This window comes from Arachis ipaensis, chromosome B5 (assembly GCF_059453495.1).
Source record: "Arachis ipaensis isolate K30076 ecotype BB chromosome B5, ASM5945349v1, whole genome shotgun sequence".
In the NCBI taxonomy this organism is placed as follows: Eukaryota; Viridiplantae; Streptophyta; class Magnoliopsida; order Fabales; family Fabaceae; genus Arachis; species Arachis ipaensis.
In genome coordinates this window covers 57,364,308-57,436,396 of record NC_142440.1, presented here as the reverse complement: position 1 = coordinate 57,436,396, position 72,089 = coordinate 57,364,308, and the positions used below count along the sequence as shown (strand labels likewise).

Genomic DNA, 72,089 nt, shown 5'->3' with positions numbered 1-72,089 from the left:
TTTTACATTAATTAGGATTAGATATAAAAGGGAAAAGAATCAGCCCTTGGGGGCTCCTCTCTTTTCTCTTCTACCTCATTCCGCAATTTACAGTTTTTATGAATCCTAGTTTTCTCTCTGAACCATGAGCAACTAAACATCCACTGTTAAGGTTAGGAGCTTTGTCTATTGTCTAGATTGATACTATTATTTTTCTATTTTAATTCATGTACTGATTTATAATTCAGGAATTGTTTTCGTTCTTTATCTTATGAATTTGGGTGGAACGGAAGTATGACCCTCTTTCTAATTGAGTTCTTGTATAACTTGGAAAAGCTCTTTACTTGAACAACATCTTGAAAACATATTCTCCTAAATTTATAATTATCTGGACTTAACGGGATACGTGACATATAATCCTCTTATATTTGGGTATTTTGGATTTCTGTGGCATATAAACTAGACTTGAACTTCACGCTCTAATTGGAATTAAGTAACCAAGGTATTGGCGGTTGATGAATTTTAGAGGAGACTAAAAAGGTTTAAGGAATTAGGGTTTAATCACATATAGTTTGCCATAAATTAAATCTTGCATGATTAAAATAGTTAGTAAGAAAAGTCAATCCGAAAAATAGATAACTCTGAAGCCTTAATTGTTTCTCTACATATTATTCACTACTTGTTTACTGCTTGATTTTCTGATTCTCTGATTTACTGTTTAATGCAATTGAATTCTCAAAACACCATTTTCTGTTTGTCTGACTAAGCCAATCACTTGACCATTGTTGCTTGATCCATCAATCCTCGTGGGATCGACCCTCACTCACCTGAGGTATTACTTGGTACGACCCGGTGTACTTGCCGGTTAGTTTGTGGACTTTAAATTTCGCACCAGCGTACGCATGACAGAGCGTCACGTACTGCACTTAACAAAACTCGCTGGGGGCAATTTTTAGGCTGATTTGGACCCAGTTTCAAGCCCAAAAACACAGACTAGAGGCAGGGGGTAAGCTAAGACTGAACATACTTTCTCTTTTCACTTAGTTTTAGTTTTAGTTTTGAATTCTAGAGAGAGAAACAACTACTTTTCTCTAGGGTTTGGATGTTCTTAGTTTTGCTTTTTAATTGGATTTTGAGAGAGCTACTACTACCTTCAATTGAAGTCATCATCCTTATAGTTTACTTCTCTATCACTTCTATTTCTTTTGTTTTTCCATTTAGTTACTTTGAATTCATGTTTGGATTTTGTTATTTTTGAATTTATTAATGTAATGAATTATTTTTATATTTAATTCTAGTACGTATTTGATTCTGGTTAATTATTGTTCGTGCAAATTTTGATTTAATTAATTTTACAGAATTACCATGTCTTTTATTTATTCCTATTATATGTTTCTGAAAATGGCATTCATGTTAATGACTTAAAGCTCTCAACTTAGCTTAGAGGTTGATTAATTGGGATCCTTTGAGTTATGAAGCTCAAGTCTCAATCTTAATTGGACATTGTTAGCTAGAGTTAGTGAAGCCACTTGACTTTCCTTTAGTTGTTGGAGGATAAATAAGTGGGAGCAATGAACCTTTATGATTGTACTTGGAAAAGACAACAAAGAGAGAAACCCCAATTATCTCCCCTAACCAAGGCCTTTTATTTCAAATACATAACATCTCTTGTTATTTTCTCATTGTGTTAATTTCTAGTTATTTATTTTTCCATTCTCAACCTCAAAAGTATTCATAAAAACCTGATCAATAATTTGCTCCAGATTTCACACTTCAACCATATCAAGCGCGTCATCCGAATTTGACTGTTGATTTTGAACTGAAGACCACATTGATTAATCTACTACCTAAATTCCATAGTTTACCTGCTCAAGAGCCTATCAAGTACCTTAGAGATTTTCAGACAGCTTGCTTAACTACTAGGCGGCATGGTGCATATGAGACTGTCGTTTGGCTATATGCCTTCCCATTTTCTCTTGAGGGAAAGGCAAAGGAGTGGTTCTATGATAAACCATAATTTTATGGTTTATCTTGTACTGAATTTTGTGGATTTTATCAACTTTTCCTATACTTATTCATTAAAATAGTATGGTTTTGTGAATTTCTCCTAATTGTGCTTAAGAATGAAAACATGCTTTTTAGACTCCTAAATTGCTAAATTTAATTCACCTTCCTCCCATTCGATGCCTTCATATGTTTGTTTGAGTGATTTAAGGTTTTGAAGCAAAGGATGGCTTGAAAGAAATGGAAGGAAAGCATGTAAAATGGAGAACTCATGAAGAAATGAAGGAATTGCTAAGCTGTCAATCCTGACCTCTTAGTACTAAATTGATCATAACTTGAGCTACAGAGGCTCAAATGAGGCGGTTCCAGTTTTGTTGAAAAGCTAACATCTGGGGCTTCAAAATGATATACAATTTGAAATAGTTGACAGGACGTTTAGTGACGTGTATGCGTCATTCCACGCGCATGCATCGCAGGATCAGCGTGGGCCATTTTAAGCAACTCGTGGCCAACGATTTCTAGCTCATTTTGGGACCAATCTAACTCATTTCTGATGCTATTGAATCCAAGGATTGAAGGAAGATGGACCAAGTAGTGTTAGTGGGAGTTTTTATCTTGTTTGAGATGTAGAGTTCTAGAGAGATAGGCTCTCTCCTCTCTCTAGATTTTAGGGTTCTCATCTCCATTTCTTGTTAGAATTAGATTTCAATCTTCCTTCAATTTAGTTTTCCTTTAGATTTTTATTGTTCCAGCACTTTAGTTCATTCCACTTCTCTTGTTGATTTTTTTATTTTGTCAATTTAGTTTATGAACTCTTTTGTTGTTATCCATGCCCTTTGAATGCAATTTTATATTTCCATGTCTTTTGATGCTTACTTTACTTGCTATTGTTGGTTTCTTGCTTTTGATAGTTATAGATTTTATTATTTCTTGCAATTTACCATGCTTTATGTTTATGCCCACTAGGTATTTGATGAAATATTTCGTTTAGTCATGAGCTAGTTTTTTCTCCTCTTGGCTTAGGTTGAGTAATTGGAGACTCTTGAGTTATCAAACTCTTTTGTTGATTGATAATTGGAAGTTGCTTGTGTTGACAAGGCATCTTATACTAGTTTCACAAGCCTTTTTCATTGGTTTTTACTTGGTTTTCATGCATTTCTTCGACAATAAGTATGTATTTAGATGAGAATTTCATGTATATCTTGATTCAATCAAACATGGTTAAAAAAGTGCATTTTCATGAGATTTATGCAAGATTTACTTGAATATCATGAATGATGCAAAATCTTGTGATTATGGTAAGGCTTTGATGCATTTGTTTGGTTGATGATAGGTGGAAAGAAGTAGAGGAAGAGCAAGGAAGAGGAGAAGGAAGCAATGTTGATGGACAATGTTGGATCACCAACGTTGCCTCCAATGTTAATGGAGGAGGAAAGTGCAACGTGGTGGCTAAACCAATGTTGCAAAGAAAATAGTGCCTAACATTGGTGGGAACATTGGTGAACCAATGTCCCTCACCAACGTCTTCGATAAAATCTGAATTTGCAATTGGAAAAATGTGCTGTGACACGCACGCGTGGGTGATGCGTACGCGTACGCGTGGGAAAATAACAGTCCACAAGTACGCGTGAGTGACGCGCACGCGTTACCAAGCCAACGTTACTGTGCTAACGTTGCATCCAACGTTGCTCACCAACGTCTTCAATAAAAGAATTGGAAAATTTTGAAGTGACACGTACATGTGATGACAGGTCATCTTAGCCTAGTTTCACTAGCCTTTTTCCTTTATTTTCAATAAGTTTTATGCACTTTCTTGAGCCATAAGTAAGCCATTTGGGTAGAATTTCATGTTTTTCTTAGATTCAATCAACCATGGATAAATTGATGCATTTTCATGAGTTTTTGTATCATAATCACTTGAATTTCAAGAAGAAGAAGAACTCTCATGATTATAGCATAGCTTTGATGCAATTGTTGATTAATGATAGGTTGAAAGAGATTTGGAAGAAGGTTGAAGAAAAGGGGATAGCAAGGGGCAAGAAGAAGCACTCACGTTTGAGCTCAAGTTTGCCTTAAACTTGGACTCAAACGTGAGAAAGAGTGTAACCACACCCTAGAGGCAAGCCAATGTTTGCGCCAACGTTTGCCTCAAACGTGAGGTCAAACGTTGGTGCCATAAGAGCAAGAAAGATCACCCTGAAGCATGGCAACGTTTGCGCCAATGTTTGCCTCAAATGTGAGGTCAAACATTGGCCACCTTTTAGCATGGAAGAGCACCCCTGTTTGATGGTTTAATTGAGCCACGTTTGCGCCAACGTTTGCCTCAAACGTTAGGCCAAACGTTGGCTAGAAGAGCTGCTTGGGAAGGGCCACGTTTGAGCTCACGTTTGACCTCAAACGCTGGCTCAAACGTGGATGACAGCAACTTGGCCGAGCTACATAATGTCACACACGAAGACGTTTGAGTCAACGTTTGCCTCAAACGTTGACTCAAACGTGAATGGTTCATGGTCCGGTTTACAAGTGGATTTCTTCCCAACACCAAGAGCAATCAACAGAGGCTATTATCAACCCAATTCTATCAAGACCAAGGGCCCAATTCAAGGCTTGAAGACCGTTAGAAGAGAGTGTATAAATAGATTAGAATTTAAGTTTTTCGGAGAGCTTCCTTTTGAGAATTTTTGAATACTTACAGTAGAGAGCTCATTTTTTTGGAGTTGTTGCTTTTAGAATTGGGGAGTTCCTGGGAAGGAGGATTGAATTCTCTTTCTCTGGGTTGTTTTTGCTTTCCTTTCTACACACTTTGTTTGAGTCTTGGGTGTTGAGAATTGGGGAAATTCTGTCTCAATCTCACCTTGAGATCTTTTGTTTACTTTTTCTGCACAATTGAATTTGAATTTCTCTTTACTGCTTCATCTTCTCTTTACTTCTGCAATTTACTTTTCTTTATTTCTTTTGCAATTGTTCTTGTTGGATCAAGGAAGGATTTGAGATCTAGACTTGTTATCTAGTCTCTTCCACTCCTGAGATCTTCAACTTCCTTTTAAATTGCTGCAATTTAAGCACAAGTCATTTTCTATTTACTCTTCAAGCATTTTCACTTTTCTGTTGAGATCTAGTTTAACTCAATTCAATTTTTACTTTCCTGTTTATTGCAATTTACTTGTTCTTTTGTTTAATTCTTGCAATCCCACATCCCTGACTCATTTACAATTCAAGCCATTTACATTTCTTGCACTCTAAGATTCTGCAATTTACATTTCTTGCATTCTAAGTTTCTGCCATTTAATTTCTTGTTCTTTAAGATTCAGCACTTTTATTTTCCGTTCTCTTTAATTTACAATAATTAACCATTCCCCTTTTACATTCCTTGGAATTTACTTACTGCCGATTACAAATCAATCAACCAATACTTGATTCGCTTGACTAAATCAATCACTACACTAAAATTGCTCAATCCTTCAATCTCTGTGGGATCGACCTCACTCACGTGAGTTATTATTACTTGATGCGACCCGGTACACTTGCCGGTGAGTTTTGGGTGTTTGGAATTTCATTTTCCAAATTATCTATCAAGTTTTTGGCGCCGTTGCCGGGGATTGAAATAGATTGACAATGATTAAGTGAAGTGGAGATCTAGATCAAGCACTTTTTCTTTTCTATTTCTTTAACTTTTAATTAACCCACTAACTGTTTGAATTTTTGCTTAAGCTAACTAAAACTTCACTCTAGCAATAGATTGAAGTGTCACTGGTTTTTCTGGTTTTGTGTGTTTTGATTGTATGTCAGGTACATGGAGAGCTATACCCACCTTTCATGAACAAGACGAACAAACTCTCAGGAGACTAAGAAGGGCTGAAAGAGGGAAAGGCATTGTTGGAGAAGAAGAGTCAGAAGAAGAGTTTTAAGACATGGAGGAACATTCAACCAATCCACCAAATCCACCAGGAGGAGCAGCCAATAATAACAATAACCCACAACAGAGGAGAGTACTGGCCTCCTATACATTTGCAAATGCTAGACATTGTGGAAGCAGCATTCTTACCCCTAATGTCAATGCAAATAACTTTGAACTGAAGTCACAACTCATCACATTGGTCCAAAATAACTGCTTTTTTGGAGGAGGGCCATTGGAGGACCCGAACCAACATCTATCAACTTTCTTGAGGATTTGTGACATAGTTAAAAGCAATGGAGTACACCCTGACATATACAAGCTGCTGTTATTCCCATTCTCTCTCAGGGACAAGGCCACTCAATGGCTAGAAACATTCCCGAAGGAAAGCATCAACATTTGGGATGATTTGGTGAGCAAGTTTCTTGCCAAGTTTTACCCCCCTCAAAGGATCATTAGGTTGAAGACTGAGGTCCAGATATTCACACAAATGGATGCTGAAAATCTATATGAGGCATGGGAAAGATATAAGGCTCTGCTGAGGAAATGTCCACCAGAGATGTTCACTGAATGGGACAAGCTGCAGAACTTCTATGAAGGGCTCACTCTAAAGGCTCAAGAGGCACTTGATCACTCAGCTGGAGGATTATTGCAACTAATGAAAACTGCAGAAGAGGCTCAAAACCTCATTGATATGGTAGCCAACAACCAATATTTCTTTGCTCATCAAAGGCAACGCCAACCATCACAAAGGAGAGGAGTAATGGAGTTGGAAGGAGTGGATTCAATCTTAGCTCAAAACAAAATGATACAGCAGCAAGAGGATTGATAATCTCCAAGTTGCAGCAGTCAACACAAGCCAACCATCAAACACATGGGGGCAAAATGAAGAAACTCAAGAAGAGCAGCAGTAATAACAAGTCCAATACATGCACAACCAAAATTCTAGGTCAAATGAGGTGTATGGAGACACCTACAATCCATCCTGGAAGAACCACCCAAACCTTAGGTGGGGAGACAATCACAACCAGAATCAACAACCATGGCAGAGGAACTCAATTCAAAACACTTCAAGAAACAACCAAAACCACAACCAGCAGCAAACTAACCAAAACCCTTATAGAAAACCCCAAAATAACTACCCCAACTCCAACCATTATCCATCCAATAACCAACCCACCAACCAAAATGCCTACCATCCACCATCCACATCTCACAACCAACCGCAAACATCACCAGAATCTCAAAGAATCACTAACCTGGAAACCTTGATAGACAAAATGTGGAAACACCAAGAAATGACAGCCAAGAACCAAGAATCCTCCATAAAGAATATGGAGAGGCAAATTGGTCAGCTCTCTAAACACCTTGCAACAGAGAGACCATCAAGTTCACTACCAAGTGACACTATTCCTAATCCAAAAGAGGAGTGCAAAGTAATACAACTAAGGAGTGGAAAGATCCTGGTGAAAAATGAAGAAGCAACCAAGAAACCAAAGGACAGTGACAAGAAACAAGCTGAAGACGAGAAAGCCAAAGATGAGGATGCAACAGCAAGCAAGCAAACTCAAAATCAGGCTCAAGAAAAGGGTGAGCAGCCACAAAATTTGAGAAAAGGAAAGCAAAACATGGGAGAGATGGCTCCAGGACAACAGCAAGTGGAGAAGAACTTTACACCTCCATTGCCCTATCCTCAAAGGTTCAGCAAAGAGACTAAGGACCAACACTTTCATAAGTTCCTTGAGATTTTCAAGAAACTGGAGATAAACATTCCACTGGCTGAAGCATTGGAACAGATGCCTCTATATGCCAAGTTTTTGAAGGAGCTTATCAACAAGAAGAGGAGTTGGGAAGTGAATGAAACTATACTGCTCACTGAAGAATGCAGAGCGTTGATCCAGAAAGGACTTCCCCCTAAGATTGAAGACCCCGAAAGTCTCTTTTTACCCTGTACTATTGGTAGTATGACCATCAACAAAGCAATGTGTGCCTTAGGAGCCAGTATCAATCTAATGCCATCCTCTCTAGTGAAAAAGCTGTGCATAGAAGAGGTAAAACCAGTACAGATGTCTCTAGAACTGGTGGACAAGTCAGTGATATGTCCTAAGGGTGTGATTGAGAACCTTCTAGTCAAGGTAGACAGATTCATATTCCCTGCATATTTCGTGATTCTAGACTCAGATGAGGATGAGAGTGAGTCTATCATACTTGGAAGACCGTTCTTGGCCATTGCTAGGGTCATCATAGACGTAGAGTAAGGAGAATTGACTCTCAGAATGCATGATGAAAGTGTCACTCTGAGTGTATTGCCAGAAACACAGTTAAGTGATGAGAAGAAGAACTGTATGGAACCTGACAAGGAAGAATCACAGTTGAAGGAAGGAATTAACAAGACAATTAACAGCAACCTCCCAAAGCAAGAGACTGTGCAGAATGAGGCAGAAATTCAAGAAGATATTGGAGTGTTAGCCACTAAGAGGAGAAATCTCCAAGGGAAGCTTACTGTCAAAGAAGAAAGGTTAACAAAAGGAAGGAAGAAAAATAAGAACAAAACAAAAAGGGGTTGGAAGAACAAAAAGATTCCAACAGAAGGGCTTTCCAAAGGTGATAAAGTGCAATTGATCTATCAACAACTGGGAGCAAGCCAACAGACTGATGAATACTACACTGTCAGCAATATACTCTCATTAAAGCATGCTGAAATTGAACATCAAGGAACAAAGAAGAGGATCACAGTCAGGGGGGACAAGTTGAGGCACTACAATCATCAACCACCATAAAAGAAAGCCCCAATGTCAAGCTAGTGACAATAAAAGAGCGCTCCATGGGAGGCAACCCATGATTTAAGATTCCTGTTGTTTTAAATTCAATAAGCCATGATCACCCTAGCATGATTTTTTTCATGAACATACTTAATGAATGCATGCACTGTTTTGAAACATATGCCAAGACTTCTAAGTTTGGTGTGCCTTCAGGCACACCAAGTCAGTTTTTCAAACATTCTTAGACCATATGCTTAGTCATTTCGATGAAGTATATGACCAAACATTAAGTTTGGTGTCTGCATATGTAGAGTTTTCAGCAGATCATTTCTTATTCATGAAATCAAAATCATACACCGATAGATCATACATTTTTACCTTCTAGGACTTTACAATCGAAAAGAAATTATATCCTGTGATGAAGGTATCAATTGTGATAATTCGCTAGCATTCTGCATTTACCCCTTAACAAGAGACAAGTTTGGTGTTCATCAAACCTTGATTCACTAATTAAGGGACACAATTGATTCTTCATGAAAAATTTTTTTTTTTTAAAAATAAAAGCATTTCTTATAAATATTTAACCAAGAGTGACATCGAGATTTCAAGAGCAATAGTTGGAGGAAGCAACATTTTAGACTATATGACCAAACGTTAAGTTTGGTGTCCTCCAAGGAAAAAGAGAAGTCACGGTTAAATAAACATAAGGAATGAGAGTTCATATTTGTTTAATAAAAGAAACTCTCTTGCCACCGTTTGATAATATTTGTCTTTGTTGTTTTGTGGTAATGGTTAGGTGGTCAAAGAATATTCAATGAAAGAGACAAGACAAAGAGGGGCATAGCATGAGGACGAAATTCCATCACATGCTTCAAAGAGTGATTCTGCACACCCTTGGAATGAGCACGTTGAAGACCCTTGAAGAAGCAAGTTTTGTCCTCATTCAACCTTGCATGCACACCTTTGATTTGCAAAATGTCCAATTGCATCTCAGCCCTCCATTGTTCAATTAAGTAATTATAAAACACCACCCTTAAGCCATGCACATGAACGAAGAAGTTGCACACTCCTTGTACTCCAACCATTCAAACTCTATTTCCTTCATCATTATTCATCATATAATCTCAGCCTCAAACATTTTTTTTTCAAAAGCACATCAAAATCTCCAACTTTCTTCACACACCCATCAACCTCAAGAAGATCAACCAATCAAGTGATCATGGCCTCTTCCTCAAGAACCAAACGGAGAAAAGAAAAAGAGCCCGCGGTAGAAGAAAGTACACCTGAATATGACCGATGGAAGTTCAAATCTTGGTACCATCGATTACAACTTGAATGGATGAATGAGAAGAAGATATATCCAGAGGTTCCACTCCTGCTGCCAGATGAAGGGTGCCAAGAAATGAAGGACAAGATTAGAAAGAGGAAATGGGAAGAACTCACCTCACCAATCACTCGGATCAATGCAAACATCATAAGAGAGTTCTATGTCAACATCCCAAGGCTTAACATGAGTGAAGTCCCAACTTACAAGAGCTATGTACGAGGAATGGAAGTGGATTTCAGTTCAAATGCCATCAAGAAAGTCTTAGGACTAAGAACAGCCACTTATTCATAATATTTGCATGGTTTTATATTTCCTTCCTGACTTTGTCCTATGATTGAAAACATGCTTCTTTGATCTTATATTTGCTTATTATTAATCCTCTCTTATCACCATTAGATGCCTTAATATGTGTGTTAAGTGTTTTTAGATATTATATGGTAGGAATGACATGGAGGATGGAAAGGAAGCATGCAAAAGTGGAAGGAATACAAGAAGATAAAGAAGTTGCTAAGCTGTCCAGCCTGACCTCTTCGCACTCAAACGGCTATAACTTTAGCTACAGAGGTCCAAACGATGCAGTTTCAGTTGCATTGGAAAGCTAACGTCCGGGGTTTCGATTTGATATATAACATGTCATAGTTCTCCTGACGCTAGGTGATGCTATCGCGTGATCCATGCGGCCGCGTCGCAGTGACAAAAATCAGCGTGTTTGAATTCTTCTCCAACGATTTCCGGGCTGTTTTCGATCCAGTTCGTGGCCCAAAAAACACAGATTAGAGGCTATAAAGTGGGAGATTGCATCCATTCATAGGGAGGCTCTCATATTCAAAATTTTAGGAGTAGATGTAGTTTTTAGAGAGAGAGGTTCTCTCCTCTCTCTTAGGATTAGGATATAGGACTTCTCTTGGTTTTAGGAGTGACTTTCAATCCCAGGTTCTTTATTTTTATTTAATTTATGAACTCTTCCATGTTACATATAATTTTCTTAATTAATGTTATTTGAGGTATTTCAATTTATGATTGCTGTTATTGTTACTTTACATCTGAAGGCATTTTTATTCCAGTAGATTTACTTTTTCCCTTTTGGTTTTGGTTAAGAAATCAGTAACTCAGGAGTCATCCAACTCAACAGCATAATTGTTAATTGTTATCTTGCCAATTGAATTGAACTTCAATAATCCCAATCTTTTCTTAGGAAATAAATAGGATTCGAAGATCAAACTAATTAGTCCCTTGACTTTCCTTTACTTTAGTAAAGGTTGACTAAGTGGAATTAAGATTCAATTTTCATTATCATTGATAAGGATAACTTGGTCTGGACTTCCAATTTCAATTACCTTGCCAAGAGTTTAGTTTACAGTTATTTATTTATTTTACTTGTCATTTAAATATATCTGTGCCCATTGCCCAAACTCAACATTCCCCAAAAACACACTTTTTCATAATCAATAATAAGAACACCTCCCTGCAATTCCTTGAGAAGACGACCCGAGGTTTAAATACTCAGTTATCAATTTTAAAGGGGTTTGTTACTTGTTACAACCAAAACGTTTGTACGAAGGGATTTTTGTTAGTTTAGAGACTATATCTACAACGCGACTGTTTTTATGAACTTCTTTACTGGCAAAAATCCTAACGTCAAGCTTATGAAAAGATCAATCTTGGGCACAGTGAACACTTCGGAAGTCAACAAGAAAAGAGCTGTCATGTTGCATTGCATCATGGTAGGAGGAGAAGTGAAGGTTCACGAAATCCTTGCAAAAGATATTCAAAATGTTGCTGAGAAGAATTCGGCTGGGGCTTGGCTATACTACCCAAGCACCATTATGCGGTTGTGCATGAAGGCTAAAGTGCCAATGGAGGACGAGAACCCAATATGGTTGAATCCGGGCATTCCTATAACCTTTGAAAGAATGATGGTTGTTACTGAAGCACAACAAAGCCGAAGACCACAAAGAAGAAGGCAAAGAGAAGAACCAATTGAGGAAGTAGAGTCACAAGAGGAACAGCAACAATTCCAACCACATGAAAACATGGACATGACTCAGATGCAAGAAGCAATTGGGAGACTGTCACAACAATACATGAGGATTCAAGAAAGGCAAGAAAAGTACCATTCACAGTACATGAAACACCAACAAGGACAAGAGGAATGGCAGCTGAAAATGATGAACCAACAAAGGGATTTTGAGTCAAAATTCCTAGTGATGCAAGAGGAGCAAGCTTTTCAATCTCACGAATCATTCGGAAAGTTAGCACAAATGCAAGCTGAAAACATGAGGGCTCTCAAGGAATTCATAGCCCTTCAAGATGCAAGGTATGAAGTCCAAGCTGACTACAACATAAATAGTCAAATCAAATTGAACTACATTGGGGATCATCTGCACAACATGGAACCAGCGTTTCTAACTTTCGATGAGTACTTCAAAGGGAAAAGTGAGAAAGAAGTAAACAAGGTTATGAGACTTGAAGATAGAGTGGAAGAGACGATGAATAGAGCTGGGTTCTGGCGGGGGTCAACAGACACAGACATGGACACAGGGAACACCAACAACCAAGCAAATGAAAGAAGAAAGAAAAAGCAAGATAAATGAAAGGTGGACCTGCTCCTTGTTCATCACTATAAAGAAAAAGCATGCATCCTGTCTGTTTAAGTAGTTTTTGCATCTTTAGTAGTCATTTTAGTTAGTAGTCTTTGCATTATGTTTGTCTTTCTTAAAATAAGTAAGCTAGTCTAAGTGTGTGCTTGTGTGTTTACTTTCACTTAACTAAATGCATGCTTTGTCCCCTGCATCTTTTCAATTCAATAAAAGAAATGCTTGAAACATGAAGTAAGATAGTTCTTTGTTAGCTGGAGGTACAATAATAGTAAGTGGTGGTATGTATGTGTGATTGTATGATAGCTCACTTTTAGTGAATAAAAGGACTAGACTGTTCTCCTTTTAAGTAGAAAGTAGCTCACTGTCTATGAATCTCAAAAATAAAAGTCCTTGGTTGAAAAGAAAAACAAGTAGGAATGAGAAAAGCCAAAAGTGGCAACAACAAAAAAAAGGGAATAAAGCTAGACACCAATAGTTTAAACTAACGTTCCTCGCCAACGTTAAGGAAAATTCATTCCAAAAGGCACCCATGCAACTTGTGAACGTTAGTGAATTAATCCCATTGTCAACGTCATCAAGAGTCATCCCTAACTGCTTCAATCAAGGCTAAGTCCCACATCCAAGTACATGAAGACCCAATTGAAGATAGGAAGAAGAGTATAAATAGAAGAATTTTTGAAGATTGAAATAGAGGCTTTGATAAGAGTAGGAGTAGAGGCTGGAGGATTAGAGACTCCAGAGAGTGGGGCATTTGCTCATAAAAGTAAATGGCATAAATTAAAGAGAATGGGTAAGATCAGAGATGGGGAGTTCATTGGGCTTAGGAGATGTTGCAATTCTCCGGATCAAGTTCATTTTCATCTCTTCCTCAATCAATGCACTCATTGATCTCCTTGGCAATCTTAAGTGATTGAATTACAATTTCTTGCAATTCAATCTCTCAAATCTTGATCAATAGCCAATTCCTTGGTCAATTGCTCATGAGAAGAGATGAAGTATGGTCACTGATTATACCACATGCATTTCCCAAATCAAGTATTGAGAGGGTTATAGTCACATACCCATCCAAACCCAATTTGGTCCAGCATGAGAAAGCATTTCTAGCTTGATCTCTTCATTCCTCTTTCAAGGTTCAAAAGAAATCCAAGTTTGAATAGCTTCTCTTCCAAGATAACTACTCAATTGGATGAAGATCGAAAGCTTTCAAGTAAAATCAAGAGAAAAGATAGAAGAAGAATAATGAAAATTAGTATTGATCCATCAAATTACAATAGAGCTCCCTAACCCAATGAAAGGGGTTTAGTTGTTCATAGCTCTAGAAAATGAAAACAAAGATCGAGAATACATCATAAAACTAGAAAATGCAGAGAAAGTAAAATACAGAGAGTAGTTCTCCTCTTCCAGCCTCCTCCAAAACTCCTTTTACAATTCAAAGCTACTCCTATATATACTACTCTTCTCAGCTTCTAGTTTGCTCTTCAAGTCTTGGGCCTTTGGATCTTGAGTTTGAAGCAGTTCTTTTCTTCATTTGGGCTTGGCTTTACTTGCAGAGAGAAAGTGTTAAGTGGGCAGAGACTTTAGCTCAGGGCGTAAGGGGTGTTAATCATTTAGTGAAAGTATAAGTTCGGGAACGTTAGTGACACTTAACATTTTCACTAACGTTCCAATGTACCCCTTTGCCTCACGTTAGATCCCACGTTAACTAGGTTAACGTGGCTTCTAACGTGGCCTTGCCAACCTTCGAGAACGTTAGTGACACTCAACATTGTCACTAACGTTCTAGTGTGCCCCTTTTTGCTTCACGTTAAAGCCCACGTTAACTAGGTTAACGTGGCTTCTAACGTGGCCTTGCCAACCTTCGAGAACGTTAGTGACACTCAACATTGTCACTAATGTTCCAATGTGCCCCTAGATCTCACGTTAAAGTCCACGTTAACTAGGTTAACGTGGCTTCTAACGTGGCCATTCTTAGCCATCCCAACGTTAGTGACAATGTTGAGTGTCACTAACGTTGGCTCATCATTCATTCCTCATCGTTAGCTTCCACGTTAACTAAGTTAACGTGGAAGTTAACGTGGCTCCTTGGGGGGTTGTGTGGTTGCTTCCAACATTGTCGACAACTCTCACTTCTTACGTTAGCTCCCACGTTAACCAAGTTAACGTGAGAGTTAACGTGGTGTGTTGCATCCTTAGGCCAACGTTAGTGACAATGTTGAATGTCACTAACGTTGGCTTCTCTTCCCCCTTTAACGTTAGAGGCCACGTTAACTAGGTTAACGTGGGCTCTAACGTGGCCACTCATGAGTGTTTGCCAACGTTAGTGACAATGTTAAGTGTCACTAACGTTGGCTCAACTTCCCCTTTCCACGTTAGAGTTCACGTTAACTTAGTTAACGTGACTCTTAACGTGGGTAATGATGGCTTTGAGAGTGTCATTGGCAATCACTTTTCTCATTAACCTTGCAAGTTTCCTCCCTTCCTTGCTTCCTTTGGTCCTGAAATCAAGCAACAGAGTACATCAAAGTTCTAGTCCAAGTCATGGGTAATGCAGCATACAATTTGTCACTAAATTCATGCAAAATCCTCAGGAAATAATGTAAAATGAACAATGTATGCTTGAATCAAGGTGTAGGTGAATATCTACCCAAAACTAGCTTATTTCCTAAAGAAATGCATGAAATTACCCTAAAAACAGTAAAGAAAAGGTCAGTGAAACTGGCCAAGATGCCCTGGCATCATTGAGCTGAGTTTATTTTCATGCAATTTAAATTTTCTGCACTTATTCTTAGAACAATGATCAACTAAACCCCAATCATTAGGTGGAAGAGCTCTATTATAATTCATATGATTGAGTGAATTTCTTCTTCTCAATCCGCTTGGGTAGCTATAGGATATCTTCTGTTTTGATTGAGATTCATTCACTCTGAAAGGGGGCTTGAATCTGTTGAATGCTTATGTGAGCCTCGGAAGGGGAATCATGGGCATTAGAATTGGAGCTCTATCCTTCACAATTCTCTTGACCAACACTATTCGGGAGGAATTGAGGTCTTGAGAATTTGTGTGGCTTATGGATTAGATAACATGCTTAACCTCTTCTCGTGACAATTAGATAAAGGAATTGGCAAGATTGATTGTGATTAGAGAGATTGGGTTGCCAAGAAATTGGGATCCAATCAATTACAATCCGCCATAGATCTAGTCATATGATTGAGAAAAAAGTTGAGACCCATTTGATTCATGGTGGATTATAATATCTCCAATCCTTAATGAATCTTTCTCTCTGTTATTTCTCACTTTAATTGCCTTGAGTGTCATTTAATAACTTTGAATTTACTGCTTCCTTAAATTTCCCAGCACCCAATCCCCATTTACATTTTCGGTAATTTACTTTTCATGCAATTTACGTTCTGTCAAGTTAATTTCACCAAAACTCTTTCAATATTTGCGCACACGTTGGGGGCAACGTTAGATCACCAACGTTCCTTCCAATGTTGCTTCTTCAATTTTTCCTTATAGCGTTGGTTCATTGCCAACGTTTACTCAAACTTTGCCATCAACATTGGCTCTCCAACTCTGTTTTTCTCTGCTTCTCTGTTTCTATTTAGCCTATCATCAAACAAACGAGTGTATCAAAGTAACATACAGGATAATCTTTACTCTACTAAGTGTGCTAATAATGCTCAAAATTATAACTTCACTTAGTGTGATCTATTCCATCATATTTACCCTGTATATTAACAAAAATTCACCTGTGCATGTGATTTTCTTAATGCATAAAATTTTCATGCTTTTGCTCATTTATTCATAAAATTTGTATGAAAACTAAACCGAAATTTAGCGAAAAAGCATAGAAAAACAGGCTATGATGCTCTGGCATCACAACACCAAACTTAAATCTTGCTTGTCCCAAGCAAGAAAAGAATCATGCAATAAAGTTTGACAATCCAAGGTAAGAAGATTAGTAGTGTAATATTCATGGTTAGCTAGTTTTCTATGCATGCATCAATCACAAAAGAGATTCACATAATTGATGCCTCTATCTAGCTCATTTTATGAAATCTTTTTCCTTATGTTTCTTCCTTGAACAAGCTTTTTATTCTGTTTATGGCTTATTCCTTTCGGTTTCTTTGCACCATAAGCAAAGCTACGACTCTAAATACTTTGTTTTCAAGTATTACCACATGATACAAAAGCACCACAAGCATTTAATTAAAGGATTCTTTTAGCTCATTTTGTTTCTTATCTTCTTGACTCTCTAATTATTGATGCTCAGAGCCTTGAGCTTTGAGGGAGTGCCTTTGCACTTGAGCCTAACCTTGACTCTAAGTGTTTTGTTTTCAAACTTTTTGCTTTATACATAAACACCACAAGTACTTAACAATTGAATTGTCATTGGTACTCAGAGCCTTCAGCTTTCTCATTCTTTCCCTTTTCATTTTCTTGCCTTAATTGCAGTTGCTTGTTCAAGGTTTTCATGATTTCAAAAATTTTATAAAATGTCCTAGATGAAAACTTCAATTTAAATAAATTCAACTGCAATTGAGCAACAAGATAATCATGCTAGCTTTCCAATACTTATATGCTCATGCTACTTCTTCTTTAATCACCTTATTTGTTTATGATCATGAAACTGAATTGCTTTGGACTCACAAAATTCAAGATGGCAATTATAATATCACAGCAACATGTTACAATCCAAACATCAAACTATGCTTATTCACAAGGAGCAATCACACATACATACAAAGAGAATGGAAGACAATCATGCAATTTACACTACAAGAAAAAAGGTCTATGGCCACGCTTTTGTGAGGGTGGCACTTGAACAGAGATTTGGCCACATTTTTTATTGCTACGCTTCAAAAACGTGGCAAAAAAGGTCAATGGCCACACTTTTTTTAGGGTGGCGGTTGATGCGAGATTTATCCACTTTTTTTCTACGATGCTTATAAAGCATAGCCATAGAGAGATTTTGGCACAGAAATTTATTATTGTAGCGTTTGAAAAGCGTAGCTGTTTCCTACAAGCCTTTTGGCACGCTTCAAAAGCGTGGCCAAAAGGTTCCCTCAGAAAAAAAAATATAAATGTTTGAGTCTCTTGTAACTTAAAACTTTTTGGGATTAAAGAATAAAGAGCTCATATACTAACTCCTTCATCAGAAGCTACTTCGAAGACCCTAAATCCTAACTCCTCCTTCTTCAAACATTATTAAGCCCTAACTCCTGCGACGACGAACCACTCCTGCGACGATGACACTCTGTGAAGAACCTAGCTGCGCTCGCGATGTCTCCGCCGGTTCTGGCACCCCTAACCCTCATTCTGCGGTGACTGTCTAGCGGTGACTCCCTCCGCTCAGTTGCCCTCGCAAACCTGCCATCGATGAAGCCGTTGCTGCCGCTCCCTTCCGTTTCTGCAAACCCTTGACACGTTCGGCGCCGCTCCCTTCTTGCTTAGCTTTGGAAGAAAGTAGACTCTCCACGCGTTTGAAAAGTCCTGTTCTTATTCCTTTAATTTCTTTTATTTCTTTTTTATTTCACACTTTCTGTAAAAGATTTGAAAAGAACTAGGGGACAATTTTTTATACTTCCAAAATAAGGGTTGTTTTCGTAACTAGAGTTAGTGCAATGCGAAGTATTGAAAATTTGTTAATAGGGTTTTGGCTATTCACTTTTGGATCACCAGGTTATTCCTGGATACGGACATGGTGTTTTGCACAAAACAGATCCAAGATACACATGCCAGAGGGAGTTTGCTTTGAAGCATTTGCCAAATGATCCATATTTCCAGCTGGTAATTGTTTATTTCCTAATGTCAATATTATTTCCTAGGGCAGTTAATGAGACAACAAATATTGTAACTAACCTTCCAAATGGTGAATATTTGGAGAAGCATTTTCTCGTGTGATCTTTGTCATTGAAGTTACTGAGTGCCTTGTTGATCGGTTGAGTTTTTCTGTAGCACGATTGGAATTTTTGGTGCTGATTAGAGGCTTCCATGATTTTCCAAAGCTTTTATGTGTCACTGAGGTCTGAAAAAGGATAAATATTTAAACTAGAATAAGAACATTATAAGTAGCAAGTCTGAATATTTAAACTTAATTAAATGACGTTATGATAATATATGTATAGGAAATATAATATCTGTTGGAACTTGGTGAGAGGAAAGAGTGTGAATAGAAGAGTTGAAAGTTGAAACATGTAGGGCTAGTTATTCCTACTATATTCATCTGTGCTAACAGATTGCAAGCTTCTATCTTTATTTTCTGACTCGTTTTCTGTCTAATTATATAAACACATACTGAAAAGGGTTCAACATAGACTCAGAAATCAGAATGTAGTACATAAAAGAAACTGACCAATCCACCTCATAGTTAACTTGTCTTTCTATCAAAGTAAAGACCCCTCTGTTCATTGCATTTGTTGCTCATTCATTGAACACTAGCTTGTTATGCATGTGTGTGTGTGAATTGGGATAGTGTGTTGAATTAACAGAACCAGACAACTAGTGGTTGTTGGTAGTACATGGTAGAGTGAATGAACTATTTTTTTGTATGTGCTGATTTTGTAATAATTCAGTTAAATAGTCCTTTAAAGAAATTGGTTAAAATAGTAGAAAACATAAAAAAACTTACAGTTAGTTAACCTTTTTCATTAAAACTTTCTACAGTTAAATATTTAATATGTTTATAAGTGTTCTAATAAGACTTAAAATTTAAAAAATATACAAAAGTAGAAAAAGGAAAAAAATAGTGAAAGGAAAAATATGTATCTAATAAGGAGAAATAAAATAAAAAGCATACACTTGTTGACCCATGATTCAAAGGAGTCCTCTAGCGGGGAAGGAATAAGAGATCTAGTTTGCTTATTGTTTAAGATTGCTAAATCATAGCAGCAAAGAATCTTAATTCACCAGTGTTTATCATCAATGTCATTGAAAAAACACACCTTCCTCACACACAATGTTGTTAATAATAAGTCTTAAACAAAAGTGAAAAAATGTTGCCGTTATCATGTCGAGAACTTGGAAAAGTTTAAAGTTCATTTACCACATAAGTTGACTTTGCTTACATCCTGCAAAATTTAAATTCTGGATTCCTTTTAAATTATCTTCAGTAAATTTTTCTTATTATTTATTTGGAAAATTGGAAGGTTTATTATTAAGCTAATAAAAAACAGTTTATCCAAAATTTCAAAAGATTGTTACTTTTGGTGGAACTAAAATTTTTATTGAATAGAAAAAATAATTTTCAATTTAAGCAATCATACATATTAATATAAGATTAATATTTAAACGTAATGAATGGTAAAATATAATGCATATTTGGATCCAGCACGCAATAACATCACAACTTGGACTCCTTTATGAATGAGCTATACAAGAACAGAGAAAAAAACGAATTAGATCATTTTATCTTAACAAGGCTTGAATCCCTGAAGGCCACACCTCTGGTTTATAGTTCTGGGCCGTATTTTTTACACAGTTTGGAATGGGCTTGCTTTCTTTTTGGTCATTTAATTTGTTGAATTTTGTTGGAACGGGCTTGCTTGCTTTTTGGAACGTCAGTGTGGTCGCCGTCGCAGCTGTTGAGTAAATCTTCGTCCTTTTTCAGTAAATCTTCGATCATCATTTAACTGAAACCATCTTACAAAATTTTACTAATAGCAAGTTCAAAATGGGTCTACTAATTTTCATTTAATGTTATGTGCTGTCTGAATTTATGTTTTATTGTTGAATTTTTTATAGCTCTCAGAAAATCCAAGAAAATCCAAGTTCTGGGTTGATTCTTTTCTGGTTCAGTAAGACGAGTTCTCAGGAAAAGTCTTTGATTGATTTTTTATGTCTTATCTTTTTTTTTCCTACTCTAAGTTGACATATCTTTTGATTTGCATGATTAGGCTGCAAGGAAACTGGTGCACTTCAAGAAGCAAAGGACAAACTTTAAGAAACGGTCGAGGAACTCACCTGGCGTCTCCAACTAGAAAAAAGTTCGCGGGTGAGAGTGTTGTTCATTTTGCTGTTAGATATAAGTTGGTGGACTTTGTTATTTTGATATCTTTACAAAATCATGCATACTGTAACTCCGGAAGAAAACTATGTTAAATTCTGCAGACCAACCTCGAAGAATCCAAAGCACAAGAGATATCAAAACTGCAGAATTCATTACAGGAGATACAGGGTAAACGTGATGAAACCAATGCTCTGCAGGGTAAACTTGATGAAACCAATGCTCTGCTTGTCAAGGAGCGAGAGAATGTAGAGAAGGTTATCATCGAAGCAACTCCGGTTATCCAAGAAAAGGAGGTTATTGTTGAAGACACTGCAAAGATTGATGCACTAACAGTGGAAGTTGAGAGGCTAAAGGTAACCATGTTCAACATTTCAAATCTTTTACTATAGCAAAGATTGTATTTGTTCTGTTTTATTATTAGTTATTATAGCAATTGGATATATTATGGAATTAATATATTTAGAGTGACAGATAATTAAAAGAGAATGGAAAAAGTAATTAGTATATAGTTATTACTTATTTTAATTTGTGTGGAGTTTAATATAGTGAATAATTAGGGATTAATTTGATTTGATTTGTGTGATTAAGGGACCAGAATTTGGATGGTGAAGAATCCGAAGATGCATCACTTCTACTTTCTTTAGCTAAGGCATGACTTCTTTAATATTGATGGTTATCTCTAGTTTATTAACTTGCTGTTTTATTGTCAAACTTTTTTTTTGGAGACTAAATTGTGAATGTGTTGAGATGCTAATTGTCCTTGCGATTTGATTTAGGTTTTGCATTAACGATCCTTGATTCTGGGGGATGGGGGGTTCTTAATCCTTTTTCATTTATATCAGTTTCATTTTGTGAAAAACTAAAGTAGACAACTAACTGAGACTTGGGCTAAATGCTTTACTGTGAATTCTTATCCAGATATGTATTACAGGTTTAGACACAGTAGACAATACTAGTAATAGTTGAAAAGTACAAATTGGGAAAAGTACAAATTGTTTCAACTAAATACAAAGCTAATAGATAAAATACTCGTGTTTATATGCCTAGGTGCGACGAGAAATCCCTTAAGAATTCATTTTGCAAATGTGCTATGGTCACTCGCGGATATAAAATAACAAAGTCACTTGATCCCGTTGCTGCAAGTCTCAGTAGTGATGCTTTGGCTAAAATTATTTATTCAAGGCTTTTTGACTGGTTATTTCTCTCTGTTATATGTTCTTTCTTTCATGAGATATGCCTCACCTTTTTTCATTGAACTCATACAAATATCTCTTGTTCCAGGATTGTGGACAAGGTTAACAATTTTATTGGGAAAGATCCAAATTCAAAGAACTTAATCGGAGTCTTAGATATATACATATTCGAAAGTTTCAAGACGAATAGGTTCTTAACTAGCTAAGGAACCTAGATGCTCTGTGTGTGTGGATAATGATGTGAAACTTGATCAAGTTCTTAATTTCTTATGTGTGGATTCATATCATTAACTTTTTACTTAAAAAGAAAAATTACACTCTACTAATTGTTCTTATGTAGTTTTGAGCAATTCTGTATGAATTTGACTAATGAGAAATTGCAACAACATTTCAACCAGGTTTAAATCTGTCTTTTCTCTAAATTTGATCACTTGGTAAAATATTTCAATTGACTTAGCATTTGTACATGCAAGATAATGATGGTGAAGAAAAAGTACATAAGTAGAGTAAGCCATAGTTATGAATTCTTTTTATACAGCTGTTGTTGTCTATGTTTATCTATTACTTGAAGCCACTATCACTTGGATTTCCTTTTCTAGGCTTGAGTTCTTCATTGGACTACTTTATGTATAATTTAATGGTCTTTAACTTGAATCAATAAAGTTCTTAATTTAACACTGTGTGCTTGAATTGTTAAGTACTGTGAGAAGTATGCTAAAGCTGAAGATGTAGGAGCTGCACCAGAAGAGAAATCAAGTGATGATGAGGAAATAAGTGAAGCTCAATATGATTCAAGTGATGAACAGGTTGCTGGTAAAGCAGATCCTTAGCTGCTTCAAGTGATGAACTTGGAATTGTGGTCAAAGGGGGAAATCCCCCTTATTGTTGTTTAGTTTCATGTCAATGTAAATAATGTACCATTGATTTCCTGATGCAATCTTAGTTTCTTGTTGTGGTGGCTCTTTCAAATTGATGCATTGTGCTTTTTAGCTTAGCATGGTACTACCATAATATGCACAAATACTCTTCCTGTAACTCATTTAATGTAATGTTCACAACTATTCATCTTTTGATCTTTGAAACTTGTAGAAAAGTCTTCAAACAAATTGATTGACAATTGTTGTTTCTTGACCAGTGACTTAGTGATTGTCTAAAATTTACAATTATCTATGAATTCTGTAAGATTTTATTACGGAGATTAAAAAAAAAATAACAGAACCTGGATAAACTTATAGCCATGCTTTAAAAGCGTAGCTATATTGTACCGTAGTCATCAATAGCTACGCTTAAAAAATGTAGCGATATCTCTCGCTATTGGCACGCTTTAAAAGCGTAGCATATCTCTAGCTGTTGGCACGCTTTAAAAGTGTAGCCATATCCTACTATTGGCACGCTTTAAAGCGTAGCCATATCTCTCACGTATGGCCACGCTTAAAAGCTTGGCAATAGATAAAAGCGTGGCGACAAAAAAAGCGTGGCGGTAGGTCACCAAAAGCATGGCGATAGAGCAACCGACACCCTTGCAGTTGTGACCCTTTCAAAAGCGTGCCGGTAGCTCAAAAAGCGTGGCGAAAAGCTATCGCTACATTTTTTTTTGACTTTTCACAACGCTTTAAAAGCGTAGCAAAAAGCTTGTTTTCTTGTAGTGTTAGAGTACTGAAAATAAATAAGAGGAAAAAGGAACTTTACCACCTTGTGGTTCATCTTCATTGTTGTTGTCCTTTTTCTCCTATTTTTCTCCCTTCCCACACCAATTCAGATTAATTGCTTGTCTTCAAGCAGCAAATAAAACAGTGGTGATGGGGTTCATGATGGGTCATGAATGTCTTACACAATGAAATGTGAGTGATGTATGTCGTTAGGCAAGCAAAAGTTAAAGATAATGTTGCAGGCCTAAGAAGCAAAGGCATTATGATTAAACAAACAAGTGGTGTTGCTGGATACATTGCATAAAAAAATTAAGTGGCCCACCAAACTTAGTGTGACACTTTCTCTTAGAATTGATGCAAGTATCCAAAAAGATTGGAAAATGGGTTGTTGCAGGGCAATACCAAACTTAGAATGTAACCATATATGCCAATTTTACTTGAAAGAAAGCAAATTAAAAGAAACTATTCTATGTGTTAATAACACAACCACTAAGAGCTAGAGGTGTCACAAACAGGGGCTTCTTGGTGAAGCATTAACACAAACAGTCAAAGAGCATAAAAAAACAGAAATTAAATAAACAGAAAGAAAATGTCTAATCTAGGTAACCAACCAATCGGTAGTTTGTTAATCACAATTAATCCCCTGCAACGGCGCCATAAACTTGACACGCGAAAAACAAGTTCCGTGCAATAAATAACCAGCAAGTGCACCGGGTCATATCAAGTAGTAAAACTCACTAAAGAGTGAGGTCGATACCACGAGGATTAATGGATTAAGCAATCAATGGTTAATTGGTTAGCCTAGTTAGACGATTCATTTTGGAGTGATAAGCAGTAGAAAAGTAAATTGCATTAAAGTTAATAAAAGCAATAAAGTGCAGAAAAGTAAGTTGACATAAGTGTAAAGTGCAGAAAGTAAAATGACATAAAGCAAAAGAAGAAAAATAAAATGAACGTTGGGATCAAGAGATATTGCAATTCTCCGGATCAGGTTCATCCTCATCTCTTCCTCAATCAATGTATTCATTGATCTTCTTGGCAATCTTAGGTGATTGGATCCCAATGTCTTCGCTCATCAATCTCTCTAAGCTTGAACAATTTCTCAATGTCTTGGTTTAATTGTTCATAGGAAGAGATGAAGCTTGGTCACTGATTATACCACACACATTCATAGATTAAAGTATTGGTAGGATTACATGTCACTATATCCATCCAACCCCCAACCTAATCCAATGTGAGAAAGAATTTCTAGCATGATTTCCTCATTCCTCTGTCAAGGTTCCGAGGAAATCCAATTATGAACAATTTCTCCGTCGAGACAATTGTTCAATTGAATTAGGATCAAAAGCTTTCTAGTAAGACCAAGAGAAAAGACAGAGAAAGCATGATGAAAATTACAATTGATCCATTAAATAACAATAGAGCTCTCTAATAGAGTTAGTTTAGTTCATTGCTCTAATTTTAACAGAAAAGAAAGAAAGCGCAGAATAAAGATGAAGATGAAGAAATAAAACTGGAATTGAAATTTCAAATTAAAAATGGAAATTACAAACTAAAATTAAACTAACAAAAAAGAAAGGACAAGAAAAGTGCATGAAAGGTGTGTGTCAGGGGATGTGGATGCATGATTCTAGACTCCCCTCCAATCCAAAATGATTTCTCCAATCCAGCTACTGCCTATATAAGGGCATACTAAAATGAAAGAGAAAATTACAATTGAATTCAAATTCCTAATCTAGATCCTTCTTGTGCCTTGGACGAGTGATAATTGATGGGCTCAGCTTGCTTGCATGATCCAGGGGTGTAATTGGGGCCTTTAGTGATGTTGCAGTGTTAAAAATTGCTCCCAGACTCTGTCATTCACATTTGCATCAACGTTGACATGCAAACATTCCCTCCAACGTTTTCTAATCCACGCGTACGCATCTCCCACGCGTACGCGTGCCTCCTATTGTTTTTGCCAATCGACGCGTACGGGTGAGCCACGCGTACGCGTCATATGAAATTTTCCCAGGGATGACATCACAGACGTTGGACCCAGCGTTTGATCACCAACGTCACCTCCAAGTTTGCCCCTTTCACACGTGTGCACAGGTGACGCGCACGCGTGGCTTGTCATTTTTCACTACTCACGCGTATGCGTGGTTTGCCACTTCTTCATCAAGCACGCGTACGCGTGGCTGTAACTTTGTCCAGGCTTCTTTTGCGCACATATTAGGGGCAACGTTGGATCACCAATGTTCCTTCCAATGTTGCTTCTTCAATATTTCCTTACAGCATTGGTTCATTGCCAACGTTTACTCAAACTTTGCCATCAATGTTGGCTCTCCAACTCTGTTTTTCTCTGCTTCTCTATTTCTATTTAGCCTATTATCAAATAAATAAGTGTATCAAAGTAACATACAGGATAATCTTTACTCTACTAAGTTTGCTAATAATGCTCAAAATTATAACTTCACTTAGTGTGATCTATTCCATCAGATTTACCCTTTATATTAGAAAAATTCACATGTGCTTGAGATTTTCTTAATGCAGAGATTTTTCATGCTTTTGCTCCTTTATTCATAAAATTTGTATGAAAACTAAACCGAAATTTAGTGAAAAAGCATAGAAAAACATGCTATGATGCCCTAGCATCAAATATCACCAAGAAATGACAGATTATGAGCAATCCACCCAGTGGGGATATGCTCCAAGGCCACAAAATGATCAAACAAATTTCATGGGATATTGCCCACCATCACAATATGATTTATGTCATTATCCTAATGGTGGTTGGGAATGTCAACAAGGAATGATGGAGTGTGAACAATCCAGTGAAATAGGATACCTCTCAGGGCCATAAAATGATCCATACTTTGATGAATTCAACAATTACTCAAGTTGTGGGTGGGAGGATCAAAATCAAAGAGCATTCAATAGTCCATACTCTACTTATCAAGAACCATCATCACTTGAGCATACCTTCAATTCATTTATGCAAAATTGTCCAACCTCACCTCTCAATTTTTTATTTGAAAATTCTTCATCACTTGACTATGCCTCAACACAAAATCCCTTCCAAAACTCACAACCTACATAAACTCCTCTAAACCAAAGACTCTCAAAACTTGAGTCCATGCTTAAAAGATATGAAGCAGAGATGAAGAAATCTTGGACAGAACAAGAAACCTTTTTTATAAACATGGAAGTGCGTTTAAACCAGATGTTGAGTGCAAAGGAGGAATTAAAAAAGCAAGAAAAATAGGCTCTAATAACAAGTGAAAGTTCTATGAAGAAGGAGATTATGGAAGTATTTGAGCCAATGATTTCATATCCACAGAAGCTAATTGAGGTGACAGAGGAACATGAAAACTCACTCTCAAAGGACTCAATGGAACATCATGTAAAAGAAAGGGAGGAAGTCAATCAAGAGAGTTCACATTCAATTGAAGTAGAAAGTTGTATAGAGGACGGGTTCATTAAACCACAAATTCAAGAATCTTTTAATGAAGAGGACACTCCGACCATCACACAACACTCAAATCTTGATATCCAAGAAATGAAGGCAACCAACAAGAGCATCGAAAAGAGGATTGTGACCAAGCTAAAATCGATCATATCCATGAAGAAGAAAAGGTCAACCATAAGCAATCTAACCCCTGATTCAGCGAGCAAGTTCAATCAAGCAAATAACCAAAGGAAGCTTGCTGGGAAGAGGACAAGATATGGGACACTGAATGGCTCTTCTTTCCCCCTGAGGTCATTTCTCTTAACAAACTGGAAGAAGAAAAAGAAATTCATGAACAACATGTCAAGCTAATGACATTAAAAGAGCTCTTGTTGGGAAGCAACCCAACCAGAGATAGTTGTCCTTTCTTAGATATTTCAATAAAAGAGTTAAGTGGATTTCTCTGTATTGCAAGGAGCTAAGTTTGATATTGCACACCAAAGTAATTCAAGGGTGAATGTGGGATGCTAAGTTTGGTATTCCACCAAAGATTTCACTAAGAACACATTACACCCTCAGCATGACTAGTTATCAGCTCCAAATAATCACAGAAACTACTTAACATATGTTTAGTTTCTACTTCATAGTTTGTTTTCTTAATAAAAGCACTTGATGTTTCCTGCATGTATTCACTTTGCTGCATATAGAAGTAGGCAAGGAACTAAGTTTGGCGTTCCCACACTAACTTAAGTTCAGAAAATCACAAGCATACATGCATGCTAACCATCTCTCAAGTGCTTAGGAAACAAGAAACTTCCAAGGAGACAAAGAAGGATACAAAAGCTATGGATGATGATGACAAGGAAGAAACAAGAAGCCACCAAGAGGTTGTATTGTTGCTTAACTGTTTCTAGTTTGAAATGCTTTAAATTGGAAGTATAATTGTACCCCTGCTGAGTAGTATCATTTTAGCTATAATTCACTTGCATTCTATTTGTCTGTCTTTTTATTGTCATTTTGGGCTGCTAGTCTAAGTGTTTATGCCATGCCATCTTGCATAAGTTGTATGCTTTTTTCCCCATGCTTGAATAAAAGAAAAATTATTGTGGTAAAACAGAGAAAAAGTAAAGGTCTATTCTGATAGAAGATAGAATAAAGTTATGTGGTGGTATGTGCTGGTTCATTAGTTGATTTATGAATAAGGCTAGAGGTTGGCATGACTTTGAGATATGAACTTGAGTTGCATTCTATTAGACTTGAAAAATGAAAGAGGTCCATAATTAAAGAAAGAAAATGCAAGAGAAATAAACAAAAAAAGAAATAAACAAGGCTGGGCACCAATGGCTTGAGATTTGGATATATGCCTGTGATGCTCTTGTACAAAGATAAGCTTGGATAACTAGGTTCTAAGGGGTGCTTCATCACCTGGAAACTTGGGTTAACTAACCCAGGATTGCCAACCGAAAGTCCACCATCAAGAGCTACTTTGAGATAAAGCATTTAGTGACCCAAAGAGGTGCTGGACACCAATGTCCAAAGAATAAAACAAGCTAAATGCCTGTGATGTGTGTGTGCCAATGAAAGCTTGAGTAAGTAAGCCCTTAGGGGTGTCTCAACACCTAGCATCCTGAACCAACTGGGGCAGAAATGTTGGCTGAAAGCTTACTTTAAAGAGCTGCCTTAACACATAGCATTTAGCCTCAGTAAGCAATAAGTCTCAATCAAAAGGAAAGAGAGCAAGAAAAACTAAGGACCAAGCAATAACAAGTCTAATTTTTTGTGTAATTCAAGTAAGAATCCAAAGGAGTGTCAATACTTTAGCCATAAAGAAAAAAATCACTAAAGATATCATGCATGAAAACCCCATTAACCAGAATTAAATGTCTTCCAATAAGGGCTTATACCTCTCTTTGTTTTCATTCACTCTCCTTATGTTCTACTGCTTGCTTGGGGACAAGCAAGATTTAAGTTTGGTGTGGTGATGACAAGGCATCTTATACTAGTTTCACAAGCCTTTTTCATTGGTTTTTACTTGGTTTTCATGCATTTCTTAGGCAATAAGTAAGTATTTGGATGAAAATTTCATGTATATCTTGATTCAATCAAACATGGTTAAATATGTGCATTTTCATTATATTTATGCACAATTTACTTGAAAACTATGAATGATGTAAAATCTTGAGATTATGGCAAAGCTTTGATGCATTTGATTGGTTGATGATAGGTGGAAAGAAGAAGAGGAAGAGCAAGGAAGAGGAAAAGGAAGCAACGTTGGTGGCCAAAGTTGGCTCACCAATGTTGCCTCCAACATTGATGGAGGAGGAAAGTGCAACATGGTGGCCAAACCAACGTTGCTGGCAACGTTGAAAAGAAAAGGGTGCCTAACGTTGGTGGGAACGTTGGTTCACCAACGTCCCTCACCAACGTCTTCGATAAAAACTCAATTTGGAATTGGAAAAATGTGCTGCGATGCGCACGCGTTGGCGACGCATACATGTACGCGTGGGAAAATAACAATCCACGGGTATGCGTGGGTGACGCACACGCGTAACCAAGCCAACGTTGCTGTGCTAACATTGTATCCAACGTTGCTCACCAACGTCTTCGATAAAAGAGTTGGAAAATTTGAAGTGACGCTAAGCGTCGATGACGCATACGCGTGATAATGGAAAAATGGCAAGTCACGCGCACGCGGGGGCGATGTGCACGAGTAAAATGGCAATAAAAACAGCTTTCACGCGTATGCGTGAGCCACGCACACGCATGACTACGCGAACGTTGGTGCACCAACACTGAGTCTAGTGTCGCTGCCAACGCCAAAAGTGGCTCAAATACACAACGTTTGTGAGAACGTTTGTGAACCAACGTTCCTAACCAACGTTAAGGCAAATTCATTCCAAAAGGCACCCATGCAACTTGTGAACGTTAGTGAATTAATCCCATTGTCAACGTCATCAAGAGTCATCCCTAACTACTTCAATCAAGGCCAAGGCCCACATCCAAGTACATGAAGACCCAATTAAAGATAGGAAGAAGAGTATAAATAGAAGAATTTTTGAAGATTGAAAAGGAGGCTTGGGTAGGAGTAGGAGTAGAGGCTGGAGGATTAGAGACTCCAGAGCTCTCTTGGAGGATTAGAGACTCCAGTGAGTGTAGTGTAGAATTCTTAGTTTAGATACAATTTTTCTTTTCTGCAAGTTTACATTTTAATTTGTATTGAGCTTCATTTACTTTTATGCAATTTTAATTTCTAGCACTTCTTCCCTTCTGCAATTTTACATTTGATTTTACATTGAGCTGAGTTTATTTTCATGTAATTTAAATTTCCTACACTTATTCTTAGAGCAATGATCAACTAAACACCAATCATTAGGGGGAGGAGCTCTATTATAATTCATATGATTGAGTGAACATATTCTTCTTCTCAATCCGCTTGGGTAGCTATACGATATCTTCTGTTTTGATTGAGATTCATTCACCCTGAAAGGGGGCTTGAATCTGTTGAATGCTTGTGTGAGCCTCGGAAGGGGAATCATGGGCATTAGAATTGGAGCTCTATCCTTCACAATTCTCTTGACCAACACTATTCAGGAGGAATTGAGGTCTTGAGAATTTGTGTGGCTTATGGAAAAGAGAACATGCTTAACCTCTTCTCATGGTGGATTATAATATCTCTAATCCCTAATGAATCTTTCTCTCTGTTATTGCTCACTTTGATTGCCTTGAGTTTCATTTAATTGCTTTGAATTTACTGCTTCCTTAAATTTCCCAGCACCCAATCCCCATTTACATTTCTAGCAATTTACTTTTCATGCAATTTATGTTCTGTCAAGTCAATTTCACCAAAACTCTTTCAATATTTTGCTTGACTAGACTAATCACCTCAATAAAGTTGCTTAATCCATCAAACCTCGTGGGATCTACCTCACTCTACCAATTCCATCCACTTGACTTTTCTTCATAGTTAGAGGTTAACTAAGTGGGAGCAATGGACAATTCTTGTCACAATTGATGATGATAATGAGGATATGACTTCTAGTGCTCATCTCTTGCCAAGAGTTTCTTTAGTTATTAGTTTATTGCTTTTGCTATTTACATTTCTTGTTCCTTATTACAAAAATCCCAAAACATTCCTTCATAGCCAATAATAAAGCACTTCATTGTAATTCCTAGGGTGAACGACCCAGAATTAATACTCTCAGTTATTTTATTGGGGTTTGTACTTGTGAAAAACATATTAAATTTCAATGTGAGGATTCATTGTTGGTTTAGATCTATACTTGCAACGTAACAATTATTTTTCTGAAATTCTATATCGACAATTTTCTTTCATCAAATTTTGGCGCCGTTGCCAGGGAATTGCAATGATGTTATGTTATTGGCTATTGTGAATATGTTAATATTGTGAATATCTTACTTTTTGGTTATTTCTAGGTCTTGCTAGTAATTAGGAGTTTAGGCCCTTAAATTGATAAATTTAATTTGCTTTCCTCCCATTCGATGCCTTGATATGTTTGTTTGAGTGATTTAAGGTTTTGAAGGTAAGGATGGCTTGAGAGAAATGGAAGATGCAAAATGGAGAACTCGTGAAGAAATGAAGGAATTGCTAAGCTATCAATCATGACCTCTTCGTACTAAATCGATCATAACTTGAGCTATAAAGGTCCAAATGAGGCGGTTCTAGTTGCGTTGGAAAGGTAACATCCGGGGCTTTAAAATGATATACAATTTTCCATAGTTGACAGGACGTTTGGTGACTCGTATGCATCATTTCACATGAACACATCGAAGGATCAGTGTGGGCCATTTTAAGGAACTCGTGGCTAGCGATTTCTAGCTCATTTTGGGCCCAATCCAACTCATTTATGAACTCTTTTGTTGTTATCCATACCCTTTTAATGCAATTTTATATTTCCATGTCTTTTGATGCTTACTTTACTTGCTATTTTTTGTTTCCTGCTTTTGATAGTTATAGCTTTTATTATGTCTTGCAATATACCATGATTTATGTTTATGCTAACTAGGTGTTTCATGAAATGTTTCTTTTAGTCATGAGCTAGTTTTTTCTCCTCTTGGCTTAGGTTGAGTAATTGGAGACTCTTGAGTTATCAAACTCTTTTGTTGATGATAATTGGAAGTTGCTAGTTGACTTGAATGCCACTAAAGCTAGTCTTTCACTATGATTTGACTAGGACTTGTGGACAAGAGCCAATTCCAACCACTTGACTTTTCTTTATAGTTAGAGGTTGACTAAGTGGGAGCAATGGATAATTCTTGTCACAATTGATGATGATAATGAGGATAGGACTTCTAGTTCTCATCCCTTGCCAATAGTTTCCTTAGTTACTAGTTTATTTCTTTTGCTATTTACATTTCTTGTTCCTTATTACAAAAAGCCCAAAACATTCCTTCATAGCCAATAATAAAGCACTTTATTGTGATTCCTAGGGAGAACGGCCCGGGATTAATATTCTCGGTTATTTTATTGGGGTTTGTACTTATGACAACCATATTAAATTTTGATGTGAGGATTCATTGTTGGTTTAGAACTATACTTGCAATGTAACAATTATTTTTGTGAAATTCTATACCGACAATTTTCTTTCATCATTCTACACTTAACCGGAAGCTGTTGTTACTAATTAGGATTTTTTTTAGAATGGAATTTCTAGACAAGATCTTTCCAGCAGAGGTTATAGATAGATTGCGGAAGGAAATTTCCTGTATCATTCAAGGTGAATAAGAGACTCTCTATGCGTACTGGAAATAATTTAGGAATCTCCTTGACTCATGTCCCCGTCATATGATTGACCAGTTGGTGTTGATTAGCTATTTTTGCCAAGGCATGAAGCCTTGAGACAAGACCCTCTTTGATGCTGCGAGTAATGGCTCTCTGACGAAGTACAAGATGGCGACAGAAGCGTGGCAACTGATCACCGATCTAGCTGAGTCTACCCAAAATGCAAGGCAAAGGAATAATCATCCCAAGGCTGTTGCAGAAGTTTCCTCTAGTAGTGAGACTGCTGCTCTCACCAAGACTTTGGGAGAGATAACCAATATACTCAAGCAGCTCCAGCACAATCAACAACAACCTCCGCCTCCTCCATAACAACAATGTCAACAGTTAGTCCCTCAAAGAGAGTGTGGAATATGCGCTTGCTATTCTCACTACACTGATGAATGTCCACAACTCCAAGAGGACAACTCCTTGGCGGCTACCAATGCTTATTACAACCGTCCGAATCAAGGGTACTACCAACAAGGCGGTAACTATAATCAAGGTGGTAACTACAATCATGGTTGGCAAGATAACCCCAACCAAGGATGGATGGACAACTACAACCAAGGAGGCAGAGAAAATGGTGGAAATCAAAGGTGGAATAACAACTACCAACAAAACCGGTATCAACAAAATCCTCTATACCAACAGCAAAACCAAGTCCAAAGATACCAACCACTGCACCAAAGGCAAGCCAAAGCACCTCAACACAACAATAACATGCCCCTCAGATTACCTATCCTCCTTCTTCCTCCAATGATGAGATGATTCGCTCTCTTATGCAAGGACAAAAAGAGCTTCAAGCCATAGTTGCCTCTAGCATCACAGGTCTTACCTCTACCGTCCAAGATCTTCTATCCTATATGGACCCGCCCTCTACCTCCAACAATCAACCTTCAAGCTCTAGTGCTCTTCCCTCTCAACCTTTACCTAACCCCAAGGGTGGAATTAATGCCATCACTTTGAGGTCCGGAACTACATTGCAAGAGAGGAGTCCCGAGGAGCCAAGCTCAAGAGAAGACATTCAAGATGAAGATGTTGTTGAGGTAGAAGATGTTGAAGAAGAGGATGAAGTACAAGAAGCAGTTGAAGAAGAAGTTGCTCAACCAAGGAATGGAGTTTCTAAGGAAGACGATGTTATGAAAGAGGCCATTCCCATTCCTTTTCCACACCTTGCTAGGAGGACAAAGAAGCAAGTGGAGCTAGATCCCAAGATGGTGGAGATCTTCAAAAAGGTTGAGGTAACTGATAAACCACTATTTTATGGTTTATCTTGTGCTCAATTGAGTGGATTTTATCAACTCTTTATCCACTTATTCATATTATTTGCATGTTTTATATTTTCCTTCCTGGTTTTGTGCTATGATTGAAAACATGCTTCTTTGATCTTATATTTGCTTATTATTAATCATCTCTTATTACCATTAGATGCCTTGATATGTGTGTTAAGTGTTTTCAGAGATTACAGGACAGGAATGGCTCAGAGGATGGAAAAGAAGCATGCAAAAGTGGAAGGAATACAAGAAGTTGGAGAAACTGCTAAGCTGTCCAGCCTGACCTCTTCGCACTCAAACGGCTATAACTTTAGCTACAGAGGTCCAAACAACGCGGTTCTAGTTGCGTTGGAAAGCGAACGTCTGAGGCTTCGATTTGATATATAATATGCCATAGTTGCCCTGACGCTAGGCGACGCGAACGCGTGATCCACGCGGATGCGTCGCATCTGCGAACTTCAATCCGCGCGGCCGCGTGGACGACGCCTCCGCGTCACTTGTCTGTGACCTGAACGTACCAGAATACGCAGGGGGCAATTTTTGGCTGTTTCTGACCCAGTTTTCGGTCCATAAAGCACAGATTGGAGGCTATAAAGTGGGGGAATGCATCCATTCAATGGGAGCTCGCCAATTTTCACTTTCCATGATTTAGATTTAGTTTGAGAGAGGTTCTCTCCTCTCTCTCTTAGGATTAGGATTAGGATTTAGGACTTCTCTTAGTTTGTAGGAGTGACTCTCGATCCAGGTTTAATATTTACTTCAATGCTTTTATTCGTACCTATAAATGTTGCCAACTTGACTTATGAATCCTTCCCATGTTATGATTTGAATTAATGATTATTTGAGGTATTTCAGTTATTGATTGCTTTCTCCTTAATTTGTGTTACCATTGCTTTCTATCTAAGGACCTTTTTATTCCAACAATTTTACTTTTTCCCTTTTTGTCTTGGTTAAGAGATCAGTAACTCAACATTATTAAACTCAGCATAATTGATAATCTTTATCTTGCTAATTGAACTGAACTTCAATAATCCCAACTTTTTCTTAGGAAATAAATAGGATTCGAAGGTCAAACTAATTAGTCCCTTGACTTTCCTTTACTTTAGTAAAGGTTAACTAAGTGGAATTTAGATTCAACTTTCATTATTGTTGAGAGAGATAACTAAGTTGGACTTCCAATTTCTCTTACCTTGCCAAAAGATTGCTTTACAGTATTCATTTACTTTAACTGCCATCTACTTCACTTGTCATTTAAATCACTTGCCTCTCACCTTCTAAACCCCGATTACAACCTTTATAGCCAATAATAAGAACATACTTCCTTGCAGTTCCTTGAGAAGACGACCCGAGGTTTGAATACTCGGTTAACAATTTTTAAAGGGATTTGTTACTTGTGACACCCAAAACGTTTGTAAGAAAGGTTGATTGCTTGGTTTAGTAACTATACTTACAACGAGAGTTTTTATAACCTCTGAACCATCAATCTTCGGTTCTTTCAAAATGGCGCCGTTGCCGGGGAACTGCTAACGTGTGCCTTATTATTGGTTATTGTAAATATTTTTCTTTTGCTTGTTTCTCTATTTTTGTTCTTCCTTTTCATCTTTATTTGCTACCATGAACTCTCACCCCTCTCGCTTTGAGTTTGGTTCTAACTTTGTTGAAGGAAATAGATGTTACAGCAGGAATGTGCATCAAGGTCAGACCAATCAAGGATGGATGGAGCCAAGAGGATCTAATCAACCCTTCAGGCAGCAACACCCTCCGAGATATCCGGGACAAAGACCATTCTACAGTGTATACCTAGCTGAAGGATATGGTGGACAACCTTGTAACTACCAACAAGCCCCACCCCGTGCATATAAACCACCCTTTCAACATAACCTCGAACCATCACACTCACAAGCTTCTCTTCACCATTCGCCACCATATGATCCTTTCTTACCCATGTACCAATCCAATCACTCCCAATCACCACCACTTTCCTGTGTATCATGCCCAAGTCCGGCAACCCGAGAAGCAGAGGTTCGCCTAAAGGAAACAATAAATAAATTTCAAATAACCATTCGACAACTGGAGCAAGTAGTAATTCAATGGGTTTCTAGACGCTCAAATACACAAGGATCAGCCACAGCCCCATGTGAACAGTCTAACGAAGAGCGTAGCATGAAGGAAATACCAGAATCTCCAGTGGATAAGACAGAGAACGAATTCGTACTAGAACAAGTAGAAGAAGCTGTCATTGTTCAAGAAGAAGAGTTGGTTGAAGATCTAGGAGATGCTGAACCTCCATGGGAATTCAGAACTGAAGAGAACTCTGTCAAGGATGCTACAGTCGATGCTTAGGAGGATATTGTACAATCTCCAAGGCAAGTTATTTATGAAGAATCAGACGGAATAACCCAGGACACAAATTCCCTTGATGATGATAGTCACAAGTCAAATTCTCTTAGTAATGAACTTGCATCCGCAAGTGAATTCTCTGAGATCGAAGAATCTTCCCCAAGTGAATATGAAGATGATGCGGAGGTAGATTTCTCTCAACCTCCAATCTATGACTCAAGTGATGAGGAAGACATAGAAGACTTTGACCAGGGTGATACTACATTTGAAGACTCTTACAAGGAAGTGGAGAAATTCACAGAAGAACCCAAGGGAGTAGAACTTACAAAATCACCAGAAACACCTATCGCAAGGCCATTACGACCTAATACAAGCTTCAAGTGGGTACAATCCTTAACCTATAACTTTACTTATTCACTTGAATATGGTTTGCTTGAAATAGATGGCCAGCTTAGAACTCTTTGCGGCTTTAAGAGTAAGAGGGAAATGGCTCGTACTCAAAGTTGGTGCACAAGGATCAATAAGGTTCCACGCTTCACCTCGAAGTACACGGATTGGTATCATGCTCAATTGCATGGATCACGGAGAACGTTTGGTCACCATGGTGAGATTCTACTTTTTAAACCGCCCGGATGGAAACATGTAGATCAAGACAGAGGCGGATTTAAAAACAAAGCTTGGGATCATGGATTCTGTTCTGACATTCGTCATCCCGGGAACCTGAAAATCTGCTTGAAGCTGATCAGAAGCTTCACATGCCTAGTTTGGGACCTCGGAGGCTGCTGGCATTCCAAACATTGGTGGAGATTTCTGGATGAATTTAAACACATGCCACCATAGCAGGAAGCTCTTCCAATGTCCAACTTAAGGACTTTAACTAAAAGTGCTAGGTGGGAGACAACCCACCATGGTATGATCGTTCCTTTTGCAATTTTAATTTTTTTTACTTTTGTTTGTTTTTGAATTTTATTTTGTTTTATTAAACCTGGGATCATGCATAGCATTCACATTAATCATTGCATTTTGCATTTTTTATGCGTAAAAAAAAAAAGCCATGCGTCCGCGTTGCAAGGAGAGGGGAGAAAATAAAAACGAACAGAGAGTCACGCTGGAGCGTGGCTGGAGGCGTGCCCGTGGCACAAATCGTCCCACGCGACCGCGTCGCTGACGCGTCCGTGTCGAGTGGGAATACTGGCCTCCCACGCGGCCGCGTGACCGGAATTTCGACATAATAATGGTGCACAGCCGAAAGTTGTGCTAGAGTGGTGCTGGACTGGCGCTGGACGCGCAGTCCATCTCACGCGACCGCGTGCCCCACGCGGCCGCGTCACATCCTACTAAGTGCCCACTCACGCGATCGCTTGCCCCACGTGATCGCGTCACCCAATATTATGCACTAATATGATTTTGAATAGAGAGTTGTGTGAGCGTGAGGCTGCCCTCGCGCTAGCAGCATAAAACGTGTCACGCGACCGCGTGACTGACGCTACCACGTCGATTGACTTAAAGCGCAAGTCACGCGACAGCGTGCCCCACGCGTCTGCGTCGCTTGCGCCACACAGCTTATCCTAATTTGCCAATTATCTTATCTTTTCTCCCCCAATCCTAATTTTTCCTCCCTCCTTTCTTACTTACTTCTTCTTCCGTTCTTTCCCTCCTTATTCTTCTTATCTTTCATTTTATTTTACTTAATTTATTTGAATATTTCATTCATTGCATTTTAATTTTATGCATATTTTTCTTTTCTTTTCTAAATTTATTATTTTACCATTGGTGTTCAAATGTTCTTATTCAACTGTTATATATTTTCTGGTATTATCTTGGTGCTTGTGACTTGTTTTATTCTGGTTAGGTAATATTATTTAAATCAATGCCGACCTTTTATACCTGTATTACTTTTTGCATTGACATGAATTTATATTATCTCTCTTTCTCCACTCTCTTCTCCATTGTTGCAATTTTGCACCACTGGTATGCTATAGCTTCTATTGTTTTCTCACTTACATGTTGAAGCTTCCATGTAAATGAGACCCTTATCATTTGGCATTAACCCACCCATACTTCTTTTATTTTCTTATCTCTATTTCTGGGTTACTCTTCTTCCCTTTTTCTTTCAGGATGGTCACCCAGAAGGGAACCGGAAGACGTTTACATGGAGAGACAGACAAGTCTATCTGCACAATCTTTAGAGAAAAGCATCAGTTGGAACAACCCGTCCACCTGCACATCTTAGCATGCACCGAGGACGGTGCAATCTTTAAGTGTGGGGAGGTCGATACTGATGCCAGGGCATCTTGGCCAGTTTCACTGACCTTTTCTTTACTGTTTTTAGGTTAGTTTCATGCATTCCCTTAGGAAATAAGCTAGTTTTGGGTAGATATTCACTTACACCTTGATTCAAGCATACATTGTGCATTTTACATTATTTCATGAGGATTTTGCATGAGTTTAGTGACAAATTGTATGCTGCATTACCCATGACTTGGACTAGAACTTTGATGCACTCTATTGCTTGATTTCAGGACCAAAGGAAGCAAGGAATGGGAGGTAACTTGCAAAGTTAATGAGAAAAGTGATTGCCAATAACGCTCTCGAAGCCATCATTGACCACGTTAAGAGTCACGTTAACTAAATTAACGTGAACTCTAACATGGAGAGGGGAAGTTGAGCCAACGTTAGTGACACTTAACATTGTCACTAACGTTGGCAAATGCTCATAAGTGGCCACGTTAGAGTCCACGTTAACTTAGTTAACGCGGCCTCTAACGTTAAAAGGGGGAAGAAACGCCAACGTTAGTGACATTCAACATTGTCACTAACGTTGGCCTAAGGAGAAACATACCACGTTAACTTGGTTAACGTGAAAGCTAACGTGTGAAAAAGAGGGTGATGGCCAACGTTAGTGACACTCAACATTGTCACTAACGTTGGAAGGAGCCACACAAGCCACTAAGATCCACGTTAACTCCCACGTTAACTTAGTTAACGTGGAAGCTAACGTTGATGAGTGAATGATGAGCCAACATTAGTAACAGCCAACATTGTCACTAACGTTGGGGATGGCTAAGCATGGCCACGTTAGAAGCCACGTTAACCTAGTTAACGTGGACTCTAACGTGAGACATAGGGGCACCTTGGAACGTTAGTGACAATATTGAGTGTCACTAACGTTCTCGAAGGATGGCAAGCCCACGTTAAAGAGCCACATTAACTAAGTTAACGTGGGCTCTAACGTGGGAAAAAATGGGGCTTTTCAAAGTTATTGGGAATGTTAAGTCCCAATAACGTGTGCGAAGGACTTAGAGACAACGTTAGTGGCAACGTTTGTGCCACTAACATTGAAATTAACGTGGGTTTTACTTAGGAAAGTTAGTGAGAAAGTTGATTGTCATTAACGTTCTCGAACTCATATTTTCACTAAATGTTAACACCCCTAACGTCCTGAGCTAAAGTCTCTACCCACTTCACACTTTCTCTCTGCAAGTAAAGCCAAGCCCAAATGAAGAAGAGAACTGCTTCAAACTCAAGATCCAAAGGCCCAAGACTTGAAGAGCCAACTAGAAGCTGAGAAAAGTAGTATATATAGGAGTATCTTTGAATTGTTTAGGGAGTTCTGGAAGTTGGAAAAGAGAACTACTCTCTGTATTTTACCTTTTCTGCATTTTCTAGTTTTATGATGTATTCTCCATCTTTGTTTTCATTTTCTAGAGCTATGAACAACTAAACCCCTTTCATTGGGTTAGGGAGCTCTGTTGTAAGTTGATGGATCAATACTAGTTTTCATTATTCTTCTTCTCTCTTTTCTCTTGATTTTACTTGAAAGATTTCGATCTTCATCCAATTGGGTAGCTATCTTGGAAAAGGAGCTATTCAGACTTGGATCTCTTCTGAACCTTGAAAGAGGAATGAAGAGATCAAGCTAGAAGTGCTTTCTCATGCTGGACCAAATTGGGTTTGGATGGATATGTGACTATAATCCTCTCAATACCTGGTTTGGGAAATGCATGTGGTATAATCAGTGACCACACATCATCTCTTCTCATGAACAATTGACCAAGGAATTGGCTATTGATCAAGATTTGAGAGATTGAATTTCGAGAAATTGTAATTCAATCAATTAAGATTGCCAAGGAGATCAATGAGTGCATTGATTGAGGAAGAGATGAAAATGAACTTGATCCGGAGAATTGCAACATCTCCTAAGCCCAATGAACTCCCCATCTCTGATCTTACCCATTCTCTTTAATTTCTGTCATTTACTTTTATGAGCAAATCCCCCATTCCCATTTACAATTCTGCAATTTACTTTCAGTCATTTACTTCCAGTCCTTTAATTCTAGCATTTACTTTTCTGTTATTTACATTCTCGCCATTTTATTTTCTGCAACTCTCAACCCAAATTCTGGATTCGCTCAACTAGAACATTCTTCTAATTAAAGTTGCTTGATCAATCAATCCCTGTGGGATTCGACCTCACTCTATTGTGAGTTTTTACTTGACGACAAATTCAGTACACTTGCCGAAGGAGATTTGTTGAGAGACAGTTTCCACCCACATAAAGTTTATGGCGCCGTTGCCGGGGATTGATTGTGCATCAACAATGATTAAATTGGAAGATCACTAGATTGAGCATTTTTACTTTGTGAATTTCATTTTCTGTTTGAGTGATTTACTTTCTGTTTTAGTTAAACTTCTTCCCTTCTCCCTCTACTCTTTTATTTTTCTTTGTTATTTTCAATTCTGTTTGCTAACCCACTAACTGTTTGATATATTGTATCACCCACAACTAACAGTAATTCTGACAAAAATACTTTCTTCACCTATCTTTTTTTGCTTGCACTTGTTGGTTGTATGACAGGGAGAAGAAGCGGGGCTTCAACTTCCTTCGATTCTGAACCTGAGAGGACCTTCCTTAGATTAAGGAGGGAGGCAAGAGGAAAGAAAGTGGTTGGTGCTGAGAAAGAGGAGGAATTCTTTGAACCAAACATGGAAGACAACATGGAAAACCATCATGAAGAAGAGTATCACAACCATGGGGGAGGAGGTAGAGCAAATCATGCTGGGGAGGATAGAAGAGTTTTGGGCTCTTACATCAATCCAAACCCAGGCAATTATGGAAGTAGCATCCAAAAGCCAACAATCCATGCCAACAACTTCGAACTTAAACCACAGCTCATCACCCTTGTTCAGAACAACTGTTCGTTTGGAGGAGGTGTTCAAAAAAACCCCAATCAACATTTAACCACCTTCCTAAGAATATGTGACACAGTAAAGTCTAATGGTGTTCATCCTGACGCCTATAGACTGCTCTTATTTCCATTCTCACTCAGGGACAAGGCAGCCAAGTGGCTGGAATCTTTCCCAAGGGAAAGCTTGACAACTTGGGAAGACGTGGTGAACAAATTCTTAGCAAGATTTTACCCTCCTCAAAGAATCAATAGGCTGAGAGCTGAGGTCCAAACTTTCAGGCAACAAGATGGTGAGACTTTGTATGAAGCATGGGAGAGATTTAAGGATCTCACAAGGAGGTGTCCACCTGACATGTTCAACGAATGGGTGCATCTGCACATTTTCTATGAAGGGCTCTCTTATGAGTCAAAGAAGGCCGTAGACCATTCATCCGGAGGATCCTTGAATAAGAAGAAAACCATTGAGGAGGCTATAGATGTCATTGAAATAGTAGCAGAGAACGACTACTTCTATGCTTCCGAAAGAGGGAACACAAGAGGAGTAATGGAGCTAAACAATGTAGATGCTTTGTTGGCCCAAAACAAGCTCATTACCCAGCAGCTGGCTGACCTCACCAAGAAGATGGAGAGGAACCAAGTAGCAGCAATTTGAACTTCATCAACAACCTAAGAAGGAGTGAATGAAGAAGCAGAGGGTAGTCAGGAGCAAGCCAACTACATTGGAAATTCACCAAGGCAAAACTATGATCCATACTCCAAGAACTACAACCCTGGATGGAGAAACCACCCAAACTTTGGGTGGGGAAGTCAGCAAGATCAAAACCAAGACCAGAGACGTTACAACTCCAACAACAATGCAGCTCACCAGCAATTCACACAGAGGACATCTCAACACCCCCACAACAACACTTCTCCACACGCTTATCAAAACCAAAACAGCACATCTGCTCCGAATCACCCATCAATTGATGACAAGCTCTCTAAGATTGAAATCTTACTTGAAGGAGTATGCAAAGAGATTCGAAACAGTAAAGTATTCCGAGAGGAAGTGCAGTCAAACATGCAGAATCAAAATGCTGCCATCAAGAAACTGGAGACACAAATCGGCTATCTATTTAAGCAGCTGCCTAACCACAACCTTTTCAATGATGCCAATTCAAGCAAAAGGGAGGAGTGTCAAGCTATCACACTTAGGAGTGGGAAGGAACTGAAGGAACTACCCCAAAAACCACAAGAAGAAAGCTCAAATGAAAAGGGAGAAGAGCAAGATGGAGTTCAACCTCCCACGCAAAGTCCGCAGAAAGAAAAAGGGATGCCACAACTGAACATCTCAAGAGCTCCATACCCCCCAGCTATTGAAGAAAAAGGAAGATGACAACCAGTTCTTGAGATTTTTGGAAATCTTCAAGAAACTACAAATTAACATACCCTTTGCTGAAGCCATAGAACAAATGCCACTCTATGCCAAGTTTTTGAAGGAGCTAATGACTAAGAAGAGAAGCTGGAAGAACAATGAGACTGTGATACTAAACGAAGAATGCAGTGCTATCATTCAGCACAAACTACCCCAGAAACTGAAGGATCCTGGGAGTTTTCAGATCCCTTGTATTATAGGGGAAATCACAGTAGAGAAGGCTCTTTATGACTTAGGGGCCAGCATCAATTTGATGTCAGTAGCTATGATGAGGAAGATGAAAATTGAGGAGGCTAAACCAACAAAAATGGCCCTACAACTGGCAGACCGATCGTTCAAATTCCCTCATGGGGTAGTAGAGGATTTGCTGGTAAAAGTGGGAGATTTCATATTTCCAGCAGATTTTATGGTGTTGGACATGCAGGAGGACGCCAAGACCTCCATCATTCTGGGAAGGCCATTCTTGGCCACTGTTGGAGCTTTCATTGATGTTCAGAAGGGTGACCTCACCCTGAGATTACACAATGAAAAGATGACATTCAATGTATTCAAGGCCATGAGTTACCCGCCAGAACAATTGAGGGAATGCATGAGGTTAGATGCACTTGAGGATGAAGTGTAGGAGAATTTTGAAGAAGAAGAACCTGAAAAGGCCGAGAGATTGGTGGAGGAGGAATCTAAATCAAGTGAAGAGGTGGCCACAGCAGAAATTCATATACCAGATGCACCAAAGGAAGGGAAGGAAAAGTCAGAAGCACCCAAACTTGAACTCAAAGCACTGCCACCCACTCTCAAATATGCATATCTAGGAGAAAATGAAAACTACCCAGTGATCATAAATTCATCCCTCAGTCAAGATCAAGAGGACGAGCTACTCAAGGTGCTGCGGGAGCATAAGGATGCCATTGGATGGACCCTTGCTGACTTGAAGGGAATCAGTTCAGCCATATGCATGCATAAAATACTGTCGGAAGATGATGCTAAGCTATCCATTCAACCCCAAAGAAGGCTGAACCCAATCATGAAGGAAGTGGTACAGAAAGAGGTTATGAAGCTTTGGCAAGGAGGGGTAATATACCCGATCTCGGACAGCCCTTGGGTTAGCCCCATACATGTTGTGCCCAAGAAGGGAGGAATCACTGTGGTTCCCAATGAGAAGAACGAACTCATACCTACAAGGACCGTCACAGGATGGAGGATGTGCATAGACTACAGAAAACTCAATGAGGCTACATGAAAAGATCATTTTCCCCTTCCATTCATGGATCAGATGTTGGAAAGACTTGCAGGGCACGCATATTATTATTTTCTCGACGGTTATTCAGGATATAACCAAATAGTGGTTGATCCCAGAGACCAAGAGAAAACCTCATTTACTTGTCCGTATGGAGTGTTTGCCTATAGGCGCATGCCATTTGGGCTATGTAATGCACCTGCAACTTTCCAACGCTGTATGCTTTCTATCTTTTCAGATATGATAGAAAAATTCATTGAAGTTTTTATGGATAATTTCTCGGTATTCAGAGATTCCTTTTCTAGTTGCCTACATCACCTCGCCTTCGTATTGAAAAAATGCCAAGAGATCAATTTGGTCTTGAACTGGGAAAAATGTCCTTTATGGTGACAGGAGGAATAGTCCTTGGTCACAAGGTCTCTCACCAAGGCATTGAGGTTGACAGAGCTAAAGTAGAAATTATTGAAAAACTACCCCCACCCAGCGATGTCAAGGCAATTAGAAGTTTTTTAGGGCATGCTGGTTTTTACAGAAGGTTCATTAAAGATTTTTCAAAGATAGCCAAGCCCTTAAGCAATCTCCTTGTATCTGATACACCATTTATCTTTGATGAAACATGCATGCTAGCATTTGCACATTTAAAAATGAGGTTGTCCTCTGCTCCTATCATTTCCCCACCTGATTGGAACCTACCATTTGAATTGATGTGTGATGTATCTGATTTTGCAGTTGGGGCAGTGTTAGGACAAAGGAAAGATAACTTAGTTCATGTGATATACTATGCGAGCAAAGTCCTTAATGAAACTCAAAGAAATTATACCACTACTGAAAAGGAGTTGCTAGCAATAGTTTTTGCATTTAACAAATTTAGATCATACCTCATTGGTGCTAAAGTGATTGTCTTTACAGATCACACAGCACTTAAATATTTGTTTGCCAAGCAAGAATCAAAGCCAAGACTAATAAGGTGGATCTTACTATTGCAGGAATTCAATATTGAAATCAGAGACAAGAAAGGAGTGGAGAACAATGTGGCAGATCACCTATCCAGAATCCCTCATGATCAAGGTGGAGGAAACGATACAAATGTGAACGAGCTCTTCCCTGATGAGCAGTTGATGACAGTTCACAAAGCACCATGGTTTGCAGATATTGCAAATTTCAAGGCAACTGGGGCATTACCCCCAGGGATCAATAAACATCAAAAAAGGAAGCTCATGAATGATGCAAAATACTTTGTCTGGGACGAGCCATATCTCTTCAAGAAGTGTTCAGATGGAATCCTTAGAAGATGTGTTTTGGAAGAAGAAGGAAGAGAAGTCCTGTGGAATTGCCACGGTTCATGTTATGGAGGCCACTTTGGAGGGGACAGAACTGCAGCAAAGGTGTTACAAAGCGGATTCTTTTGGCCCACCCTTTTCAAGGATGCCAAGGAACTAGTAAAAAGCTGCAATGAATGCCATAGATCTGGAAACTTGCCCAAAAGAAACGCCATGCCACAAAATTTCATCTTGGAACTGGAACTGTTTGATGTGTGGGGAATAGATTTCATGGGACCATTCCCAACCTCATATGCAAACAAGTACATCTTGGTAGCAGTAGATTATGTTTCCAAGTGGGTAGAGGCTATTGCAACCCCAACTAATGATAACAAGGTAGTCATGAACTTCCTCAGGAAGAATATCTTTAGCCGGTTTGGAGTCCCAAGAGCCCTCATCAGTGATGGAAGGAGCCACTTTTGTAACAAACCACTAGAAGCTCTCCTCCTACGATATGGGGTAAAACACAAAGTAGCCACACCTTACCATCCTCAAACAAGTGGGCAAACTGAGATATCCAACAGAGAGCTGAAGAGGATCCTGGAAAAGACTGTGGGTGCATCTAGAAAGGATTAGTCGAAGAAGCTGGATGATGCTCTTTGGGCATACAGAACAGCATTCAAAACTCCACTTGGAATGTCTCCATACCAACTGGTCTATGGGAAGGCTTGTCATTTACCACTGGAGTTGGAACACAAAGCTCTCTGGGCTATCAAGATACTAAATTTTGACAGCATTGCTGCTGGTGCAAAAAGGATCTTACAACTGCAAGAGATGGAGGAATTCAGGTCACAAGCCTATGAAAACACTAAGATGTATAAAGAGAAGGCAAAAAGAAAACATGACATGCATCTTGCACCCAGGAGTTTCGAAAAGGGGCAGCGAGTACTCCTTTACAACTCTAAATTAAGGCTGTTCCCAGGAAAACTCAAGTCAAGGTGGTCCGGACCTTTCATGGTTACAAAAGTATCACCATATGGCCACATCGAAATCACGGATGAAGGTTCAGAGAGGACTTTTACAGTGAATGGACAAAGGCTCAAGCATTATCTGGGCAACATGGGGGAAAACCCCAGAGTAAAGTACCATCTCAAGTAATTAAGGACTCGTCGAGCTAGCGATGATAAAAGAGCGCTCTGTTGGGAGGCAACCCAACCTCAGGTAGTTTCACTTTCAATTTATTTCAATAAAGATCACAAGTTGTTTCCCCTGTATTGTAAGGAGCTAAGTTTGGTGTTCCACACCAGAACAATCCAAGAGTGATATTGTAATTCTAAGTTTGGTGTTCCACCAAAGGACATTGGTTAGAATTACACTCCACTCCAAAAGAACATTACTAGCTCCATCCAATCAAGAGAAACCACTTAGATGTAGTTAGGCTGTAGGTGATCATTGCTTTGTTGATAACAAGATATGAGGTTCTCTGCATATATGCAATGTTTTGTACTGGGCAAGGAACTAAGTTTGGTGTTCACACACCAAATTGAGTTCAAAAAAAAAAAACACCAGCATACATGCAAGCTAACTATGTCTCAAGTGCTTTGGGAACAAGCAACTTCCAGTAACCTTGCAGGAATCTTATGAGGAAATGGTGCACCTCCACCCAAAGAAGCGAGGCAGCAAAAACTAGGATGATGACAAAGAGAGAGGGCAACCAGAAATCATCACCCAAAGGTTGTATTGTTACTTAATTCCATTGTACCCAGAATTGTTGAAAGTTGGAAGTCCGAATGCACTTTTGATTTGTAGTTACTCGTAGTTGAACCCTTTTTAAATTCTGTCTTTTAAGTTCTGAATAGGTTTATGTGCACTAGTCTTTATGTCGCTGCATCCTTACTTTACTTACTTATATGATTGTCCCTTTAAATCAAATGAAGAGAGAATGTTTATGTTTCAAAAGACCAGAGTAGAGTACATACTATGGAGTACATTCATGAGTTTGTGGTATGATCATAAGTTAGCTAAGTTGGTTCAACCATAAGGTGGGATGAAAACTATCTGGCCTGAATACTTTGCTTTGAATATACTCATGAGACTAAGTATATGACAAGATCCTAATAAGAGAAAGAGAAAAAGAATAATGAAAGTGGAAAAACAAAAGAAAAAGAGTAAGCAATAAGGCTAGGCACCAATGGTTTTGATCTTAAGATATGTGTCTGTGGTGTTCCTGTGTGAGGGATCTACTTGGATGAATAAGCTCTTAGGGGTGCTTTATCACTTGGTAACTTGGGTTAACTAACCCGGGATTATCAGCTGAAAGTCCATTATCAAGAGTAACCCTCACTACAGAGCACTTAGTAACCCAAAGAAGTGATGGACACCAAGGTCTCAAGAAGGAAAATAAATGAACCAGATGCCTGTGGTGTGTATGTATGGGGGAGAGACTTGAGGGAGTAAGTCCTTAGGGGTGTCTCAACACCTAACACCTTGAACCAACTGATTCGGGAGTGTTGGCTGAAAGCTTATCTTAAAAAGTTGCCCCTTTACAGAGCACTTAGCCTAAGAACACCAATAAGCTCTGAAATGACAATAAAGGGATCAATGAATAAAAGTCTCATGGGATGTAAGCAAAGTGAGTGTTTTAGGACATGATAAAGGTCTGAAAGCCAATAAAGGAATGAACCTAAGTTTCTATGCATGAAACCACCATAAAATCAGTGATATGACTTCCACAAGAATGACTCATTTCTCTTGGCATTCCATTCATCATTCTCTTGTTCCAGTACTTGCTTAGGGACAAGCAAGCTTTAAGTTTGGTGTTGTGATGCCAGGACATCTTGGCCAGTTTCACTGACCTTTTCTTTACTGTTTTTAGGTTAGTTTCATGCATTCCCTTAGGAAATAAGCTAGTTTTGGGTAGATATTCACTTACACCTTGATTCAAGCATACATTGTGCATTTTACATTATTTCATGAGGATTTTGCATGAGTTTAGTGACAAATTGTATGCTGCATTGCCCATGACTTGGACTAGAACTTTGATGCACTCCATTGCTTGATTTTAGGACCAAAGGAAGCAAGGAATGGGAGGTAACTTGCAAAGTTAATGAGAAAAGTGATTGCCAATAATGCTCTCGAAGCCATCATTGACCACGTTAAGAGTCACGTTAACTAAGTTAATGTGAACTCTAACGTGGAGAGGGGAAGTTGAGCCAGCGTTAGTGACACTTAACATTGTCACTAACGTTGGCAAATGCTCATAAGTGGCCACGTTAGAGTCCACGTTAACTTAGTTAACGTGGCCTCTAACGTTAAAAGGGGGAAGAAATGCCAACGTTAGTGACATTCAACATTGTCACTAACGTTGGCCTAAGGAGAAACATACCACGTTAACTCCCACGTTAACTTGGTTAACGTGGAAGCTAACATGTGAAAAAGAGGGTGATGGCCAACGTTAGTGACACTCAACATTGTCACTAACGTTGGAAGGAGCCACACAAGCCACTAAGATCCACGTTAACTCCCACGTTAACTTAGTTAACGTGGAAGCTAACGTTGATGAGTGAATGATGAGCCAACGTTAGTGACACCCAACATTGTCACTAACGTTGGGGATGGCTAAGCATGGCCACGTTAGAAGCCACGTTAACCTAGTTAACGTGGACTCTAACGTGAGACATAGGGGCACCTTGGAACGTTAGTGACAATGTTGAGTGTCACTAACGTTCTCGAAGGATGGCAAGCCCACGTTAAAGAGCCACGTTAACTAAGTTAACGTGGGCTCTAACGTGGGAACAAAGGGGGCTTTTCAAAGTTATTGGGAATGTTAAGTCCCAATAACGTGTGCGAAGGACTTAGAGGCAACGTTAGTGCCACTAACATTGAAGTTAACGTGGCTTTTACTTAGGAACGTTAGTGAGAAAGTTGATTGTCACTAACGTTCTCGAACTCATATTTTCACTAAACGTTAACACCGCTAACGTCCTGAGCTAAAGTCTCTGCCCACTTCACACTTTCTCTCTGTAAGTAAAGCCAAGCCCAAATGAAGAAGAGAACTGCTTCAAACTCAAGATCCAAAGGCCCAAGACTTGAAGAGCCAACTAGAAGCTGAGAAAAGTAGTATATATAGGAGTAGCTTTGAATTGTTTAGGGAGTTCTGGAAGTTGGAAAAGAGAACTACTCTCTGTATTTTACCTTCTCTGCATTTTCTAGTTTTATGATGTATCCTCCATCTTTGTTTTCATTTTCTAGAGCTATGAACAACTAAACCCCTTTCATTGGGTTAGGGAGCTCTATTGTAAATTGATGGATCAATACTAGTTTTCATTATTCTTCTTCTCTCTTTTCTCTTGATTTTACTTGAAAGCTTTCGATCTTCATCCAATTGGGTAGCTATCTTGGAAAAGGAGCTATTCAGACTTGGATCTCTTCTGAACCTTGAAAGAGGAATGAAGAGATCAAGCTAGAAGTGCTTTCTCATACTGGACCAAATTGGGTTTGGATGGATATGTGACTATAATCCTCTCAATACCTGGTTTGGGAAATGCATGTGGTATAATCAGTGACCACACTTCATCTCTTCTCATGAGCAATTGACCAAGGAATTGGCTATTGATCAAGATTTGAGAGATTGAATTGCGAGAAATTGTAATTCAATCAATTAAGATTGCCAAGGAGATCAATGAGTGCATTGATTGAGGAAGAGATGAAAATGAACTTGATCCGGAGAGTTGCAACATCTCCTAAGCCCAATGAACTCCCCATCTCTGATCTTACCCATTCTCTTTAATTTATGCCATTTACTTTTATGAGCAAATCCCCCATTCCCATTTACAATTCTGCAATTTACTTTCAGTCATTTACTTCCAGTCCTTTAATTCTAGCATTTACTTTTCTGTTATTTACATTCCCGCCATTTTATTTTATGCAACTCTCAACCCAAATTCTGGATTCGCTCAACTAGAACATTCTTCTAATTAAAGTTGCTTGATCAATCAATCCCTGTGGGATTCGACCTCACTCTATTGTGAGTTTTTACTTGACAACAAATTCGGTACACTTGCCGAAGGAGATTTGTTGAGAGACAGTTTCCACCCGCATCAGATACCGACTTCCAGGGGTTAGCTATCTTCTATCTCAACACCAATGTTTTATTTTCTTTATTAGTTCATTGTTGAATTGCATAATAGATTGCATGTGTAGTTGATTGTTTGCATTTAGTTACTACTTGGTTAAAGTAACTCCATTTTTGAAAAATTTCACTAATTTAAATTGAAAAAAAAATTTAATTTTTATGTGTTAAAACTTGTTTGAAGTTGTATTTGGAACATGGTTTTTGAGTTAAAGAACACACAACCTGTGAGATTTTGAGCTTATTTATATGGTTACACTATTTAACCATAATATTTTTATTCTTGTGTGTTTTCTTCTCTATAATTGCAATCTTAGCTTTGTTCCATTCTATATGTCCAATATTTAGTGTATTTACATGCTTGCATATGATTGAGGCCATTATTTGATTTTAACTCACTTATCCCAAATAAGCCTACCCTTTAAATCACCCTTGTCAGCCACCTTGAGCTTTTTAATCCCCATTTATTCTGTATTTTTCCACATCACTAGCCTTAAGTAGAAAAACAATTAAATATCCTAATTGAATCTTTGGTTAGCTTAAGATAGGGATTGTGTAACAATTAAGTGTGGGGAAACTGTGGAAACATGGGTTAATAAGGGAATGTATCATGTTTCTAATTTATTTGAATATTGGGAATTTGGGAACATACTCATGAAAAACCAAAATAGAAAAATAATGGAAAATCCATGTGCATTGATAAGTTATGTTTGCTTTTATGATTCAAAAAAAAAGAGAAAAAAAAGAAAAAAAAAAAATATATATATATATATATATATATATATATATATATATATATATAAAATATAAATAAATAAGGGGACAAAATTATCCCAATATTAAGTTTAATAAAAGATCAATGCACATGTGATAAAAATTAAAGAAAATTTGGTACATGAGTATATTATACAAAAGTGGGAATTATGGGTAGCTAGGCATGAATTTAAAAGTATATAGAGTATATGTATATTAAGTGAGAGCTTAGGTTAATTAAAGATTCATATTATAGCTCACTTGGCCATACATATATCCTTACCTTTACCTCAGCCCCATTACAACCTTGGAAAGACCTCATGATGTTTGCATTGGTACATTAAATATTTGTTGATTGGTTAGATGAAGAACAAAGTTTTAGAAAGCATGATTAGAGAAGACTAGAGTGAATTACCCTATACATTTGAGAGATTAGAGTGATATACACTTCCAGTGAGGGTTCAATGCTTGATTCTATGTTTCCGGCTTTCATGAGCTATTTTCTTACAAGTTTACTTGCTTTTTATTGTACGATTTGAATTAGTGAAATCTGATTTATGTTTGTCTTGAAGATCTTATTTACTTTTGACCAAGTAGGTAGAAACATTTTGCATGTAGTTGCATTCATAGGTTGCATTTCATACATTCTACCATTCCTCTTTATCTTTATAGCTTCTCTTGAGCTTAGCATGAGGACATGCTAATGTTTAAGTGTGGGGAGGTTGATAAACTACTATTTTTATGGTTTATCTTGTGCTCAATTGGGTGGATTTTATCAACTCTTTACCCACTTATTCATATTATTTGCATGTTTTACATTTTCCTTCCTGGTTTTGTGCTATGATTGAAAACATGCTTCTTTGATCTTATATTTGCTTATTATTAATCATCTCTTATTACCATTAGATGCCTTGATATGTGTGTTAAGTGTTTTCAGAGATTACAGGGCAGGAATGGCTCAGAGGATGGAAAGGAAGCATGCAAAAGTGGAAGGAATACAAGAAGTTGGAGAAACTGCTAAGCTGTCCAGCCTGACCTCTTCGCACTCAAACGGCTATAACTTTAGCTACAAAGGTCCAAACGACACGGTTCCAGTTGCATTGGAAAGCTAACGTCCGGGGCTTCGATTTGATATATAATATGCCATAGTTGTTCTGACGCTAGGTGACGCGAACGCGTGATTCACGCGGATGCGTCGCATCTGCGAACTTCAATCCGCGCGGCCGCGTGGACGACGCCTCCGCGTCACTTGTCCGCGACCTGAACGTACCAGAATATGTAGGGGGCGATTTCTGAGCTGTTTCTGACCCAGTTTTCGGCCCAGAAAGCACAGATTGGAGGCGATAAAGTGGGGGAATGCATCCATTCAAAGGAAGCTCGCCAATTTTCACTTTCCATGATTTAGATTTAGTTTGAGAGAGGTTCTCTCCTCTCTCTCTTAGGATTAGGATTAGGATTTAGGACTTCTCTTAGTTTGTAAGAGTGACTCTCGATCCAGGTTTAATATTTACTTCAATGCTTTTATTTGTACCTATAAATGTTTCCAACTTGACTTATGAATCCTTCCCATGTTATGATTTGAATTAATAATTATTTGAGGTATTTCAGTTATTGATTGCTTTCTCCTTAATTTGTGTTACCATTGCTTTCTATCTAAGGACTTTTTTATTCCAACAATTTTACTTTTTCCCTTTTTGTCTTGGTTAAGAAATCAGTAACTCAACATTATTAAACTCAGCATAATTGATAATCGTTATCTTGCTAATTGAACTGAACTTCAATAATCCCAACTTTTTCTTAGGAACTAAATAGGATTCGAAGGTCAAACTAATTAGTCCCTTGACTTTCCTTTACTTTAGTAAAGGTTAACTAAGTGGAATTTAGATTCAACTTTCATTATTGTTGAGAGAGATAACTAAGTTGGACTTCCAATTTCTCTTACCTTGCCAAAAGATTGCTTTACAATATTTATTTACTTTAATTGCCATCTACTTCACTTGTCATTTAAATCACTTGCCTCTCACCTTCTAAACCCCGATTACAACCTTTATAGCCAATAATAAGAACATACTTCCTTGCAGTTCCTTGAGAAGACGACCCGAGGTTTGAATACTCGGTTAACAATTTTTAAAGGGGTTTGTTACTTGTGACACCCAAAATATTTGTAAGAAAGGTTGATTGCCTGGTTTAGTAACTATACTTACAATGAGAGTTTTTATAACCTCTGAACCATCAATCTTCGGTTCTTTCAGTAACCATTCCACTTTTTGATGCTATTCACCAAGTTCCTAAGTATGCTAAGTTTCTAAAGGATTTGTGCATGAATAAGGAAAAGATCCATGATTTAAAAACTATTCATTTGGATAGCTCAATTTCTGCTCTTATGGGTGCTATACCAGAGAAATGTGGTAATCCTGTCCTTATATGGTTACTTGCACTATAGGGAGTGTACAGTTTGTTGACTGCATGTGTGATTTAGGTGCATGTGTTAGTATTATGCCATTGTCTGTATATGATGCTTTAAGGTTTCTACCATTGAGAAGGTCGGCAGCCCGTTTTGTTTTGGCAGATAAGAGCATCATCTCAGTGGTAGGTATTGCAGAAGACGTCTTGGTGAGCATTAAGGGGTTAAATTTTCCTATTGGCTTCTACATTCTAGAGATTCCCCCTAATGACTCAAGAAGACCTTCATCCATCTTGCTTGGAAGGCCATTTTTGAAGACTTCTCGGTTTAAATTGGATGCCTTCTTGGGTACATATTCCTTTGAGATAGATGGAAGGGCAGTGAGCTTCAACCTTGATGAAGCTATGAAGCACCTACCAGAAGACCACTCTATCTTCCAGTGTGACATTGTTGATGAGACTGTAGCTGAAGTTCACCAAGAGGCAGGTGATGAGAAGAACATGGTTCAAGGTGCAAGTGTGGAAAAGCCCTCTGAGTATACTGTAGACACCTTGCCACCTCCAATGGTTCCAGAAGATCAAGTGCCAAGCCATGAGCTGAAAATGGAGTTGAAGCCCCTTCCACCTTACCTAAAGTATTCTTATCTTGAAGATAATCAATAGCTCTCAGTTATCATTACAGAGGAACTTACCTCCCAACAAGAGGAGCGTCTGCTTAGTGTGCTAAGAAGAAACAAGAAAGCTATTGGGTGGAGTTTAGCAGACATAGTGGGTATAAGCCCTCAAGTCTATAAGCGCCACATTTTTTCTAGAGGAGGGAGCAAGGCCTATCCGTTAACCTCAAAGGCGGTTGAACCCCACAATTTTGGAAGTTGTGAAGAAGGAAGTGACCTGACTGCTTGAAGCCGACATTATCTATCCAATTTCAGATAGTGAGTGGGTTAGTCCAGTACAAGTGGTTCCGAAGAAGTTGGGCATCATAATAGTGAAGAATGAGCATGGAGAACTCATGGCTACAAGAGTGCAGAATTCCTTGAGAGTGTGCGTTGACTACAGGAGCTTGAATTTGGCCACTCGCAAGGATCACTACCCATTACCTTTCATCGATCAAATGCTTGTTCACCTGTCAGGTAAATCACACTATTGTTTTCTCGATGGTTATACTGGTTATTTTCAAATCCATATTGCTCCAAAAGATCAGGAGAAAACAACTTTTACATGCTCCTTTGGAACGTCTGCATATAAGAGAATGCCTTTTGGTTTATGTAATGCACCGGCTACGTTTCCAAGGTGCATGATGAGTATCTTCTCAGATCTTCTTGAGCATTGTATGAAAGTATTTATAAATGACTTTAGTGTTTATGGTGATTCCTTTTACCTTTGTTTGGATAGTCTAGCTAGAGTATTAGAAAGATGTGCTAGTTCAAACCTTGTGCTTAATTTTGAAAAATGTCATTTTATGGTAAAGCAAGGTATTGTTCTAGGCCATGTTGTTTCTAATACTAGTATATCTGTTGATACTGCAAAGGTAGATGTTATTTCTGGTTTACCTTACCCCTCCTCCGTAAGAGAAGTTCGTTCTTTTCTTGGTCATGCAGGTTTCTACCGGTGTTTTATCAAGGACATCAGTAAGGTTTCACTATTTTTGTCCCGTCTGCTGCAGAAGGACGTAGAGTTTGACTTGACTAAGGTCTGCATGGAAGCATTTGACAAGCTGAAGATTGCCTTGACCCAAGTTTCTATTGTGAGAGAGCCTGACTGGAGTAGGCCGTTCGAGATCTTGTATGACGCATCAAACTATGCGGTAGGAGCAGCGCTGGCTCAGTGCAAAGGTAAGGACCCTTATATTATTGCTTATACTTCTAAAACTTTAGATAGTGCCCAGTCTAATTATAGCTATTATTTTTGCTTTGGATAAATTCTGAGCTTATTTACTTGGAACCATAGTGGTAGTATATTCAAACCATGCGGCTTTGAAATATTTGTTAGCTAAGAAAAAGTCTAAACCAAGGTTAATCTGTTGGATATTGTTATTGCAAGAGTTTGAATTAGAAATCAAAGATAGGAGTAGTTCCCAAAATTTGGTGGCGGACCAGTTGAATTGCCTAGAACATGTTAAAAGTGACTCCACTCCTATCAATGATGCTTTTCCACTTGATAGCTTACAAGCAATATATGAGGTGGTTCCTTGTTATGCACCCAAAGCTAATTATTTGGTTAGTCGTACCTTTCCTCCTAATTTTTCTAAGCATAAAAAGGACAAGCTTAAAAGCGATTCCAGGTGTTACATATGTGAAATAATTAGAAGATGTGTACCACAATTCAAAATCTAGTCAATTTTAGAGGGCTGCTACTCTTCTGAGAGTGGTGGACACTTTGGTCCTTATAGAACTACTAGAAAAATTTTAAATTGCAGATTTTAGTGGCCCACACTTTTTAAGGATGCTAAAATTTTATGTGACTCTTACCACCAATGCCAAAGGTTTGGAAATATATCCAAGAGGGATGAGATGCCTCAACAACTTATGTTGTTTTGTGAAATTTTTTATGTTTGGGGTATTGACTTCATGGGTCCATTTCCAAACTCGAATGGTTTCTTATACATTTTGTTAGCTGTTGACTATGTTTCTAAATGGGTGGAAGCAATTCCTACCCATACTGATGATGCTAACGTTGTTGTTTCTTTTGCTAGGAATAATATTATTTGTCACTTTGGATCACCACGAGCAATCGTGAGTGATCAAGGCTTTCATTTTTGTAACAGAAGAATGACAGGTTTGCTGAAAATATATGGCATCATTCACAAGGTGGCGACGGCTTACCATCCCCAAACGAATGGCCAAGTTGAGGTGTCTAATAGAAAGATCAAGGGCATACTAAAGAAGATTATCAAACCTCATAGAAGGGACTGGAGCTCTAGGCTTGGAGATGCGCTATGGGCTTATCGCACTGCTTACAAGACACCCATCGACATGAGTCCATTCCGCCTAGTCTACGGGAAGACTTGTCACCTTCCGTTTGAGGTGGAATACAAAGCATACTGCGCTATGAAGGAATGCAACTCAGGATTGGGAGGAGCCGAAATTGAAAGAAAAGTGAAATTGGAGGAATTGGAGTGCCTGCGGTCAGAGGCATATGAGAACTCAAGGCTCTACAAGGAAAAGGTCATGGCAGTCCATGACAAGAACATTAAGAGAAGAAAGTTTAGAGCTGGGGATCAAGTCTTTCTCTACAACTCGAGGTTGAGGTTAATGCCAAGCAAGCTGAGGTCAATGTGGGATGGACCTTACGTGGTGGAGAAGGTGGAACCGTACGGAGTTGTCCACCTAAGTTACCCCTCAAGCCCCACCTTCTTCAAAGTCAATGGCCACCGTTTGAAGCTGTATCATGGTGTGAAGATGAAGAACAACAAAGAGTTGGAAATCTTCCTCTTGAAGGAACCAGCAAGGGAAGAGGACTGAGCGTATGGACCGTCCAACTTAAGGACGTTAAAGAAAAGTGCTAAGTGGGAGGCAACCCACCATAGTATGATCATCCTTTTTTATAACTCCATTTTATTTATGTGCTTCTATTTATTTCGTTCTTTGTCTTTGATTAATTTTTACTTAAGCATATTTCCATTTTATTCAGAAAAAAATTGAATCTGAGTCAATGACGCACACGCATCATGTGGAGGTTCACTCTCTAATATTATAAATAGAAAGTTACACTGGAACTGTGCAGGTGGGGTGCCTGGCGCACAAACCACCCCACGCGTGTACGTCGGCAACGCGTACACGTGGAACGAAAATCGGCGTAATTTGGTACATTGAACATTGTGCGGGTATGATGCTGGAATCGTGCATCTGGCATGACAAGTGGTCACGCGTACGCGTGACCGATGCTTAGGTGTCACTTGATTTTCTGTTCACCCACGCGTACGCGTGGGCGACGCGCGTGCGTCATAAGCACCGCGTCACTTAATTCAGCGCGTGATAAACCCCATTTTAGGGTTTATCTTGGGCTTAATTTAGAAGATTTTATCAACTTTTCTCACATTTATTCAATGAAATAGCATGCTTTCATGACTTTCTCCAAATTTGTGCTTAAGAGTGAAAACATGCATTTTAGGCCTTTAATTGGTTAATTTTAATTCACCTTTGATTTCACTAGATGCCTTGATATGTGTGTTAGTGATTTCAGGTTTAAGAGGCAAGAATGGATCAAAGGAGTGAAGAGAAAAGCATGCAAGTAGATAATTCATAAAGAAATGAGCTTGTGAAGATTTCAAAGCGACGTGCACGCATGAGCTACGCGCACACGTGAGAAGGTCATTTGTCAAGCGACGTGTACGTGTGTCATAACGCGTACGCGTGACAAGGAGAATTTCAATATGACACGTACACGTGACCGACGCGTACGCGTGGCAAGCGGCACGTGACCTCATTAAACGCTATTCGCTGGGGCAATTTCTAAGCTTCCCAAGCCCATATCCAACTCATTTATGAGCCTATTACATGCAGAATTCAAGAGGAGTCAAGGGGAGAGCAATTAGTTTTAGTTTTCACCATGCTTTAGGTTAGTTTCTAGAGAGAAAAGCTCCTCTCTTCTCTCTAGAATTAGGTTAGGTGTAAATTAAGATTTCTTTAGATCTAGGTTTAATTCATGCCTTGATGTACTTTTCCTTTACAATTTCTTGTTCCTCTACCTTTACTTTCCTAGTTTAGTATTTTACTCCTTGTATTTGTTTACTTTGTTGTTAATGCACTCTTGATCATTTTATCTTTCTTTAATGCAATTTATGTTTCATGTTCCTTTGTTGTTGATTTGAGCTGTTGTTGTTAATTTGCTTGCAATTGGTAGTGTAGATTTATATTTCTTGCAATTTTATCTTGCTTTCCTTTTATGCCTTCCATGTGTTTGTCAAAATACTTGTAAGGATGTTAGAGTAGATTTTTGTGTTCTTGGCTTGGGATGGTAACTTAGGTGAACTTGAGTTGCTAATGTCCAAGTGATTGATAATTGGTGTCCATTAACTCTAGCTTCCACTAGGTTAATTAGTGAGGTGGCTAGGACTTATGGATTAGGATTAATGTAGCTCATTTGACTTTCCTTCACTTGTTAGAGGATGACTTAATGGGATTGATCCTTGTAATTATCATGTTGTGGTTAGTGACAAGGATAAAGATCCTTAACCATCAACCCTTGCCAAGACCTTTTTATCATTTGAGTATCATTTACTTTCTTGTCATTTATTTTTTATGTCCCTTATTCAAAACCCCAAAAACACTTTGCTATAGCGAATAACATGAACACTTCCCTGTAATTCCTTGAGAGACGGCCCGAGGTTTAAATACTTCAGTTATTTTTATTGGGGTTTGTACTTGTGACAAACAAATTAAATTTTGATTGAGGAATGTTGTTGGTTTAAAACTATACTTGCAACGAGATTCCATTGAGAAATTCTTTACCGACAATTTCCCTTCCTCAGCGCGCCACCCAGACTTCTCTCCTTTTATTCTTCTCTTCCCTCTCTAATCCTAATTCTTCTTCTTTCTTTCTTTCTACCTCTTACTTCTTTCTCTTCCCCATCCACCACCGCCAGCGGACTATCACCGGAGACCACCACCTCTGCCAGCCACAATTTCCTTTCCTTTTTCTTCTTCTCTTCCTACCCCTCTTCCCTCATTCTTACTCCCATTTATGTCCCTATTTTCATCTTCTTTTTAAAGTTTATTTTCTTCCTCTCTTCTACTCTTAAATTCTTCTTTTGTTTTTGCACTTAAATATTTTAATTTAATTTTAATTGCATTTTAGCTTTGTTAATTGTAATTTCTTTTTCATTCTTTTATCGTGTATTTTTTTATGTTAGTGTTGAAATTTTATTTGGGTGATTATTTTGCGATATCTTAGCTTGTTTGTGTTATGAGGTGTGCTTTGACAATTGGCATCTTATTTTGGATCTCATATACACTTTGATTAATTACCTTACTTCTGATTTTTACTTTGCACACTAAGTATTTGTGGAAAAGCTCTCATAGTATCTCAATTTATTTTCTATTTTATTCTTGTACCTTAATGCCTCTTTTTCACAACCCTTGTAATCCATGTGTATTGTGTAACGACCCAACTCCTAGTATACCATGGTCATACAAGAAGCCAAGTGTTACCAACTTGTTCTTCCTAATTATTAACTATTACTTAATATATGAGCCTGTGCCTTGTTAGAACGTTGCCAATTTTACGAATAAGTTTTTTTTATTCGCTGCAGATGATAAGGTAAAATAAACAAGCTAACATTGAGAGTAATAGAAAAGCAGCATAAAGAAACATAGAAATACAGCTGATAATATACATCATGTACACTATAACAAAACATGTAGCGTTTACACAAGATCAAGTCAGTTTACATCCTCATCAACCTACGTAGCTAATATATATACACGACACTCCCAGAGCCTGGCCCATACAAAAAGCCGCTACACTGGCGCCCAGGCTAGCCTAACCACTATATAGCTCCTAGCTCTTGGGTGTACTAACATAAGTGAGAGACTAACTAATAGATATTGTCAGACTAGAGTGTCATCAAAAGAATGCCCTTACTACTGTCAAACTATATCTACACGTGGCCATTCAGAAGATCGTCGTGAGGCTCACCCATCTCCTCATCCTACTCTATCTCTATCTCAGGATCCTCCTCCTCCTCATTATCCACCGCTACAGCTATACCCTCAGACCCACCAAAAGCACTGCTGTCACTATGTATAAAACCATTCACGAGCATAGGTCCATTCGCGTATATAGGGGCTACCCCATCGTCCGGTAGTGCCGGTTCCTCAGGCTGTGGAAAGTCAGGGATCAGCTCAGGGAGAAAGTCTCACTCTGGTGGAATTATAGGTACGTAGTCACCAGCTAACTCGAGCTCATCAGGAATGATAGGTTCGGGTTCTACCACATTCAAAGGTTGAGCTTGTATAGGGTATCTGGGACCGTCGGGAAAAGGATGTCCAGGTGAGTCAGTGTGTAACCAGGATAAGGGAAAGTCGTAAGGAACATCGGGGTCAAAAATGCGGGCTATACAAAGGATGTTGGAAGGGATGGTTTCATAACGCGTAATGTCTCATACGAGGCTCTGCACTCAAAATGTAGTAACCATAGTACACTGGATCCTCGTAAATGTATAGGTCTTCAACTTCATAGAATATCACGCCCGTCTCCATCTGGAGGGAAGGAAGGGAGAAAAGGGGGTAAGAACTGGGAAGTTCTTAGTAGTGCCAGGGTTATTAGTTAAGTTCATTAATCCCGTGTTGTTTAACAGATAAATAGCAGAATACTGAGAAGCAGTAAACAGAAGAAACAGATAAATAGAGAAAATAGAAAAAACAGAAAGCAAAACACAAACAAAAGAATACAAGAAAATAAAACACAGACACAGTGAATAGAATACAAACAAAGAAAGCATACATTCAAATAACAATCATAACAGAGGAAATGCACAACCAAGTATGATGCATGTCTGTCCTATGCAGGCCATAAGCTCACGTGTCGATTTACACCCTGCAGCCCAACATTACCTAGGAACAAGTCCCAGATATGGTTTCCTTTTGTGTCCTTAGTGCATACGTGTCGGTGGTAAGAATACCACTCCTTCGTGACTACCGGCAGTCGGCACAAAGCTCGACCCCATAATATACGCACAAGGGGAAACAGTGATCCTCAGTTCGTGCGTGTCCCCGAGATCAACACACAAACAAAACAAAGATCCTCAGTTCGTGGGTTTCCCCGAGATCAATACACAACAACACAGAGATCCTCAGTTCGTGGGTTTCCCCGAGATCAATACACAAAACAGTGATCCTCAGTTCGTGGGTTATACCCGAGATCAACATACAACAGTTCATGGGTTATTCCCGTAATCAATGATTATCAATTCGTGAGTTTTCCCGCATTTAAAACAAATAACAATTTATAGGTTTCCCTAAGATCAATGATCATTCAGTTCGTAGGTACCAAATTTAACCAATTATCAATCTGTGGGTTTTACTACTCTTCCCTCTTTGTCTCTTTACACTGCTCTGATTACTCTTTTCTCTTAGTCTCTTCACTCTGCTCTGATTACTCTTTTCTCTTAGTCTCTTTATTACTCTTTTTCTCTTTACTTTACTCTACTTACTCTGTTCTTTGTGTTTCTTTACTCTGCTCTTATTTCTCTGCTTAACATATGTATTTAAAGCTTATGTAAATTTTGGTATGAATAGTTAACCTGTCCCAAGTATAGGTTCATTAAGTCTATACTGAAACAGTTTCACTTTTCATATTATACCTAACCTTAGTCGCAACTCAAGGATTAACTATGCTGCCCTAGTTCGTTCACTAGTCTCTGACTGTTTTTCTGTCATTAAAATATTAAAGACTTTTCTTTGATTTTTATCTTTTCTTCAAGATTTTATCTTTCCTTTATCTTCAACTCACTAATATGTTATTACCACTCCCTAAGTGTTTTATGAAGGTAATGAAGAGATTCTGCGCTTAAAGTTGTCTTTCTAAAGCTTTTATGGAAAACCGCCTTTTTCGCATTATTTTATTATTTTTATTAAAATATTATTTTTAATTAATTATTATTATTTAATATTTTATTATTATTTATTATTTTATCATTAAATTTTCGAAAATTACCCCTTTTTAACCTTTAACCTTTAAAATTCACTTTTTACCACCCGTAACTTTTAATATTTCTACTTTAACCACCCTAACTTTCAGAAATTACAAAATAACCCCTCAAACACCAAAATAATTACAAAATTGCCCTTTTTAAGATCTAAAAGGTGTTCTTCAATGTTATTCATCACACTCAAAGTGTTCTTCGTAAATTCTTCAGATTCTTTCTCTATTTTTACCCGTTTTTCAATCTTTTTAGCAACCGATTTTTACCAAAATTCATAATAAATTAGCAGCCACCAAAACCCCATCTTTTCTACTTTATTTTAACACAAATTGAACCCCAATTTAAGGGTTAAATTTTCATTTTCCAGCAGCCACAAGAACCCAAGTTCATAGCTTGAATTTCATCAAATTTCATCAAAATTTCACCAAAATTTCAACAAGAATTACTCATATAAACAATCAATTTCAAGCACAGCCAAACCATATCATAATCACACAACTCAAATAAAATCAATCAAGATTAAACTCGTCAAACCCTACCTGGTTTTGCTGCTCCAAATTCGGTTATGTCCTTAGGTGGTCCTTAAGCAATTTTTCCTCCTAAATCACATCAAGAACAACTTTAAATCCACAAACCCTCAACTGACCAAATCTCTCTCAGCATGTTAGGAAGGGATATCTCACCTTATAATTGCTGGAAATTAACGTTTCTTAGCCCACAAGTCAAGTTAAGAATGATTCCTAAGAAAGAACATTAAGAAAACACATGTTTAAGCATGTTTCCTTGAAACCGAAGCAAAAAGGAGATGGTGCAGCCAAATCACCTTCATTCCAACCTTGATAAGTCATATGATCATGTAGAGAAAGAAGAGAGGATCATCTTGGTTGGATTGAAATTTTGATTTGAGTTTTAGTTCAGTAGAAATCAAGCTTTGAAGATTTGGAACTAATAACTTTTCCCTCCTTTTCTCTCTTGGAAATTTCGGCCACAAGGAGCAAATGAACCAGCCTTGGGGGTTTTGGGGGTGTAGGATGAGTTGTGATTGGTTGGCTTGGAGGTGGATTAAAATAATACTAAAATATCTCAGGTGTATAACTACTAAAACTAGATGTATCGGAACACTTGTGAAAACATCTCTAAAAATTATTTTCTGAGCTACTAGCATAAATGACACTAGTAACATATTTAATATGAGAATAGAACATGTATGATGAGGCATTAGCATTGCTAAAGTCATCAGGGAGTGCTGGTGCTAAGCTGCACCAGTAAACTGTGAACCCGGTTAAACCAATTTTCTGTTTTTAACTAAAACTGACCAGGTAACCTTATAATATTATTCAAGAAGCTTCTAATATTCATATAATGATAATATTATCCTATTATCTCTCTTCTCTCATGAATCGAGTCCAATTCGTCAAACTGAGACTATTTACGGAAACCAGAATCAAAACTCCTAACAGATACAGTTCAAAAACTAGGTTTTTCGTGGCTGCATTATCGAACTTGCCTCAGAAAAGGTTCTAGCTTAAAGATGACATAATGACCATGAGGATTGAGATACTTGATGATATATCAGAGGTTCTCCCCTTACTGATCCTTCAGAGAAATCTGTACTTTCAGAAAAGATCTCGCGTACTTAAAAATTAGGGTTGTTACATATTGAGTTTAGTATTCATTAATTGTCATTCTAAAGTGCTCATTATTTTATTGCAAGTGACTATTATTGTTGATATTGATGATTGAGCTATTCTTCTCATGCTTGTTACTTGCATGCTTTTATCTCTCTTGCATCTAGTTGTTATGATATGCCTTCATAATTTTACTTGATGTCTTACTTGCATGTTGTAGCTACCATGTATTTAAGACACTGTCTTTTTATTTGACATTTATTATCACTTGGACTTTCTTTCTTCCGTTTTTAGCTATCTAAATTTGACATTCCTTCTCTTTCTTCTTTTTCCAGGATAGCCATCAAGAGAGGAAAGAAGAAGGCTTCTGACAAGACACCGGCAAAGAATGGAACTAAACGAGCACCAGCTAAGGCACAACCATCCACAAGGGTCAAGCCACCTACCAAGCGGGTGAAGAGGACCATCCGAGTTGATGAGGAGAAAAGCATACAAATTAGAGAATGCATGAAGAAACAAGAATTGGGAATGCATCAATGGGCGCACACGCATACAAGAGGCGTCCGCACGGGTGAAGAAACAGCCAATCGATGCGTGTGCACTTGGCGCGTATGCGCCGGTACTCTCACGTGACCCATTTTAAGGCAAAACGCTGGGGGCGATTTCTGAGCTGCCCATGCCCAATTCTAACTTGTTTCTGAGTGTATTTCATGCAGAATTAAAGTCCAAGCAATGACGGAGCAATTAGTTAGCCAACATAAGCCTTTAGTTAGTTTTCTAGAGAGAGAAGCTCCCTCTTCTCTCTAGAATTAGGTTAGGATTAGGTTAAATTGTCTTGGATCTTGAATTAATTACTTAATTTCATCTTGTTTCTTTTACAATTTCTCGCTTCTACATCTTGTCTTTCTTAGTTGTAATGTTGAATTCCCATTTTGCTATCTTTTATGTTGATGAACATTGTTAGATCTAATTTCCTTTTAATGCAAATTTATGTTTCCATATCTCTTTTATGTTTACCTTCATTGATATTGTTGAGTTCTTGCTTATGAAAGTTATGGGTCTCCTTAATTTTAGCAATTTGTGATGTTTACTTTTATTGCATTCTAGATGTTTGATGAAATGTTTTCTTTAGTTTTTGAGTAGTTCTCTTGACCCTTGGCCTAGGCTAAGGGGATTGAGTGATCTTGAGTCCTTCGGCTTCATTGAATTGGTAATTCTAGAACCCTTGGGGATCAATTTGATAATCATTGACTCTAGCCTACTACTAAGTTGATTAGTAGCTAGGTTGGGACTTATGGATTGATGTTGATCAAGCCATTTGACGTACTCCAAGCCTAGGAGTAGACATTACGTACTTAAGGCTTTAGTGAGTAGACCTAATGAGCTCAGTTCTGCATAATTATCAATGTTTGAATTGTTGACAAGGATAGTGATCTCAATTACCTAAGTCTTAGCCAAGAGTTCTTTATCTTGCCTTCTTTAATTACTTGCTTGATTTACGTGTTTTGTTATTTAAATTCTTTCTCAATTAATTTCTTGCCCTCTTATTAATCAAACCCTCCTTCCATTCTTATAGCCAATAATTGATCACTTTATTGCTATCCTCGTGAGACGACCCAGAGTCTAAATACTTCGGTTAATTCTTATTTGGGGTTTGTTCTTTGTGACAACCAAAATTTTAATTTGATGTGAGAGTTGTTTGTTGGTTTGGAGCTATGCTTACAACGAACTAATTCCTTTCTTTAGGAAGAAAATCTAGACCGACAATGATTTTTCGCCCATCAAATTAATGGCGCCGTTGCCGGGGATCGCAACGGTGTTATGTTATTGGCTATTGTATATATTGTGAATTGCTTGATTTTTGGTTTGTTTGTTAGTTTTTGCTAGTTGTAGGACTTTGTTTTCTTTGTTTCTTGTTAGTTTTGTTTTTTGTCTTCTCTTATCACCATGAATTCTCATCACTTTGGCTATGAGTGTGATTCAAACTATGTTGTAGGAAATGGAAGTTTCGGTGAGGATGTGCATCAAGGATTTGGAAATCAAAGGTGGGAGGAGCCCTAAGCTTATGGACAACCTTCTTGGCAACAACCCCCTCCGAAATCTTATGGGTATAATCCTAATCCTAATGCATACCAATCCAATGAGTGTGATGACCCTTATTATGATTGTCAACCACAACCACCACATGCATATGAACCCCCTCCTCAACATAGCCCTCCACCTTAATCACAAGCTTTCCACCACCATTTACCCCCATGTGACCCCAACCCATACCCACCATACCAACCACCATATGTACCGCATCTAGAACCATCACCTTTCCAACACCAATACTCCGATGAACCACAAAGTCCATACACATCACCTCAAGAATTTCACCAATATGAACCACCCTCTAATTACAACAACCTTCCCTCAAATAATGAACCTTCTCTTCCAGCATCACCTCCCAACGAAGCCCCCATGTTGGAATTGAGAGATCTTAAATCTCATATCTTAAGGCGACAAGAGGAGGGTGAAAAGAAGTTTGCAGAGTTAAGAGCAAAAATGGCTATCATGGTAGAAGCCATTGGTAATATGGTCTTATCCCGCCTAAGCCTATGCGATCAAGGCGCTCCCATTGTTGAATGTGGAGAAGTAACCAAAGAGCTTAGTGAGGGAGTGAATATGAAGCTCCATGGTAAGGAGGAGGAGTTAAAACAGGAAGTACAACAAAAGGAGGAGGTAGAAATTAGTGAACAAAAGGAAGTAGTGGTTGGATGTATAGAATATGTTGAGCACATAAAGGAATCTCAATTTGAAGAGCCGTCTTCCACAAAGTTTGGAAGGGATTTTAAAGAGGAGAATGATGTTGAGGAAGTGGATAGAGAGTCGAAGGAAATTGATCAAGAAGTGGATTCCATCATTAGTGATTTTTTGTCCACATTGGTCAATCCCCTTGATGATCTTGTTGAGCCTTCTTCCAGTGCATTAGAAAGCAATGTTGAGGAGGATGTATAACTTCCAAGGTAATTGGTGAATGAAGAATTGGAAGAAGTATCCCAAGCAACAAGACCCCCTATTTATGATGATTCCGAATCGACATACGATCCTTTTGAGCTTGATGAGTCCTTCCCCACTGTGCTTGGAATTGATGACGAGGTAGACTTCACTAAACCTTCTATCTATGATGAGAGTGATGGGGAAGAGATAGATGAAATTGGGGAAGAAGAATGTGAACTTGAGGAAGCTTGGTGATGAGCGGATAATTTATACGCTTTTTGGCATTATTTTTAAGTAGTTTTCAGCATGTTTTAATTACTTTTTGGTATATTTTTATTAGATTTTATTCAAAATTCACATTTCTGGACTTCACTATGAGTTTGTGTATTTTTCTGTGATTTCAGGTATTTTCTGGCTGAAATTGAGGGACCTGAGCAAAAATCTGATTCAGAGGCTGAAAAAGGATTGCACATGTTGTTGGATTCTGACCTCCCTGCATTCGAAATGGATTTTCTGGAGCTACAGAAGACCAATTAGCGCGCTCTCAATTGCGTTGGAAAGTAGACATCTAGGGATTTCCAGAAATATATAATAGTCCATACTTTGCCCAAGTTTTAATGACGCAAATTGGCGTTTAACGCCAAGTCTTTACCCTATTCTGGCATTAAACGCCAGAAACAGGTTGCAAACCAGAGTTAAACGCCAGAAACAGGCTACAACCTGGCATTTAACTCCAAGAGAAGCCTCTATACGTGTAAAGCTCAATGCTCAGCCCAAGCACACACCAAGTGGGCCCCGGAAGTGGATTTCTGCACTATCTGCACTTAGTTACTTATTTTCTGTAACCCTAGCTACTAGTTGAGTATAAAAAGAACTTTTAGAGACTTACTTTGGATCTCATGACGTTTTGCATGTTTCATATTGTATTTCTGACGGCATGAGTCTCTAAACCCCATGGTTGGGGGTGAGGAGCTCTGTTGTGTCTCGATGAATTAATGCAATTACTTATGTTTTCTATTCAATCACGCTTGTTTCTGTTTTAAGATACTCGCTTGTACTTAACCGTGATGAATGTGATGATCTGTGACACTCATCACCATTCTCAACCTTTGAACGCATGCCTGACAACCACTTCCGTTCTACCTTAGATTGAGTGTGTATCTCTTAGCCTCTTTGTTCATGATCAGAGTCTTCGTGGTATAGGCTAGGATTATTGGCGGCTATTCCTGAGATCTGGAAAGTTTAAACCTTGTCTGTGGTATTCCGAGTAGGATCTGGGATGGGATGACTGTGACGAGCTTCAAACTCACGAGTGCTGGGCGTAGTGACAGACGCAAAAGGATCAATGGATCCTATGCCAACATGAGTGAGAACCGACAGATGATTAACCATGCGGTGACAGCGCATTTGGACCATTTTCACTGAGAGGACGGATGGTAGCCATTGACAACGGTGATCCACCAACATACAGCTTGCCATGGATGGAGCCTTGCGTGCGTGAAGAAGAAGACAGTAGGAAAGCAGAGATTCGAAAGACAGAGCATCTCCAAATCCTCAATCTGTTCTCCATTACTGCATAACAAGTATTATTTAATTTATGCTATTTACTCTTCATAAACCCAATCTTTTTTATTACTAATTTCCTGACTAAGAATTACAAAATACCCATAGCTTACTTCAAGCCAACAATCTCCGTGGGATCGACCCTTACTCACGTAAGGTATTACTTGGACGACCCAGTGCACTTACTGGTTAGTGGTATGAGTTGTGAAAAGTGTGATTTACAATTCGTGCACCAAGATTTTGGCGTCGTTGCCGGGGATTGTTTGAGTTTGGACAACTGACGGTTTATTTTGTTGCTCAGATTAGGAAAATTTTGTCTTTTGGGTCAGAGTCTTTTATTTTCTTTTAAAAAAAAAATTTTCCAAAAATTTATTATTTTTCTTTATTAATCTTTAGAGTTTTCTGTTTGAGTCTAGTTGCATGTTTTCAAGTTTTAAGTTTGGTGTTTTCTTGTTAGTTTTTATTTAATTTTCGAAAATTTATTTTTGGTTTTCTAAAAATTTTAAGTTTGGTGTTCTTTTTTTATGTTCTTGAGTCCTTTGAGTCTTTGAATTTTTGTTCTTCGTATTCTTGTGAATCTTCAAGGTGTTCTTGAGTCTTGCTTGTGTTTTGATCTTAAAATTTTTATGTTTGGTGTTCATTGGTGTTTTTCCTCCAAATTTTCGAAAATAAGGAGCATTAGATCTAAAAAATTTTAAGTTTTGTGTCTTTCTCTTTCTTCATTAAATTCAAAAATATTTTTCCTCTTTATTCTAATTAATTTTCAAAATTTACATAAGAATTTCAGATTTTTATTTTAAAATTTCTATTTTATCTTATCTTAGTTTTAAAAATTTCAAAATTCAAATCCTTTTCAAAAAAAAATTTTATATCTTTTTCAAAAACTTATCTTATCTTATTTCAATTTCAAATTTCAACTTCCAAAATTCAAAATTCGTGCAAATTTTGAAATTTGAATTTTAAAATTTGAATTTTTAAATTTAAAAAAATCAAATCTTTTCAAAATTTAAATCTTTTTCAAATCCTTATCTTATATTATTGAATTTTTCGAAAATTCAAAAATTCAAAATTTAAAATTTCAATTTTTCGAATTTCAAATTTCAAATTTAAATTTCAAAACTTTTTAATTTAAATTCCTTATCTTCTCTTACCTTGCTTATCTTATCTTTTCTAATCTCAAATCTTAAAATAAAATATTTTTCATATCTTTTCTTCTTTTTTTATTTATTTTATTTTATTTTCTTACAAGTATCTTTAATTTTAAGACATATCTTTTTCAAAACTTTCTAACCAATTTCTCTCTCTTTATTTTTTCGAAAATCCTCACCCACATCTTTTTCAAATCTTTTTAATTAATTTAGTTTTCTATTTTCTTTTATTTTTTTTCTTCTAATTTTTGAAATTATAGTCAATTTTTCATTTATTTTATTTTATTTTAATTTCGGTTTTCAAAAAAAATAAATAAATAAAATATTTTATTTGCAATCCGCATCATCTCCCTTTCTCCATCATGGACCTAAGTGAAAATGAACAGTCAAGAATGACTTTGGGGTCATATGCTAACCCCATTACTGCTGCATATGGGAGTAGTATCTGTATACCTCCTATCAAAGCAAGCAGTTTTGAGCTAAATCCTCAGCTCATTGTCATGGTGCAACAAAATTGCCAGTATTTTGGTCTTCCATAGGAAGAACCTACTAAGTTTCTGGCGCAGTTCTTGCAAATTACTGACACAATGCGTGACAAGGAGGTAGATCAGGATGTATACAGACTGTTACTGTTTCCGTTTGCTGTAAAAGATCAAGCTAAGAGGTGGTTAAATAACCGACCCACAGCAAGCATAAGAACATGGAAACAGATATCAGCCAAATTCATGAATCAATATTTCCCTCCAAAAAGGATGACACAGCTAAGGCTGGACATCCAAGGCTTTGAACAAGAGGATGATGAATCCCTTTATAATGCTTGGGAGAGGTACAGAGGGATGCTCAGAAATGCCCCTCTGAAATGTTTTTAGAGCGGGTGCAATTAGACATTTTCTACTATGGGCTTACAGAAAAAGCTCAGATATCTCTAGATCACTCAGCTGGTGGATCTATACACATGAGAAAGACTATTGAAGAGGCTCAAGAGCTTATTGATATAGTTGTTATAAATTAGCATCTGTACATAAGTAATGAGTCCTCCATGAAAGAAGAAGCTAAGACAGTATCAACTGACTTTAATCCTCAAGAACAAGTTGCTGAACTCAATCAGCAACTATCTTCTATAACAAGGCAGTTAGCAGAAGTTAAGGAGATGCTACAAGAAACCAAAAATGCTAACAAGGATATGGAATCACAATTGAATCAGACAAAACAGCAGTTATCAAAACAGATAACAGAGGAGTGCCAAGCAGTTCAATTAAGAAGTGGAAAAACATTAAATACCTCAACTCAAAGCAGCAGAAAACCAAGAAAAGAATAGCTGACAGAGGATGAGCAACCTGCTACCCAAAATCCCTCTGAGGACAGTAAGAGCCTAGAGAGGAATAAGTCTGGCATTCAAACGCCAGAAAAGGGTGAAAACTGGTGTTAAACGCCCAATCCATGTTCAGTTCTGGCGTTCAAACTCCAGTGAGGGATCAGACACCTGCAAGTGCTGATACTAACTCCCTTAAGAAGGCTTCTCAATTTGCCTCTGTAGGAAATAAACCTGCAGCAACTAAGGTTGAAGAATATAAAGCCAAAATGCCTTATCCTCAGAAACTCCGCCAAGCGGAACAGGATAAACAATTTGCCCGCTTTACAGACTATCTCAGGACTCTTGAAATAAAGATTCCGTTTGCAGAGGCACTTGAGAAAATACCCTCTTATGCTAAGTTCATGAAAGAGATCTTAAGTCATAAGAAGGATTGGAGAGAAACAAAAAGTTTTTCTCACTGAAGAATGCAGTGCAGTCATTCTAACAAGCTTACCAGAAAAGCTTAAGGATCCCGGAAGCTTTATGATACCATGCACATTAGAAGGTGCTTGTACCAAGACAGCTCTATGTGATCTTGGGGCAAGCATCAACCTAATCCCTGCATCCACTATCAGAAAGCTTGGCTTGACTGAAGAGGTCAAACCAACCTGGATCTGTCTTCAACTTACTGATGGCTCCATTAAATACCCATCAGGCATAATTGAGGACATGATTGTTAAGGTTGGGCCATTTATCTTCCCTACTGATTTTGTAGTGCTAGAAATGGAAGAGCACAAGAGTGAAACTCTCATTCTAGGAAGACCGTTCCTAGCAACTGGACGAACCCTTCATTGACGTCCAAAAAGGGGAGATAACACTGAGAATCAATGAGGATGAGTTTAAGTTGAATGTTGTCAAAGCTATGCAGCATCCAGACACATCAGAAGACTGCCTGAATGTTGATATTATTGACTCCCTGGTGGAAGAGGTCAATATGATTGAGAGTCTCGAATCAGAGCTAGAGGACATTTTTAAAGATGTTTAGCCTGATCTGGAGGAACCAGAGGAAATAAAAGAATCTCTGAAAACTCCTCAGGAAGAGGAGAAACCTCCTAAACCCGAGCTCAAACCGCTACCACTATCCCTGAAATATGCATTTCTGGGAGAAGGTGACACTTTTTTTGTAATCATAACCTCTGCTTTAGAG

At 38.1% G+C, this 72,089-nt stretch overlaps 2 protein-coding genes, 1 non-coding gene and 1 pseudogene across 3 annotated transcripts; 3 read left to right on the top strand and 1 right to left on the bottom strand.

Annotated features, from left to right (window-relative positions):
• Window positions 1–5,765: 5,765 nt before the first annotated feature.
• LOC148564291 (uncharacterized) lies at window positions 5,766–6,707 on the top strand (annotated as a pseudogene).
• A 799-nt stretch (window positions 6,708–7,506) lies between these two features.
• On the top strand, window positions 7,507–8,136 carry LOC148564290 (uncharacterized). The gene is made up of 2 exons (XM_088487019.1): window positions 7,507–7,691; window positions 7,842–8,136. Exons 1-2 carry the CDS (start codon window positions 7,507–7,509, stop codon window positions 8,134–8,136), a joined length of 480 nt encoding a protein of 159 aa, XP_088343145.1.
• A 33,543-nt stretch (window positions 8,137–41,679) lies between these two features.
• On the bottom strand, window positions 41,680–41,783 carry LOC148564289 (small nucleolar RNA R71). The gene has a single exon (XR_015883837.1). It is a non-coding gene; the product is annotated as a small nucleolar RNA R71 (small nucleolar RNA).
• A 12,341-nt stretch (window positions 41,784–54,124) lies between these two features.
• On the top strand, window positions 54,125–57,084 carry LOC148564288 (uncharacterized). The gene is made up of 4 exons (XM_088487017.1): window positions 54,125–54,258; window positions 55,130–55,455; window positions 55,676–55,904; window positions 56,388–57,084. Exons 1-4 carry the CDS (start codon window positions 54,125–54,127, stop codon window positions 57,082–57,084), a joined length of 1,386 nt encoding a protein of 461 aa, XP_088343143.1.
• The last annotated feature ends 15,005 nt before the right edge of the window (window positions 57,085–72,089 follow it).

What these genes read in the sequence shown, in the direction of transcription:
- LOC148564288 (XM_088487017.1), top strand. Translation starts at nt 54,125, where the DNA reads ATGGTTCAAGGTGCAAGTGTGGAAAAGCCCTCTGAGTATACTGTAGAC. An exon ending in AGCGCTGGCTCAGTGCAAAG is followed by an intron (nt 55,456 to 55,675) that starts GTAAGGACCCTT and finishes AGTTTGAATTAG; the next exon opens with AAATCAAAGATAGGAGTAGT. An exon ending in AAGCTTAAAAGCGATTCCAG is followed by an intron (nt 55,905 to 56,387) that starts GTGTTACATATG and finishes TTTTTGTAACAG; the next exon opens with AAGAATGACAGGTTTGCTGA.
- LOC148564290 (XM_088487019.1), top strand. Translation starts at nt 7,507, where the DNA reads ATGGGAGAGATGGCTCCAGGACAACAGCAAGTGGAGAAGAACTTTACA. An exon ending in CAGATGCCTCTATATGCCAA is followed by an intron (nt 7,692 to 7,841) that starts GTTTTTGAAGGA and finishes TACTATTGGTAG; the next exon opens with TATGACCATCAACAAAGCAA.